The 72,089-nt window shown below is 37.9% G+C and overlaps 1 protein-coding gene across 1 annotated transcript; it reads left to right on the top strand.

Annotated features, from left to right (window-relative positions):
- The first annotated feature begins 17,183 nt into the window (after nucleotides 1-17,183).
- On the top strand, nucleotides 17,184-59,153 carry CAND1 (cullin associated and neddylation dissociated 1). Its single transcript, XM_072746175.1, has 15 exons — nucleotides 17,184-17,488; nucleotides 28,163-28,306; nucleotides 37,539-37,693; nucleotides 39,444-39,567; nucleotides 41,145-41,401; nucleotides 41,487-41,592; nucleotides 42,532-42,677; nucleotides 45,932-46,224; nucleotides 47,668-47,809; nucleotides 48,150-49,643; nucleotides 50,589-50,684; nucleotides 52,868-53,037; nucleotides 53,119-53,283; nucleotides 54,553-54,660; nucleotides 55,367-59,153. Exons 1-15 carry the CDS (start codon nucleotides 17,421-17,423, stop codon nucleotides 55,589-55,591), a joined length of 3,693 nt encoding a protein of 1,230 aa, XP_072602276.1. The 5' UTR covers nucleotides 17,184-17,420; the 3' UTR covers nucleotides 55,592-59,153.
- Nucleotides 59,154-72,089: the final 12,936 nt, after the last annotated feature.

Below are 72,089 nucleotides of genomic sequence, written 5' to 3'. Positions count from 1 at the left end.
TCACAAAGTCCTCAGTGCTAAAATTTCATAGAAAAAGTGAGAAAGCAGGATCAGAGGGGCACGTGGCTAGCTTAGTCTGTGGAGGGCATGACTCTTGATCTAGGGGTTTGAGAGTTCGAGCCCCACGCTGGGTATAGAAATCACTTAAAAATAAAATCTTTTAAAAAAGGAAAGAAAAGAAAACAGCATCAGAAAGAGTGTCAAATGTTTCATTTGGCTAAATGATTGATTCTCTTGGGGTTTATTTTTTTAAAGCTCTGGTCACCCTCCCCCCCCCCCATAATTGACCAGAGTCCTCAATTTAACCAAAAATAGTCTGACAGTGACATTTCCAGATTAAACAAGTAGATGATAAGATCAAAACATCAACATAAGTATTTTGTGAAAATAATCCCTAAATGTCTAACGTTTTTTGAGGTCTGTTTACACATTTATTCTTCTGCTCTAATTCTAGAGGTTGAAAGCTGCTGTAAGGAATGGCAATCCTTGGTCCTTACAAAAAGCTTTATCAGAAAAAAGAGAGACAGATTTAGTCAGTTTTTACTGTAATGGAGTGTACTATCACATTCTGAAGTTGTTTTTAACGCGAGTGTTGATTAAAAATCATTTTTATATTAATCAAAAATTTATTTAGAGAATGAAAGATTGATTAGAACATCCCTCATTCCCCTAATTGAGAGTTTCTCTCATTAACAGCCTTTTTTTTTTTTTTCTTGCAGTAGGGAAGTAAGGGGGTGAGGGGGGTGGGCTTCCCTTGAGAAAAGTTAACAAATAATTTCTGTGTTTGAGATTGAAGTCCTCCTCTTCTGGAGCCAAAGCAGGTAAAAGAAGCCTGTCACCATTACCCATTATATTTTCTGTGAGGTCCAAAATTATTCAATAAATGATAGCACTGCAGTAATTATGAAGTCACTATTAGTTATTTGCTATTGCCAATCTCAAGCTGATCAATTGAAATAGGACAATGATGTTTACTAACACTGGGGCCAAGGGATATGGAGCCCTTTTGTTTCTGTTGTCTTTGTATGAGAAAAAAAAAAAAAAACACCAACTGCGGTGCAGCAAGTATGAAAGTCCACATCTAGCTCATAAACCCATATACTCTGACAGAAGATAACACTAAATGCCATTGCAGTTTCGGGTTATTTCTGCTGTGTGACCAACCCTGGCATAGTCTCCAGAACCCAAGATCCAAAGGCCACTAATTCTTGTGCAGTGCATCAGTGTTTTCAGTTGCATATATCCCTAATACTTAAAAATAACTGAGCACATCCCCCCAACATAGGTAAATGTTTTTATTTACAAATTGTATACAAATATTATTATATTAACAAAGCATGCACAGATGAAACTTATACTGGTAGAATTTTTTTTAATATTCTATTTATTTATTCATGAGAGACATGGAGAGAGAGAGGCAGAGACACAGGCAGAGGGAGAAGCAGGCTCCACAGTGGGAGCCTGATGTGGGACTCGATCCCAGATCATGGGATCAGGACCCAAGCCCAAGACAGACACCCAACCGCTGAGCCACCCAGGTGTCCCTATACCAGTAGAATTTTAAAAATAGGTGTGTAGACATAAGTTCTCATATTTTAGAGCTGTATCTCAGTGGGTGGTTTTGAGCAATCCCTGGAGTGTTCACACCCTCCCTCCTCCCACTTACTGCCCTGCTGGTCTGGGCTAGACAAGTACAGGCTGGCCTGTCCTTTCTTTTGAATCCACATGTCCCCTGATTAGCAATTATCTTAATGTATTTAATTTTTAGGAACGAGATTAAGGGAACATTTGAAAAAATAAAAAATACTGCACTGAATTAGGAACAGCATTTCTAGAGAGATTGTATGCAACAGTGAAAAAGAATTTCCCTAGTATCTCAGCTATTTGTCATATAGTGAAGCACTCTGCTTAAAACAGAGTTAGACCCAGTTTGAGAGAAGCCAGGAAAATAGATTTGGAACCGTGCAAGATTTTAATACAAAGTTGGTAAAAAGAACTTACTGGATAAAAGCAGGGCTAATGAATAGAATTTCTTAATAATTTACTTCAAAAATCATTTTTAGTTAATTATACATAATAGTGAGTCAAAAATGCTTGTTCTTTGGGTTTTATCAGATCATAACATTTCACAACATATTCACTTGGATATTTCATAAAATATGAACAACAAAATGGCACATTTACATATAGTCATGAAATGACATTTATATTAATTTAATGGTTGAGTCAAATAATAAGACACAACTACTTTTAAGCTTTGGGTGCTTTATTTATAAGCCGAGGAATATTCTTTTTCTCCTGTCCCTGCCCTGGTTCCACCCTCTGCAGTCCTACCCATGTTTCAAAATTCCCTTTGAATTTCATTTATTTATCAAGTATTTTGAAATCCATCCTTACCATACTCAGAACTAGTCACCTCCCTTCAGGTCACATGTGGAACATTGTGGTACTTTTTATCATCAGCTTGGATAATAATAATAACTTTTTTTGCCCAAGATCATGGTTTTGTAATTGGCAGATCTCAGCAGAGCTCAAATCTGTCTGACTCCCAAGTCCATGACCCCTTTGCCAAACCATATCTTATGAATTATAATAACCAGATTGGGATTCCCAAAGGGCTGGAATGGTACTGCAGCATGTATCATAGCACCTTATACAAAATGGGGAATCGCAAATGTTTGGTAACGAATCAATAGATGCAAAACAGCTACCCTGAATATATGCATTCGAATCATATACATATAATTTAATATGTCCTTTCATTGGCACTTAAAGTACATATTGTTCTTTGTGTTTTGGTTATCTCTTGAAGGAAAAGAATATGGAAAGGGATATGGGAGGAAAATCAATGGGCTACAATAATGAACTGTTTTAAAGAAAAATGCTAGAAAACAAGAGATTACAATTTAAGTAGGAAAATACTGAAAAGAAAATAAAATCATTGCTTGAGAGAATGGGCTCATTCTGTGATGAACATGGAAAATTTTTGTTCTTCTTTGACTTTTCCCAATTCACAGTAGACAGTTAATGATGCGCATTAAAAATATAGAAGAATTTGGGCACCTGGATGACTCAGTTGGTTAAATGTCTGCCTTCAGCTCAGGTCATGATCTCAGGGTCCTGGGATGGAGCACCATATTGGGCTCCCTGCTCAGTGGGGAGTCTGCTTCTTCCTCTCCCTCTGCTATTCCCTCTTCCCCTGTTTTCTCTCTCTCAAATAAATGAATAAAATCTCTGAGAAAAAGAATATAGAAGAATTCTAGAGGAAATTCACTGCCACAGAGTAGTATTTGTATACCCTTCTCAAGAATTCTGGGAAGTCGGAATAGGCCATCAGAAGTCCTCTTTGACTGAGGCTCCCCAGGAGAAACAATGAAGATTCCTTTGTTGCAACCTGCAGGAGTGCTGGTGGAGGGTATTGAAGGATACAAACAGTTGCCTGGGAAGGCAGAGATTCCCTCCAGAGATAGGAAAAAGTTATGTCATGGAAGATGAGTCTGGCCTTGGGATTTCAGCTTGATAGAAAAGGGCTTTTTTGAGAATGCCTCTGGAGGGTTTCTGAATGCCTTCCAGGGCCGCTCTTGAGAACTTGTTCAAAGAGTAAGGCTAATTCACTGGAACCTCAAATAGCTGTATTCATCATGTAAAGTTAATTCAAGGTCATCTAAGACAAGCAAAAACAAAAACAAAGCAATTCTTTCACCCTAAAAACACAAACACAAAGCTTAACTGGTTAGAGAAGCTCTCAAAAAAAATGCAGTTCTGACAATAAAGTCACAAATGAATCTGATGTAGAATTGTTTTGAAATATCACCTGATATATTTTCCTTTTTAAACGATTTATCTTTACCTTCCATAGTCCTTCTTCCAGGTGGAGTTGGCCTGCCCCTGGGCAAATAGTCTCTGGGAAAAGGAGACTAGTAGAGTTTTGAAAGAACAAGTCATTGATCGACCTTGAGTTCCAAATCTGCCTGTTAAAAAATATACAGGGAAACAACAGTCTTGAAAACAGCTTTCAAGAGAGAAAAAACATTTTCTTACCATCATCAAAGTTTAGATTTTAGTCCAGAGCCAAAGCTTAAAGGACTGACCATAACTTGAATATACAGAAGAAACAATAAGAATGTGATGCGGAAAAGTTCCTGGCACCTTGTGAAGGATGTGGTCGGCCTGCTGCTGAGAGGTGGAACCAGGAGAGTGGTGGCTTTCTCCATCCCCAGCTGAGAGGTGAACTTCAGAGGAAAGCACATCAGTAGAAACACCCAGATATGTTTAGGAGAATTCCAGGTCCAAAGTCTGTAACTGACTGCCTCAGGTGCAGGCTGAAAACGCTTTTAATGTCTCTCCGGGAAAACCATGGTTCATGTTGTACTGCACACATCAGGCTAGAGGTAAAGTAGAAGGCTGAGGGAGGGGCCCAGCTCAGTGGGCCTGAAGGCAGCCTCCCAGGGTCTAGCACAGTCCAGCATAGAGAAAGTAACTGAGACATCCTGAGCCTACAAGGGGGGAGTATAGAGAAGAGACCATGATACCAAAACAGGCCTCAGTTGGGGTCAGGCCATGGATCGAGGACTTTGGAATAAGAGCCAAGGGAAAGGTCAGGTTCATCAGCAATGGGTGCCAGTATATGGCCCAAAACACCAGATAGGACCAACTATACCTCAGTGAGTGCTAGAAAAGACACCCAGAAATGAGAAGACCAAGCTGTACCATAGAGAATGCAGTGAAATTGGACATCAGGGTCCAGAGACACTGGGTTAAGAAACCTTAGTTGGGTTAAGAAATCTCAATTGCCATGAACCATAGGTCATAGAAGACCAGCCCCCTCCTTCCCTAATGCAGCCATGATATATAAATGTTTCTTTGATGGCCAGATGCCATCTTGGGAAGCAGGAGAGGATAGGAGAGAGACAATCCCTGAGCAAATAACCAGATACCAGAAGAGATCTTTATAAACCTTGAGGCTGAGAGACCATCATTCACAAGGTGAATTTTTATCTGTCTCTGTTTTAGTTTCCTAGGGCTGCTGTTACAAAGTAAAACTAACTGGGTGGCTCAAGATAATAACTTATTCTCCCACAGTTCTGGCTGGAAGTTCAAAATCGAGCTGTCAGTGGTACCATATTCCCTCTGAAGGCTCTGAGGAAGGATCTATTGTATGCCATTCTCTCAGCTTCTAGTGCTGCCAGTAATCCTTGCTGTTTCTTGAGAAGGGTATGCAAAACTACTATTTGGCGGTGAACTTCCTCTGTAGAATTCTTCTATGTTTTTAATGTGCATCATTAACTGTCTACTGTGAATTGGGAAAAGTCAAAGAAGATCAAAAATTTTTGAAGTACATCACAGAAGGAGTCTACTCTCTCAGCAATGATTTTTTTTTTTAAGATTCATTTATTTATTTGAGATAGAGCACATGTGCATGCATGCGATTGCAGGAAGGGGCAGAGGCAGAGAATCTTCCAGCAGACTGCCTTTGAAGGGTGGAGTCTGATGCAGGGCTCCATCACATGACCCATGAAATCATGACCTGAGCTGAAACCAAGAAAAGGATGCTTAATCAACTGAGCCACCTGGGTGCCCGTCAAGCGATGAATTTATTTTCTTTCAAGTATTTTCCCACTTAACTTCTATTCTCTTGTTTTCTAGTATTTTTCTTTAGAACAGTACATTATTGTAGTCCACTGATTTTCTTTCTATATTCCTTTCCACATTCTTTTCCTCAAAAAGATAACAAAAATATATTAGAGAACAATATGAATGTTAAGTGCCAATGAAAGGACTTATTAGATTATATGCATATATATTTTTTATGTAGGCTCCATGCCCAGTATGGAGCCCAATGTAGAGCTTCAACCCAAAACCCTGAGATCAAGATCTGAGCCAAGATTGAGAGTCAGAGGCTCAACTGACTGAGCCATCCATGTGTCCCATGGATATATATCATTTGGGTGCATATATTCAGAGTATCTGTCCTGCATTTCTTGTTTCAAATTACCAAATATTTGTGGTTCCTCATTTTGTACAAGGTGCTGTGCTACGTGCTGCAAAACCCTGCCAGCCTAATCTAGTCATTGTATTTCATAAATACCAGAGATGAGCATTAGAATGAATCTTCTGAGGAGACACAATTCAACCCACAGCAGTTCCCAATGGAAATGTGGGCTTAAGAACTAGGTGAGTTAATTTATGTGATTATTTTCATTATCATCTTTTCCCCTGTTGATTGTAGTGTTTATTGTACATTTGGATCCCTGTCTGGCAGGAGTTGACAAAAATCCAGCCTACATGTGAATTCCATCCAACTACCTATTAGAAAGCTCATAAGCTAAAAATAGATTTTACATTTTTAAATGGTTTTAAACAAATCAAAAGAAACAATATTTTATAACATATGAAATATACGTAGACCCCCCAAGTAGGTGTCCCTAAATAGAGAAGAAATCGAGAAAAAAGAAGGCCGAAAATATTTACTCTGTGCTTCTTTACAGAAAAGTTTTCCGCCTCTGATCCACTTTGAGAAATAATTTGGAGAAGTCGTAGGGAATATATGGGAATGATTTCAGTGAGGCTAAACATTCACAAGATTCTGAGACTTGTGAACAATTCTTAATAGTAAAAAACAACAACAACAACAACTTTTATTTGTGAGTTAGGGAAGCAAGAATGGGGTATAGGGCTACCACTTCAGGTGACTGGAACAATGCTACTGAACAGGAAAAATTAAATTGAGTTATGTAACTCTCTTTACTGACTCCTTAAGTATGTTTTCATTTTTTTTCTTGTGATTTATCATCACTTGGAAAGAACAAAATAAATAGTAATGAGAAGAAAGGGAGATCAAACAGAGTAAAATAGCCAAGAAATATCCATCTGGTCTGGTTTTTCTCCAGCCTGGGTGAACAATATTTCAAGATACTAAGAAGATAAAAGTCATCTCAATCTATCAAAAAGCTGTAGATGATTACTAAATGACTGTTGATAATCTTCAGGAATTTGGGGGGAACTGAAAGGTGCTTAAAATATAGAGTTAGAAAAATAAAGCCTCAAATTAAAAAGAAAAAAAAAAGATGCTGCAAGCTATCAGGTTGAGAGCTTGCTATGACTTCCAGTGAGACTCTAGGATGAATTATTGAGTGTTTATGAACTGAGAAAGGAAACCTGTGCTCAGGAAGAGAACAGGCTTAACGAGAAAAATCAGGCCCAGATAAACCTCATATCATTTTTACACAGGATCACAATATACAGCTTGATTTGAGAGAGTCCTTTGGCTCGCTTACAGTATCCTTTGAAGTAAATGATTTAGAAGGGACGATGTTTGCAGATCAAGAAGTATTACCGGTGCAGGTTCATAATTGGAGCACTTGATCAATGATATTCCCTAAGTGCTGTTGATGAAATGATGCCAAGTTATGGCGAATTCTCCAGGAGTATGTAAATGTCTTATTCTCTGATTTTTACAAACGATTTGGTTAAGGATCTGACTGATACGATGCTTAAAATTTGCAGGAACTCGATAGCAGCAAGAGGTAGTTAGCATGTTTTATGGTAAAATTGAGGCCCAAAAGTATCTTCAGAAACTGAAGCAAAATTCTACAATCAGATCTCATGCCAAACAAAGCAAAACGTGAACAGCAAAACCAAACCCAAATCAGCAAAACGAAGTTGTGATTCTCAATGCCAGTTGCATGTTGAATTACGTGAGGTGATTTTTATTGGATTGGTCTGAGAATGGCCTGAAGCATCAGTATTTTTAAGGAGCATTCCAGTTGATTCGAAGTCAAGTCAGACAAGAATAGTGATTCTATGCAAGTAGAGGCAGAAGGTATGTGGAATAGCCAAAGCCCAGTGTGTGTGTATTTACAGAAGTGTTTAGAGGCTTTGTGGACTGTAAGATCAGTGAAGCAACAGTGAAATGTGGCAGTTGAGAAAGCAAAATGATCTTAAGTTGTAAATATTGAACAGAGAATTAGAAAATGGTAAAAGTACCTCCCTTTGGCAGGCATTTACTCTTGTATCCGGCACAGTACAAAGGATTCTTAGTGGATTATATAGTTTGGTCCCTACATTAACCCTGTGAGGTCGATATTACTACCCCAGTTTGTAGTGGAGAACACGGAAGCTCACTGAGGCTAAGTGACTTGCCTAAATTATCCAGCTAATATCTATCTAGTGTGGCGAGGGTTACTGAACGCCTAGACAGTAATGAACTGAAGAAGGCCTGGAGAGACCAATTGTATTGGGAGCTCATTAGAAAGGAAAGATCTGGAGCGCCAGGGAGGCTCAGTAGGTTGAGCACCTGCCTTGGGCTCACATCATGATCCTAGGGTCCTGAGATCAAAGCCCAGCATCTGGCTCCTGCTTAGCAAGGAGTCAACTTCTCCTTCTCCCTCTGCCCCTGTCCCCTCATGATCTCTCTCTCTCTCTCCCTCCCTCTCAAATAAATTAATTAATCTTAAAAAATATATGGTGATAGGGAAAAGGGTTAAAATTTTGGAGAAAACTAATTTTGTTTTTAAATAATAATAGGTAATATTTATAAAGTACCTGTAACAGGCATTTTATTTTATTTTATTTTTTTGTGTAACAAGCATTTTAAATTCATCTCATTTAAGCCTCATATGACCCTAGGTACTGGTAGTGTTCTCATTTTAGAGAAGTTGCCCAAGATCACAGAAAAAGTGGTTATAGCCAGAGTTTGAACTCAGGCCTCTGTGAGTTAGAGCTTGTACTCTGAATCACCCGGCTATACGATACGGCAAATTGGGTTTAAGGTGGCTGTACAGTTATCTCAGCAGAGATGTGCCAGAAAAGTTGGTCATATGGGACTAGAGCACAGGCAAAATGATTGGATTTATATTTAAATAGTTAATAATTTATAAATATATATGCTGTTATTTCAAATGAGGCATTAGCACATCAACATTATTAAGTGTCATAAATACAGTATCACTAGTTTCTGAAAATTCTTATCAAGGCTGTATATATGTATATGGTCAATATGTACTTTTTAAAAAAAGATTTTATTTATTTATTCATGAGAGACACAGAGAGAGAGGCAGAGACTCAGGCAGAGGGAGGAGCAGGCTCCCTGCAAGGAGCCCGACGGGAGACTGGATCCTGGGACCCCAGGATCACACCCCGGGGCCGAAGGCAGGTGCCAAATCGCTGAGCCACCCAGGCTGCCCCTGTACTCTTTTTTTATATATACCCTTTGTAGCAAATATCTCTTGCTCTCCAGTGGTGATCGTACTGGGTTATTCTTCTTACGTCTTAGGTCAAAGGCTTTCTTTGGGGGAAAAAATCCATGAGAGAAACTGAAGTTATTCTGATGCTTATATTTTTAAAAAGTGGTCTATTTTTAGGTAGCTTGGCTTCTATTGTTATCATTATTTTGGCATCTTTATTGAGGTATAATGGACATCCCATAGCACACATTTAAAGTGTACATGTTAATGAATTTTGACGTATGTATACACTTGTGAAGTCATTACTACAATTAAAATAACAAATATTTCTATCAATTCCAAAACTGTCCTGGAGCCTTATCTGTGTCCGCCACCCTCATCCCTTGGCAACCAGTGACCTACCTGCTTTGTGTCTTTACAGATTAGTTTGCAGTTTCTAAAATCATATATAAGTAGACTCAGATTCTGTACTTTTTTTCTCTTCTTTCACTCACAATGGTGCTTCTGAGGTTCATCCACGCTACTGTGTTTACCAATGGTTCATTCCACTGGTGTGTTTACCAATGGTTCATGCTAAGAAGGATTTCATTGTATAGAGATGTTACAAGTTGTTTATCTGTTGTTTATCTGTTGACCTGTTGTTTATCTGTTGACCTGTTGGCAGACGTTTGGGTTGTTTCCTGTTTGGCACTACTAGGAATAAATCGGATATGAACATTTATGTTCTTTCTCTTTTGAGTAGGTACCTAGGAATGGAATGGCTGGATATATGGGAGATGTATGTTTAACTTTTTGAGAGACTGTCAAATTGATTTCCCACAGCAGTGTATGAGTGTTCCTGTTGTGCTCTAACCTTACCAACACTTCGTATCATCAACCTCTTTGATTTTAATATTCCAAAAACTATGTAGTAGTGTCTCTTTGTAGCTTTAATTCGTCCTTCTTTGATGTTAATGATATTGAGCACATTTTCATGTGTTTATTTGTCATCCTGTAGTTTCTTCTGTGAAGAGTCTGGTCAAATCTTTGTCCATTTTTTAAATAGGAATTTCTGTCTTCTTATTGAGCTATATGAGCTCTGAATACAAGTCCTTTGTCAAAGATATCTCCTGCAAGTATTTTCTCCCATTTTAAGCCTTTGTTATACATATTAAAAGTAATCGTTTGGCTCAATCAATAAATATTTTCCTTTTAACTAAGTCTAGATTGTGACGCATCTTAAGTGTTTATAACTATATCCATTATAACAAAACTCTCACACTTGTTAGGAAAGGATATGAATTTTTTATAGCATTTTCCATGAAATGTAAAGAGAACTTGAGTTTTTTTACTTAGATCATACAGAAAAGCTTGTATTTTCCAAAATTATATAAATACAATAAAAACAGGTATAGTATAATCAGCAGTTGTTTTTCTAGAAAGTGATATTTGTACCACTTCACCTATTAATATAAATAATATTTATATTATTTCACACATTTCATTGTGTAAATATCCACTACTGAAAAAAATCCCAGGACTATTTCATCCAATTTATTTTTATTAAAATTATTATTTTTTCCAGCTTCATTTTACTGTACTTTTTCTATCTCTGAACCTGTGGGCCCATGAGTCCCCTTTAATTACTCTTTTACACCTTTTCTCAAAAGAAAACTTGCACCTGGTGGTGAGCAGAATACCTTTTTTTAAGCAATGGGATAAGACCCCATCAGCAGGACATCTATATTTAAAGCAAAATTCAGCATTTGCTTAATTTTAGCATTTTCTTCTGCATTCTTCTGTAAAAACTGATAACCAGCTTTACATTTATATAATTATATTTTTAGTTGTCTGAAAATCCTGGACAGTCCTCTTAAAATTTTATATTAGAAGATGTTATGATAGTAAAATGCCACACAATGGTTAATATTACCATAAACATCAAAAGTTAAGAATGAAATGGTAGATGTACCAAAGGAAGAACCTTCATGATATAAATAATCTTTGCAATTTTCTCTAATATGCTACAAATGTATTTCTAACTCTAAAAGAATAATCCCTTCATAGAATAACAATTAAGTTTGATTTAGAGTGCCACTTAAAATTAACCAAGAGCTTCTAGCAGTTGTTTAGAAGAGAGTAGATCATAGGAAAAACTGGAGCTGCTGAGTTGTTTCCAAACAATTGGAAATAAATCTTCTAAAATCAATCTTATACAGCATTTACTTGTTTTTGCATCTAAGATGAATTCATTATTAACAAATGATCTGTAACAGGCCCATTTTGTGTTTATTTGTGTGCAAATCTGTCTGTGCTGAAACACAAATCACCACTGCCCTTTTCTTCCACTATTAACATATCAGCTTTGACATTTGACAAAGAATTATATTTCAGAAGCTAGTAACTGGTTGAATAAATATAGCTTGATTTTCTTTATTTCCTTTAACTCAGTTTACAGCAAATCTATGAATTAAACACAATCCATGTTTACTTGGCTGTTTTAAAATGAATGTCAAATAAACTTATTTTTTGCCAAGACTCTCACTCTTCATAACTCATTCAGCATTCAATTCAGGAAAAAAAAATCAGCAATGGAGCAATGATTTCCAATGTTTTATGGTACTCTCATTTCTTGAGATGGTAATAGGTAGGACTTTAAAAAAACTATGCTCAAATGTGTCAAGTACCTGTATATACTTGTGTTAGTTATCTTGGGCTGCCATAACAAAATGCCATAGACTGGGGTGGCTTAAAACAACAGTTATTCCCACAATTCTGAAGGCTGCAAGTCCTGGAGTAGGGTGGGTGCCAGCATGATTGGGTACTGGTGAGAACTCTCGTCCTGGCTTGCAGATGGCAGCCTTCTTTCGGTGTCCTCACATGGATCAGAGAGAAATGTGGAAATTAGCAGATGGCTCAAAATGCTGGGTGCTGGGTCTTTCCTCCCCTTCCCATTCCAACAAAGTAACAATCAAAACCAGACAAACAAATAAAAGATCCCTACCACCCAGAAAAAATGAAAATCCCTACAGGAAGAGAAAGGTTCTGGAGAGTTTTGAGATCTGCCCAAGATGTTATTAAGGGTGAGGGAAAATATTTGATAGAGTGTGTTTGAAAGCAGTGATGAAGAAACGAAACAATAGAAAAAAAATTCATTCCTGGGTTGGCCATCTACTTATTTGTGCCCCCTCCAGGAGAGAAGAGAAACGAAGAGAAATGGCAATACAGAGAGAGGCATTGCACGCAGCAGCCTGCACTCCCTTCATGTGGGTGGCAAGGATGCATGAGCTTCTAGCAGGTGAAGTAAGCATCTCTCCCTCTAAAGTAAGTTAGGTGTGAGCCTTCTTGTGGGACCCCATGTATGAGTGCCATTTGCTACCTGGAAGGTTAGGGAATGCTCAGGCATGCTGGGTCCTGGAGGTGTGCAGAAGGTAGGCCTCTGAAAGACACCTTAAAAAGTTACAACCTTGACCCTCACAAGAGCGTCAGTATTTGGGTGTCTACCAGATGGCATCAACAGTCAAGAGAGGTAGAACTATAAGCAATTTACCTCTTTCTCCTTATCCTCTCTTTTGCCATTCTCTTTAACTATATGGGGTATAGAAGCAGAAGGTGGTGTCAGGATGGACATTGGACTAAACCAGATTGGACTTTTATGATTTTAAAGGGATCTGCCCAATATGTCATTAAGAGTCATGTAAAAGAACTGACAACAGTGTGTTTGAAAAACATAACAACAGAGGCACCTGGGTGCTGCAGCAGGTTGAGCATCTGACTCTTGGTTTCAGTTTGGGGTAGTAATCTCAGTGTTGTGAGTTTGAGCCCTGTGATTGAGCTCTGTGTGTTGGGCTCTGTGCTGAGTTGAAGTCTGGTTAAGAGTCTTTCATCCTCTCCCTCTGCCCCTCCCTGCTGTGCTCTCTCTCTCTCTCTCTCTCTCAAATAAATAAATCTTAAAAAAAGAAAAACAACAAAGTAACATGCCACTACTTAAACAACTTCATATTCTTTAATCAATTATATGTTTCTGTTGCCTTCTCTGTATTGATATTTAACTTTTAATACTTAATTCACCTCAGTATTACCATATTTACATTTTAAAGACAATTTTAGGATCTATACTTTAGGCAAAATACAAAAAAAATACATGAAATTTAAGATTTGGTCAATGTGAATGTCTCCCCAAATTAAGGAAAAGTGTCTTGCTCATCTTTGCATCTTCAGTAACTATACACTTCCTGGAATAGTGCAGTCACTCAATAAATGTTTGTGAATTAAGCTAAGTTACTGATTGATATTTGAAGAAACTTCCAAGAGCTGAAAGACTCCATTTTTCTTCTTTTCTTGTCTGTTTTTCATTATGACCATTGACTAAGAAAGAAAACTCTTGGAGAACAGCCGTATGTAGGCTTATTTCCTTTTGCACTTAAAATTAATTTAGCATTTACAGATCCTTATTTTTTAAAAAGATTTTATTTATTTATTTATTTGAGAGACGTGGTGAAAGAGAGCATGAATGGGGAGGAGAGGGAGAAGCAGGTTCCCCCGCTGAGCTGGGAGCTAGACACAGGGCTGGATTCCAGGACCCTGGGGTCGTGACCTGAGCTGAAGGCAGCCGCTTAGCTTAACTGACTGAGCCACCCAGCGCCTCATCATTTATAGATCCTTAAAGGAATGCATTTCCCCACTGTTTAGTAACAAGCTATATTCAGTGATACACAGATCATATCTCTAAGAGGTCAAGAATACAAAATAAAATTAAGTACTTTTGCTATTACAAACTTGGCATGGGCTAAGTACTTGAAAGAAGCAGAAGTGGTTTAAAGTTAGCATATGCTCTTAAGGAATTTACACTCTAGTTGGAAGAATATGAACATGATTGTTGGTTCAAGATCCTAGAAAGAGACAGGGGAGGTGAATAGCATTGCAGGTGGGGACAAGCATTTTAGTACAGAGATTTGAAGTGTAGGCTCTGAAAGCACATTGCCTGGGTTTTCATCCTGACTGAACCTTTAGCAAGTTACTGAAGCTCTCTGTGCCTCTCAGACTTAAAATGTGGATTAAATGAATGTAGCACCTGACCTAGAAGTAAGGGCTTATTATTATAATGATGATTATACGAAATCTTGGAGTTGGGCCTTTGAGGGACTCAAAAAAAAAAATCAATGGAAGAAATTCTTATGTTAGAATAGTGGGAGAAAGGTCAGAAAAAAAGGGTTAGGGACAGATGAAGGGGGCCACGGATTGCCAAAACATTTGGATCTCATTCAGTAGTAGAGAACCACTGAACTTTTTTTTTTTTTTTTTACCTTTTTTCTTCCTCCATTGAATGTTTTTTTTTGTTTTTTAAATATTTTATTTATTTATTCATGAGAGACCAGAGAGAGAGAGAGGCAGAGGCAGAGACACAGGCAGAGGCAGAAGCAGGCTCCATGCAAGGAGCCCGATGTCGGACTCGTTCCTGGGTCTCCAGGATTACACCCTGGGCTGAAGGTGGCACCAAACCGCTGAGCCACCGGGGCTGCCCTCCACTGAACTTTTAAAGTTGCTGAGTAGCACTATGAAAACAATGTTTTAAGAAACCCTCAACTGGCTATGCAGAATGGTTTGGGATAGAGACAAGGAAAAGACCAAAAGAATATATTACTATTAGCAGCTGACTTTAATTAGATGGTTTCCAGTGACCTTTGTAACTGCCAGAAATGTTATTATTTATAAAACCTACTATGTTTCAGGTAATATGCTGAACACTCTATAAGGGATATCTGTTACAGACTGAACTGTGTCTCCCCCAGTGTTCAGATGTTGAAGTCCTAAGCTCCAATATTACAATATTTGAAGATAGGGCCTCTAAAGAGATATGTGAGGTGAAATAAAGTTACAAGGTTACAAGGATGGGGCCCTAATTCAATAGGACTTGTGTCCTTAGAAGAAGAGAAAGATACTAGGGGTGTGGGCATACACAGGAGAGACGACAGGAAGACACAAGCAGAAGGCCACCATCTGCAAGCTAAGGCCTCAGCATAAGCTAACCTTGCTATTGCATGGGTCTCGAATTTCCAGCCTCCAGAGCTAGGAGAAATCAAATTCTTGTTGTTTGAGCCACCCAATCCACGGTATTCAGTTATAGCAACTGTAGCAGACTCAGACAATAGCTCATTTGACTCTTCAAACAGTCAGATAGGGTAACATTGTATTCTGATGATCCTAGTGTGATCCATAAAGAAACCCAGGCCCAGAGACCTTGAGGTGAATTGCCTAAGACAGCTAATAAGTGGCAGTACACAGGATTTATATTCAAGCTGTCTGACTACACATATTATAGTTCAGTTGGAAACTGATAAATGAAAGGATTTACACACAAATGGAAAAAACAAGCCCTGGCGTCTGACTGGATTCAGGCTAAAAAAAAAAAAAAAAAGGGAGGGGGGTTATCAACCAGATGACTTAGATTTTAGGCCTTGGGGTCCACTCAAGATAAATGACCGGCTTGCTTGTGTGTGACATGCATGTGCATAGTTTACATTAAATATCGTGGAGAGGTTGCTCAGAGCAGAAGGGCATTCATTGTGGCTAAAGCGCTCTGGGAACCTACGGCTGACAATTTCAAACTTCTGACCTCCAAAATCAACACACAATATGAATTACATCATGAAGTCAGGGAAAGCGGTGTGGTTCTACTGGGGAGAAACAGTATTAAAGTAAAAGGATGCACTGGGGCAAAAAAAAAAAAAAAAAAAAAAAAGAATTAGGAGTCATGAGGCCAGGTTACATTTCATCTGTTTTAACTGTAATTGATTACAACGGTGCCTGGCTTTTAGAAGACACTCAATATTAACATGTGGGAACTATAGGAAAGAACAGCAGAGAAAGGTCATATTTGATATTTGTAAGAAAGGAAGCTATTTAGGTGTTTTGTTTATTGAACAGGAGCAGTAACGGACTGAGACAGAATCTTCCTTCTCGCTTGACTGGGCTGTCTCTGTCTTCCTTTAGCCAGCTCCAATTCCAATGAAGGCAGATAAAGCCTGCAACCAATGACTGGACTTCCCACCGCTGTGTGTGTGCGTCTCTGGGAACAATGCAATACAGCTGCAGGAGCCTCAAGGCCACGAGAGCTGGCTACAGAGGGTGGGCCTTTGGCGGCTCCGAATGCACGGAGCAGGCCTGCCTACCACCGCCCGCCCTCGGCGAGCTCAGGGATGCGCGCGGGGAGGAGCGTGCCCAGCAGAGCCCCAGCTGCCTGCACCCCCGCCCCCAAGGAGCAGCGCTCGCAAGCCTCTCTGCTGCACATCTGCCAAGAACGCTCCCTGAGCCGTACTGCGCCTGCCCAGACCGCGGCAACCTAGCGCTGCAGACATCCCGCAACAGCCAAACGGGCCTCTAAAAAGGAAAATCCCGAATACGCGGCGGAAACCAACCGCGCGGGCCGCTCAAGCTTTAACCCGCCGCTACCGACTCTTTAGACTACAAATCCCAGCATCCACTCCTCTCCCGGGAGCCAATGGGGAAGCTACAAGTTCCTTCAGCCAATCCCATCCCGACCCACCCCGACGGAATTCTGGGATTTGTGGTTTTCACGTGGCAGCATTATTTTCACGGCGGTGGAGGCAAAGTAGGCCACGCGTCCGGTTCGAATGGAAGCCGCTTGTAATGATTCTTATGTTGGTGCCTTCAGTAGCATTACTCCCTCGCTTTATGCTAATTAGAAATCGTTACAGTCCTACGGATACAAAAATAAAAAAGTCAAGCTACTCTCAGATTACAGCACGTTTCCCCCCCCTCGCGGGACGCCCCCCCCCCCCGCATCGCGTAACCGCCGCTGTCAAGTCTCGCGAGAACAGCCGCTTTGGGTCGTTGTCATGCCTCCTGGGGGGCGGGTCACGCGGAGACGGACGGGGCCGTCAGCCAACGGGGTCGCGTTTCGACGGGCGCCGCCGCAGCGTGCGCGGGGAGACCTCCGTGAACCCTGACCCCGCTGTCCGCCGCGCCCGCGTCCGCCGCCCCCGCCCCCGCCCCGGAGCGAGGTGGGCGGGCTCTGGCCGCCTGCCCGGGGGAGCGAGCGCGGAGAGCGCGGGAGCGAGGCCGGCCGAGCGGAGGCGTCGGCTCCCCGCGGCCCATGAGCGCGCCCCGCCGCCGTCGTTAGGCCCAGGGACAGGCGCCGCGCCCCTGCGAGCGGGAGCCGCCGCGAGCGACACGACGAGCCCGGCCTCCGCGGCGGCACCGGCAGCGCCAGCGGGCGGGACCCAGGCCGCCAACATGGCGAGCGCCTCCTACCACATCTCCAATCTGCTGGAGAAAATGACATCCAGCGACAAGGACTTCAGGTGAGGCCGCGGCCCGGCGGTGCGGCCTGGGGCCCCCGCGGCCGCCGCCCCGGGCCCCACCCCTCGGCCCGCGCCCCGCGCCCCGCAGGCCGCCGTCTCCCGCCCTCCGCCCCCTCCCCCTCTCCGCCCCCTCCCCCTCCCCCGCTCGCCGCCCCGGGCCGTTGCCCGCCGCGCCCGCCAGGCCGCTCCTGCGTCCCCGGGCCTCCCCGCCCCCAGCCCCGGCACGGGGCTGGCTCGCCCCCGGGTGTAGGGACGGGCGGCGGGGGGGGCGCGGGGAGGCCCGGAGGCCCGGAGGCTGGGCAGGCCGGGCGGCGGGGAGGAGGGGAGGCCTGGAGGCCCGGAGACCCGGAGGCCGGGGGGAGGGGATGCCGGGAGACCCGGAGACCAGGAGGAGGCGAGGCCCAGAGACCTGGAGGCCCGGAGGCCCGGGGGCCCGGGGGCCCGGGGGCCCGGGGGAGGGGAGGCCCTGGAGGCGGGGCGGCTCGGAGACCTGGAGACCCGAGGAGGGGAGGCCGGATCCCCGGGGCAGCCCGCCGCAGGCCCTAGGCCGCCCTGCCCGCCGGGGCTCAGCCTGCCGCCCGCCCCGGGCCCCCGCTGCCGCCTCTGCCCGCAGACGGGAGTGGGCCTAGGTGCATTCAGCTCCAATGATTTGCTTTTTTTTTTTTCTCTCTCTCGTTTTTTTTTTTTTTTTTCTTTTTTCTTTTTTTTGCTCCCTTTAGCTTTAGCTTTCTGCAGATTGGGTCCCTATGAACTTTTTGCTTGGCCGGTTCTCGTGGAGGTGCGAGGAAGGAAGGAGGGAGTGGGAGCGGGGGGCGCAGCCAGGGTGAGGAAACCGGACTCGCAGGGCTTTCCCGCCAGCATCTCGTGTCTTTTTTTTTTTTTTTTTTAACCTTGTCAGGTGAAAACTAAGCGGGCTCTCGGGGTTTCAGTCTCATTGTCTTATATGCAAAATTACTGCCAGCAGGGTGAATTCGGGAACCTTAACCCTGAAAAGTAAAGCGAGCAAATGCATCTTTGCTGATGGACCTTCTTAAAAAAATGAAGGTGGTGGATTAGGAGGCTTTGGCGGAGCTCGTGCCCCGGGTCTCTGTGCTGTGCGTTCCGGGAACACCTTGGGAACACGCACGTCGGAGAATGGTGGTTTCCACGGCTTGTCCTGGTTCCGCCCCCACCGCCCTTTTGCACTAGTGTGGTGGTTACATTCCTTCCTTCCCACCTCCTGTCCCATCGCAGAATAAATACGCTCCCGATCTAAAACAACAACAACAACAAAACTATTTCTTTGGTGCTTGTGTTTTGTGAGCATTTTTAAGGAAAGTACAGATACCGTTGATTAAAATTGTGACTGGGAGCTACCTTATTTTGTTTTGTGTATGTGTGAACGGTAACCCTTTACCACCTGGAAACCTGTCCACACCTCATCTACCAGGAAGAGATGTTCCCATCTGTGAAAGGAGAAGCGGGAAAAACTGTAGTGATCGTGTCCCTAGATTAAGTTGATGTCCTGGTGTAGTCACGTGGCCAGGGAAATACAGTTTTGGTTCTGTGACTTCAAAGCCAGAATGATTTTTAAAGTTTTGCTACCTAGGGAGTTGTTAAGTATAGCATTTTGAAACTTTGAGAATCCAATTTGTCAATACCAAAGATTTTAGCGTTGGGACTTTCTGGAAGAGACATGATTTGTTTTTTGTTTTGTTTTATTTTTTTGTTTTTGGTATTTTAGATTTGTGTAGATCAGAATCTAGATTAATGGAGGAAATAAAAGTTTTGCTTTTGTTTTTTGTGTGTCTGTGTGTGTGTGTTTCTTAGGGATTAGAATGCTGTTTACTTCCCTATGAAGTTTCGCTTGCTCCCAGTGTAAGACACTGAAATTTAAATACACATTTGAGTGGGATATATATGTACATACATGTTTTCAGCTTTAAAGTGTGTGGTGTGATTTCTTCCCCCCTTTTCTGTCATTTTGGCTCAATCTGTGAAAGTACTGAAAAAGTCATGCTGATTGTATTCAAACTTCAGATTAAAGACAACACTTCCTTATAATAGCATGATTTTGTTCAACTAGGCAGACTTGTGTATGGGTAACATGTTGAAAGTAGTGTTAATATTGTATATGTGATTTTTGACTCCAGCTACTTAAATTTCTTGTAAAGTTAATATATGCATGCTTTTGTGTTTACTTTTTAAAATAAACTATTTGAAAGAAATAATGCTTTGATATTAAGCTGTAGTCAGTGTTGAACTTGATAAGAATTATCTCCCAGTCTCAGCTAGAGTAAATCAAAAAAACATTGCTTGGAGGATGATTATTCTAGAAGTGTAGTATTGATATATTTCTAATAGTTGAAGAAGAAGAAAAGTGTAAAAAATAAGTGTAGAAACAGTGACTTCCAACAATTTGGCATTAAGATATTTTCATTAACTTTGTTTTAAAGACTTGTAATACGCTGAAGCCATCCAGTTAACAGGCAAGCCTTTGGAACTAAAGTACTGTGTGTATATACTAAATTACAGATATTTAAGAGATTAACTCAAATAGCGTGCATTTGAAGTCAAGTATTTTGAGCCTTTTTCTGTATGATATCGGTATAGGCATTTATTTGAATGTATGTGTCTTTTTTAAAAAAATTATGCCGTGTACTTTCTCATTTGAAATTTATTTTGGTGTAAATATCACAGGTTGTTGCTACATGTTTTAAAATACCTACCAGAAAAATCTTGAGGTCAGAGTTAGTATTATAGAATATCTAGTGCAAACCACTCTTCTTGTGCTAAGGGAAGAAGAAAACAATAATGTGTCTAACAGGAAAAAAAACATTATTCTTCTCATGGTAGATTCCAAAGAGCATAGGACCTACTGGTCACAATATATGGGTTCTAGTCTAGTAGGATTCTTTATTGTGAACTAGCTGTGAGGTCTTGGGCAGGTTACTTAATTTGGAATAAATTTTTACTTGGAGAGACTTGTATGTGGGTACTTACAAAAGGTCCCTTATAGGCCTGAAATTTTAGGTCTCCGGATAATGACATGGTCTGTTCATGTAAAGAAAATAAGGAAATAGGTACAGGCTTCAAAATCATCAGATGTCAGCATTTTTAAAGAATCATTTTGTAGGATTTGATTCATGGGTTCAATTTATTGGTGAGAGGGTACATCCGTTACCCTTTTTCTTTCATGTTTTAGAGTTCTGTACTCTTTGAAGATGGTATATTAAGGTTTATTGTCAGTAGGTAGGTAATTCTGTAGATAGCAGAATGAAAACTTTTAAGTGCATGAACCATGTGAATACTGTTCGTTAATATTGAAAATTCAGTGGGTTGAGGTAACTGAAGTTTTGCTTTTATTTTCATATGCTTTACCACCAACTGAAGTAGAGTATTGCAAGGAATCAAGAGCTAAAGAAAATTTACCACATTTTCCTTTCTCTACATAGTGGTAGTTTACATTAATGCTTTCTGTCGGCTTTATATATATTTGATCCTATTTATCCTTATAACTCTAGTAATGTGGATACTAACAATCTCTCTTCCAGTCCAAGAAACTGAGATGTGATGTTAAGTACTTGGCCAAAGTGAGTTAGATATTAGATCTGGGATTTCCAGACAACCTCCTCGCCCCCCAATCCACCATGAACTCTTAATCTTAACTACCGTGTTATGTTACTTCTCCAGGGTTTTGACTAGGGGACATTAAGAACTTAAATTTTAGTTCTCTCTCAATTAGGCTTATGGTATATTTTGTACTGGAAAACACTTTTAGTAATTCCTTGAGAGGGACTACAAAATGTTTAAGATATAATGCTTGCTCTGAGTAATATTTACATGCTTGTTCAATGGTTAAGACACTTCTATGAAGATGAAGAACCCACGGCAATGTGTAGTTGTCAGGCTTAAGTGGCAGAGAATATGAAAGCAAGGAGGTTCATGTTTGTGGAGACATCTGAGCTAGGTCTTGAAATTGTAGGTAGGGAAGATGAGTATAAGCCTGAAGGCACACTATACAAGTTGGTGACCTTCACTGCAGCTGGGAGTATGGTTGAGGGGAACCGCTTGAGGGTAGGGACCTCGTTTTACTGAACTACGTCCTCCAACTGAGCCTTGTGGGTTCTCAGGTACTAGTTTTAGTTGGATTTTAATTACAAAGTTCTCTTAAGCATGTAAGGATTTGGGGAAATTTCAGAAACCATTTTCATTCAGAAATCAATCAATTTTTTAAAATACCATTTGGTACAATCTTAAAATAATTTACTGCATTGCAGAATTTCCTAGTTTGATAATGGTTTATGCCACCAAATTTAGTGTGTGTGTGTGTATTTTGGATATTAGGTATTTTTTCTTGGAAACTTTAAGATGCTAATAAAAATCTAGGGCCTGGGAATTCTACACTTTCAGAGCTGGAAGGAACCTTAGAGATCCTGTAACATAGCTGAAACAATAATGTGACCGTAAATACTAGTGAGGTTCTCTGCACTATTTGTGCTTAAGGACAAGTAAGTTTAATCAGAAGAAACAGATTTTTAGAGCTTAAGAAGGTGTTTTCTGGACACTTTAAGTACTTTGCAGATTGACGGCAGTAAGTTACTGGATTTCACTACATGATTTTTGTTGATAAAGGTATACTTCTAACCCTGATTATCAGCAGTGATTAAGGCTCACCACTGGAAAAATAGATCTCATTGAGGAAACCAGGAAGAAGAAAGAGGACTAAAAAATTAGTTTTATTTACATGGACAGTATTAAGACCTTCCTAAATTCATAACGTAAGGGAATAAATGAGAAAATGAGATGGTGGTGTGTGTATGAGTTCTTTGAAAAATAATTGGTTCACTGGATGGCGCAGTTGGCCCATATCATTTAGATTTCTGTTAATAACAAGGGTAAAATTGTGCTTGTGTATGAGGGGAAGGGTTGTGAGACTGCTCATTGTATAAGGTATCCATTTTACCATTGTTTCTGTGTATCTCTGCATTGGATTTACTAAAGATGAATAAGTTCTCCCTGCAAGGAACTTTAAGTCCAGTAGAATCAGCCAGGTGTGTAAGCTCTAGTCTACAGACTGTCTTATTCATAACTGTTTGCAGAGCCTGGCACACTTCTTAATGATGATACCCCTAAAATATTTATTGAATACATGAGATGGCACTGCCTGTAGGTTATATCCACCTGGGACTGCCGTAGAAGCCCGAAAGTTAACATTTTAACTTTGCTCTCTCTCACCTTAAGCCTTTTGTATTCTTACTTTGCCTTTTTATATTACCATGTACCAGATGTTCCAGTTGGAAAACCCTCATGTCACCCTTCTACCTTTTTCTTTCATTTAATTTTCTGCTAAGTATTTCTCAAATTAGTCTTACTGTCTCAGGCCTCTTTTTAATCCAGTCTATTGGTAACTTTTCCATTATAATTTTCTATCACAGCTGATTATTGTCTTCCCCACTAATTCCTATTGATTACAAGATAAACTCTAAACTTCTTAGCTATTGCCCTCCTAAGATCACTGAAGTTACTCCCCTCCAAGTTTCTTAGAAGCTCTATGTACCACTAATTCAGTGGGTATTTTCTATGCTCATTTATTAGATATAAAACTACTGTTTTTCACTTTTTTCTTCATGAAATTCTCTTAGAGAGGCATCCTTGACACAGGTTGGGTTTATTACCATTATAGTGAGGAAGAACACACACTTTGGGAAGTCTCAGTTAAAGGGTATCAGGACCTATTCATTTGGGTAATTTTGGGAAGAGTAAGGAAGTAGAGTTTCACACTGGATTGTTGGAAGGTGGGGCAGTTCCATCATTTGACATCTACAAGGAGGGAAGACTAAAGCAGAGCAAAGGCTATAATTGGTGAAGAAATAGCAGTCAGTGAGTTAGGAAGATGTTTGGTATTTTGTGTTAAGTGAACTTGTCTGAAATGGATGTTCTCTGGGGTGGTTTATGTCCAGGAAAATGATATTCTCTTGTTGTAAGCATCAAATATGGGTATGAATCTTAGATATGGAATAATCTTCAGATATGGGTATGAATCTTAGATTCCTGGACTTTTACTGTTTTCTTTTTTTCTTTCTCAATCCTCCCTTTTGGCCGAGGACAGATGAAATTGGGCTGTAGGCCATCTTTGATTTATGATGTTCACATCTTCATTATTGTTGAGATTTTTGTTGATTAGGCTCAGATGAATGGCCATTCAGTGTAGTCTGTAGTTGAGCCAGGTTTATGAATCCTTTCTCCTGTTGTAAGATCAGTGGTCAAACGATCTGACCAGACAATGGCACTAAATAACAGACTCTGGAAGGGATACATATCTGACTGTAATACCCAAGTCCTGTGGTTTTCCTCTTACTTCTTTGTCCATTTTCTAACTCCTCCCTTACCATCCCCATATCTAATCCACCTCAAAGACTTATTTTAACCTTTTAAATCTCATATAGTTGGTTCTCATTATTCTCAGTAGGTTATAAAGTTACCATGAACATTGAATTAATGATACCAAGCCATGATGGTAGGTTCCCGTGAGCCTTTTAGTCACAGCATTTTCATAGATGATCAGTTCATAACCTCGTTTTATGTTTATTTCTATTTAAAGGCAACCTTAATATGTTGATTCACATTGTGCTCACAGCCAACAGCACCATCATTTTATCCCTAAGAAAAGCTTATCTATTACATGTATGTTTTTCACGTCACAGCTCTCTTGTACTTAGGAACACTGGACAGCACTTCGCTATGCTTGGGGATCATTTTGAACAGAACTATCAACAAAAAGCACAAACATGCAAAAGATGTGGCACTAGATAGAGAAGAGGATACTTTTTACAATATGTGAGGTGAAACAAGGCATTTACTCTGCTAATCATGAGAATTGTCCTTTTTTCTTTCTCGGTTGGTTGATGGTCATAACCCTAATTCTAGCTACCATCATTTCTCACTTAGACTGCTACAGTAACTCCTAACTGTTCTGTAGTCAGTTTGGCTAGATGAAGATTGGTTCCCTCTTAACTCTGACCGCAGTGTAGCTGGAGTAATGTTTCTGAATGCACATTTGATCATTTCTGTATACTCTCCATCTCTGCCCCAGATGCTTTTGAGTAGCTTCCCATTGCTCTTAAAGACTAAAATCCAAAAAAAAGACTCCCAAATCCCCTTAATCTCTTGCCTCCCCCTACCACTTAAGAAAAATTCCTGCCCGTGCTTCAGTTTAAGAGTTTAGTCCTTCCTGATGCACAACCCCTAGTGCAATCTACATCAGGATACTTTGTTATACCATTGCATTTTCTTTGTTCCATATTCCTTTCCATCCCATCTAGGATTTATTTCTGTTCATAATTACATATATAATTGACCCATATATGTAGTTTTTAAAACTAGTGTGACTATTTGATTATCTTGTAAGCTCCAACAGAGCAGGAGCTCTGTTTGCTTTTGCCGTCTCTTGTTTACACAGGATCAAGCACAGTACCTGATACATAATAGGTTCTCACTGTATAGTCAGTGAGTATATAAGATCTTATTATCTTAACATCAGCCTACATTTTCATCTTCTTCCTGTTAAGTTTCTATCTGCCTATGTCCCAGCCACACTTAACTCCTTCTTAGCCCTTCACTCGAAAATGTCATACCTCTGGCCCTCAGCATTGCTGCTGCTGCCACCACCCCCACCCCAACACAGACAAAAAAGAAATTTAAAATTCCAAACCAGCTTTCCCCATGCCTCATTTTCCCCATTAACACCCTTGTTAATCAGTGAGATCTAAACTAATTGTTCTTTGCTGTGATCAGTGTCAGATGTCCTTGAGTATTTTTAAAAATCTGTAAGATTAAGATTTGTCCCTTTACCTGGCTGCCATATTAGATGAAAAGGTTAGGGAGGGACTTAAGTCTGTTTTATCATGTTAGGTCTTAGCACCATGCCTAAAACTTTACATGCTTAAGAGACATTTTACAAATTGGCTTTTAAATTTGCCAATTTGCCATGGACAGCTTTTTAGCTGGTTAAACAACTTTCTTATAGGATGATTTGTAGTACAAATTTTTATACCAAATTAACAGAAGGAAGAAATTGTTAGGACTTTATAATTTGGAGGTCACCATTTAAAAGTAACATAACTTCATACTATCTCAGTTTATTTTTCTGATTTTTAAAAAATACTACCTATTGCTATTTATACTGGTGCTCATTTCAACTTTATAAAAAAATGTTTAAAACTCCAAAAAAAAAATCTAGTCATAGTTTTCTTAAAATTAAAAACTTGTATTGAATGTTGACATACAATGTTGTATTAGTTGTATGTATACAACAAAGTGATTTGACAATTCTAATTCTATAAATTATATAGTCCTTACCATGCTAAGTATAGTCAGTCACAATACAAAATTATTACAATGTTATTGACTATATTCCCTATGCTTTACTTTTTCATCTCTGCCATTTATTTTGTAACTGGAAGTTTGTGCCTCTTAATCCCCTTTCATACCCTCTAGGTCCATGCATGTTGTTGAGAATGGCAAGATTTCATTCTTTTTTTTTTTTTTTGGCTATTCCATAAAATATTCCCTTGTTCTTTAATCCATTTGCTTCCATATCTTGGCTATTGTAAATAATGCTGCAATGAACATAGGGGAGCATATATCTTTTTGAAATAGTGGGCTTATTACTGGATTATATGCTATTTGTATTTTTACTTTTTTGAGGAACCTCCAAAACCATTTTCCATAGTGGCTGCACTGTTTCACGTCCTACTACCGGAAACGAGGGTTCCCTTTTCTCCACATCCTTGCCAGTGCTTATTATTTCTTGTAGTTTTGAGACTAGCCAATCTGTTGTGAGGTGGTATCTTGTGGTTTTGCGTTAATCATAAGTTTTTGAAATTCAGACTTCTTTTATTGTTGTCTATCCTTTGTTCATAGCGCAGTCTTTGTAGTGTAGTAGGCAATGAGTAAATACGTGGTAAATCAAGGAAAGAATGTGTATACCAATAGATTCCCTTCAGAACCATAAAGCAACTTTTTGCGTTAGGGTTATTTGCTTTTTTACCTAAATTGAAGATGGTCATTTTCTTTCCAACCAGATGATGAACATTTCAGGGATCTTTAGAGGTCCCAACTACTGTGGTTTTATTTCATGATCTTAAAGTAAGTAAAATAGCTAAGATATTTTAATGCTTTTCATAAAGAATTCCTGCATTAGTTGCCTCTTATTCAATTTTTTGTTTTTTATTTTCTAGGATATTGTGTGGTTTTAATTTCTTTAGTCATCATATAAATTGGGAAGGGGCCACTGATTAGAACTATGTTTATTTTTAAAAAGTACTTTATCTAGTATAATCCTAATTTGAACACAGACTTTATAAGCTATTTCACAAAACTTGGGAAGAATTGTTTTTGCATTGTAGCTTAAAACTTTGTCAAAAAAAAAATAAAACTTTGTCAAATTAGCATTAAATGAACATACTGACTCCTTAAAATAATGAATTCCTAAATTAATAAGTTATTTTGCCGATTTTTATCACATAGTTTATCACCTGTATTGCCAGACTATCTGCATGGCTATATATCATTTCAGCTTCAATAGTGTTTTTTAATTAAACAAATTTTGACATTCCTATATGTAGTATAAAGTAGTACACTTTTTACTCAAACTTGATTTGGTTCAAATACAACAAAAAGGCATTAAGTAGTAGTTATTGCAGTTAGGTTATTTCAATAAGTAGAGAAGAACCAGAATCATTGGAAAAATTCATTTGGCCTTTAAACGAATTATGGGGGCTTTATTTCAGGTGAATTATCTATTACTCTGAGGATTTATTTTTAAAAGAATGAATTGTCTGGTGAGGTATATGAGAAAAAAATCTGAGACTCTTTACCTTATTTTTGTCTTCTGTTCAACCCTTTTATTTAAAGCTGAGTTTAAACAGTTGGTCGCTCTACATTTTTTGTTAGGCTTTTCAGTATTAAACTTGTCTTTGGCAGTGGTTCTTAAGGGGCGGGGGGGGGGGGCTGGATGTCAGATGGAACAATGTTCTAGAATCACCTCTTCACCATTTTGAAAATAGACTGGATACCTTATGATGGGAGTTGGAGTGGAGGTGAGAATTTGTATTTTGGAAATTTCCCAGTAATTTTTTAATGTGACCCCCACCCCTCATTCCCAACACACAATATTGTATAGGAAGATACTGTTTTTTTTTTTTTTTTTTTTTAAATTTATTCGGAGACAGAGAGAGGCAGGCAGAGAGGCAGAGACACAGACAGAGGGAGAAGCAGGCTCCATGCAGGGAGCCCGATGTGGGACTCCATTCTGGGTCTCCAGGATCACACCCCAGGCTGCAGGCGGCACTAAACCGCTGCACCACCGGGGCTGCCCGGAAGATATTGTTAATATTCGTAGCTAAAGGTTTCCTAAGTAAAATTCAAACGACATGCAAAGAAAAAGTAAAGAGGCGCTTGTCTTCTCCTGAAAGCAATGATATAGTTAATTAGAGTGAAAGAGCACCCACTGTAGATCCTGTCAGTAACTTAAAACAGGACTGACCTGGGGGAGATAATTCGAAGTGATGGTTTCTTATTTAAAAGTAGGACTTACTTAGATAAGGATGATAGCATTAGATTTGAAAGACAGTGTCTTTTTTATTAATGCTTTAAAAACTTAAATTATCAACAAATTTAATTTTTTGATAGGTTTATGGCTACAAATGATTTGATGACAGAACTGCAGAAAGATTCCATCAAGTTGGACGATGATAGTGAAAGGAAAGTAGTGAAAATGATTTTGAAGTTACTGGAAGATAAAAATGGAGAGGTACAGAATTTAGCTGTCAAATGGTAAGTGTTTTTTTTTTTTTTTACTTGCTACCCACCCCTATCAGCCCCATTAAAAAAAAACTCAGTGTAATAGTTGGTAAATTATCTTAGTCTTGTACTGTCTTTCTGGAGTTTTCTTTAGAATTTGCAGGTGAGTGGTGAATAATGTTTGTATGTGGTGCGTATTATCTACTTCTTAAAGTTTATATTTTAACTAGGTGTAGCCATTTATCGTATTTTAATTCGCATGAAGTAAGTATAGGAGTCCCCAGAAAGAGTGGTTCTCTCACTTGTTTGACCTGATTTTTTTTTTTTTTTTAGCTGAGTTAAGGGCTTACCAGCCTCTATTCATCTCTTTTTGAAAATTTTAAGAACCAATGATCAAAGGAAGTAAAAAATAATAAGACTTTATAAAGAATAGCAGCAGTTAAAACCATGGTTAACAGAAATTAAGACTGATGATACAGCAGTTTCAGAGTTTTTCCTAAAAATTGTGAGAATCCCAATTATCTTTGTGTACAGTACAGTAAGAGTGTCTTTTTATCAGACATGAAATTGACAATTTGACTTAGTAATAGGGTACAGAATTTGAGTTCTCAGTAAATTCTGTTAACAAATTATTTCATTTATGCATATCAAATACTAGAAAACCTTAACAATCTACATAGTAAGTTATTAGAAAATATAACCTTTAGTTTCATATAACAAACTGGGATTTACGTCATTTTGTATATCCTATAATAATTAGGCATCAATTTAAATAAAGTTTTGTCTCATTATGACTCCTTTATTTCATTTTATTATAAAGATTTTAAGTTTGTTTTGAGGTTAGCTTTTACAAACCTGCTGTGAAAACAGACCAATGAGAAATCATTGGTCAGCATAGAATTTCTAGACATGGAGTACAATTTTCTGTAACTTGGGACATTTGCTAGTTTAAGATAAAATGGGTCTTAAAAGGATAAGTTGCAGAATAATAGAAATTAGTATAATTTTATGTTAGTTATTTTTCATCTTTTAATTTTTTTTGCCTTAGTAAAATTAAATTCTCTTCAAAATATATGAACATTTACCAGCTCTTAAAAATAGTAATAAAAAGTAGTGTTTGTCCCAAATTGAGAAGTACATAAGTCTTACTCACTTGCATATGGATCTTTACTCATTAGAAACCGGAGCTTTTGATCTTTTGAATACCTTTTATACTTAAAATTAACAGGTTGGGGGAAGAAATGGAATATATTCAAGAAAAAAGGGAATTAAGATATAAACATAATAATAGTAGGAGATAAAACTCAAGACCTGATTCTTGGAGGAGGGAAAGTCACAATAGATAGATAAATTGCTAAGTAACCTTACCAAGAAATTGAGAAAATTGTCAGAGAAGTCATCACTCAAAAGAAGCTCAGGCCTGGAAATCTTTTGCACATGTCTTTGAAACCTCAAAGAACAGATAATTCCAGTACGGGGAGTTCTAGTATTACTCTAAACCAGTTATTGGTAACAAGTTCTGATTTCATTTTATGTTAATAAATAAGAGGAAGAAAACACAGTTGTTCAGGCACTGAGTTTGATTTAAAAAAAAAAAACAACCACCCAAAACACAACATTTATTTAGGCTGCTTAGTGTATTTAGAGAATGAAACACCTTCCAAAGACCAGCATCATACTTAATATGTCACTGGAGTGAAGAACAGGTCAGGGATGCTTTATCTCACTAAAGAGAATTCACTACCTATTTCAAGGGAAGCATTTAATAACAGGGAGTTGCCAAGACCTTTTTTTTTTTTTTTAATTTTTTAATATTTTATTTATTCATTCATTCATTCATTTGTTTGTTTGTTTATTTACTTATTTATGAAAGACACGGGTAGAGAGAGAGGCAGGGACACAGAGGGAGAAGCAGGCTCCATGCAGGGAGCCCTGGGACTCAATCCCAGGTCTCCAGGATCATGCCCTGGGCCAAAGGCAGCGCTAAACCGCTGAGCCACCCAGGCTGCCCGCCAAGACCATTTTTAATGTTAGATGTACATGCATATATACGTACCTCAACCCAGAAATGGATAAATTACCAGCTCCCATCACACTAAAGTCAGGAACAAGGCAAAGATACGTTTCTATCTCTGCCGCATTCTTTTTGAAGATATTAGCCACTATAGGACAAGGGGGAATAAAATTTGATATGTAAGAATTAGGAAAGGTACATGAGAATAAGCAAGTCAAGAAAAATTTAATGTGGGCAGTAAGAATTCAGTGAAGTAACAGGGTGTGAAGGGTAATGAACAAAAATCTGTAGTTTTCATATAAACAAATAAACCGATTGGAAGATCTCATGGAACCAAATGTCCATTTATTACAGCAACAGAAAGACAAAATGCCTAGGAATTAAATGTAACAAGAAATGCTACAATAGTGACCTTGAATGAGGGTATAGGTAAGGTTACAATTTTATCTTTTTCGAAACTTTAGGAAACTTTAAAATATTCTTGACCTCTAACAAAAATATACTTGGAACAAATGGAAACACATCCCATGTCCTTGGATAGGATAACTCAACAAAGTTGTTGATTCTCTCCAAGCTAATTTAGTGCTAACTTAATTGTAAAAATCCATTATTTCCACAAGCTAATAAGTTGATTTAAAAGTATATTTTGGTGGGAGGGAGGGGGGGCAGGTGTTTGCTTTAGAAAACCCTGAGAAAGTATGATAGTTGCTGAAGATGGAGAGTTGTTGCTTAGCCCAACGAGATATGAAAAGAGACTATTATGTTTCTCTAATTAAAGCAGTGAAGTAGTGAGACATTAATGGACAAATGGAGTAAAATAGAAAATACATGATAGAAAGTTGGCCTTTTTTTTTATAAGACTGGATAACCATTTGAAAAAGATAAAATTGTATCATTACCTCACATACAGCATCCCTACTTAAGGTTACATTGTTTTGTGCACTTTAAATTAGTTTTGCCTGTTTTAGAACTTCATATAAATGGAGTTACACAGTATGTGCTCTTTTGTGTCTAGCTCTTTTTACTCATGACATCTGTGGGATACATCATGTTAGGTGTGTTATTATTTCTTGATTTTTTATTACTGATTAGTAGCCATTGATACCAGTCTGTTTATATATTTGTTTTCTTTCTAGGGCTCGGCCATTATGAATAGAGTTACAGTGAACATTCTTTTATGACTCCTTTTTTAACATATAGGTCTTTCTTATGGATAAATACCTAAGAATGAAATTGCTTTTCTCCATTTAGATTTTTTTTTGAAGGAACTGCCATATTGTTCCCCATAGTCTTTGTATCATTTTATATGGAAGTACTAGTGGTCTCCACATTCTCACCAACACTTGGTTTTGTCACTCTTTACTTTTAGCCATTCCAGTAAGTGTATAGGTAAAGTTTTAATTTACATTTTCCTGATGACTAATAATCTCTGGTGCTGTTTTGTGTGTTTGTTGGACTTTTTTTTTCCTGGACTTTTTCCCAAGTTTTGAAACTGAGGTGGTCTTTTTATTATCAAATTGTAAGAATTCTTCATATATTCTAGGTAGGCTCTTTGATATATACATTTTAGAAATATTTTCTCTCAATTTGATGAGCTTAAGTTTTTAAATTGAATTTAAAATTTTGTTTGATTGATTTAACTTCTATATTAATTCCAACTTTTCTTTTATGATAATTGGTTTCCATGTCATAAACCTTTGCCTTATGTTGCAACATTTTTCTCCTGTGCTTTTTTCTAAAAGCCTTATTATAGTTTCAGCTTTTACTTTTAGTCCTATGATCTTTCTTGAACTAATTTTTATAAAGTAGGATTTGAGTTCAGTTTTTTCATATGTACATCCATCCAGTTGTTGAAGCACTGTTTATTGAAAACATCTTCTATTCCCTATTGAATTGTATTATTATCAAAGATCAGTTGACTGAGTGTGTAGGTTTCACAACTGTCTTGTGGTCCATTGATGTTTTTGTGTATTCTTACGCCAGTGCAAAACTGTTGTATTAGTGTAGTGTATTAGTCAACCTTGGCCACTATTGACTTTTTGGGCAGATAATTCTTTGTTGTAAGGAGCTATCCTCTGTATTCTGTGTACAGTAGGATTTGTCTGGCAGGATCTTGGCCTTTAGCTACTAATACTAAGGAATGCTACTAGTAGCATTCCTTAGTAGCATTCCTTCTTTTCCCAGGAGTGGCAACCAGAAATGTCTCCAGACATTGCCAGCTGTCTTTTGGAGGGTAAAAATTGCCCTTTCTTGAAAACCCCCTGTAAAGATTATAGAAGTCTGATGTAAGGTAGTATAAGTTCTCTAGCTTCATTCTTCCTTTCCCAAGAGAATTTTGATTTGTTAAGTTTTTTTTTTCTATTTTCATTGTAAATTTTAGAATCCGTTTGTCAATTTCAATTTCTTTTAAAAAAATAAGGTTGCTCAGATTTTGATTGGGATTGTGTTGAAGCTATAGAGATTTGAAGAGAGTCAACATCTTAACAATACTGTCTTTTAATAGTGAACCATAGCATCTCATACTACTTTATAGTCACAGTAGTTTTTGTTGACTCTTTGGGATTTTCTACCTAAATAGAGGTCATCAGTGATTATCTCTCTCTTTCAGTACTGATTTTGGTAATTTGTGTTTTCTTTTTTCCCCTCAGTTCATTTGGATTTACCAACTTATAAAAAACTGACTTATTTTTCTTTTGTTTGTTGCCTTATTGATTTCTTCTCTTTTATTATTCTACTCACTTTCTTCCTGTTCACCAACTAAGCCAGTCAGGTGCCCCTAGTTTGAAATATTTTTAATTCTATTATGATTTTCTTTTGATCCATGGATTATTATAAGCAATTCTCAAATATTTGGAGGTTATCGAGATGTTTATTTTTATTGCTATGTAATTTAATTCCATTTTGGTCAGAGAACATATTCTTTAAGATTTCAGGATGTTTATTTTGTCTACTTGGATTTGTGTTCAACATATAGTATGTCTTAGTGAATGAATGTCCCGTATATATTTGGAAGAAAGTATATTCTGTGGTAGATGGGCATAATGTTTTAGAAATGTCAGGTCAAGGTAGTTGAAGTTCAGATTTATATTCTTTTGTATTTTTTTGTTTGTTTGTTTTTGGTATTAAATACCAAAGAGACAAAAGTTTAAGATTTCCAACTATGATTGTCAAATTATGTTTTACTCTTGATAATGTCAGTTTTTGCTCCGTATATTTTAAAACTGTATGACCAAGTGCATACACATTTATGTCTTCCTAATGTTTGATCTTTTGGGAGGTATAAAATGTTTCTCTTTAAATACATCTAATCGGGCAGCTCCAGTGGCCCAGTGGTTTGGCACTGCCTTTGGCCCAGGATGTGATCCTGGAGACCTGGGATCGAGTCCCGTGTCAGGCTCCCTGCATGGAGCCTGCTTCTCTCCCTCTGCCTGTGTCTCTGCCTCTCTCTGTCTATCATGAATAAATAAATAAAGTCTTTAAAAAATTAAAAAGTAAATGAATAAATACATCTTATCTTGAAATATATTTTCTTGTATGTTAATGTGGAAAAGGCACCTCAACTTTTTTGAGATTACTGTTTGCATAGTGTACCTTTTTATCTTTTTCAGTTTAATCTGTTTTTATTTTTAAATGATGTGTCTTGTAGACAACAGATAGTTAATGCTTGCTTTGTTTGATTCAGTTTCATAATTGTTGCCCTTTAATAGGAGTGCTTACATAGTCCATTGACATTTATTATAAATATTTGATACGGTTGGATTTAGGTATGTCATTCTTATGTTCTTTTTCTTTCGTTTTTCTGTGTTTTTTTTTTTTTCCCCTGCCGCCTTTTGGGTTAATCAATTATTTTATAGCAGCAGTTCTCAAAGTTTGATTTGGGGAACCCTGGAACATCTCATGACTGAAAATATCAAAATTATCATGTGAATAATTATTTTCCCTTTGACTCTCTTTTTTTTTTATATGTGTACAGTATAATTTTCCAGAGGCCACATGACATGTAATCGTAACAGACCAAATTCAAAATCAGATATGAGAATCTAGGCTTTTTTTAAGTATAAACATGTAAATCAGTGCTATTTTTCTCACTTTTTTTGAGAATATAGTTAATTTTTTAAAAATACTTATATTAACATGTGTTACTTTTAATTTTTAATATGGTAAGTATTGACAGATACAACCTACATAAAGAAAAGTTTTTGGGGTCTTAGTTGATTTTTTAAAGTGTTAAAAGTGTTCCTGAAACCAAAAGGTTGGGAATCTGTTTTGTATTTAATTTTTATTTCTTCTCTTGACTTTTTAGATCTATCTCCTGGTGTGTGTGTGTGTATTTTCCTGGTGTGTTTTGAATTGTCACTCTAGGCTAGGGATTGTAAATGGCATCTGAAATTTATGGCAGTCTATTAAAAGTTAATATTGTATCACTTCATATAAATGATGAAACCTTGCAACATTTTTCCGTTTACTTTCTTTCTGTCTTTGTGCTACCCCCCCCCCCCCCATATATCTGTGTGTATGTGTGTGTGTAATACAGTATTATTTATACTTTGGAAAAAATTATGTAGTCTTGTTTTTTTTTTTTTTTGTTTATTTATTTATTAGTAATCTCTAGACCCAGAATAGGACTCAAACTCAACAACCTTGAATTCAAGAGTCGTATTCTCTATCATTGAGTCAGCCAGGCAACCCATGTAATCTTTTAAATATACCCTTTTATGTGTACACACATTTATATTTCTAGTGATCTTTGTAAATGCAAGTAACCATCTGGTTTAATTTTTCTTTAGCCAAAATTCAACTTTGGCAGTTCTTGTAATATAGGTTTGCTAGTGATATATTTTCAGCTTTTATCATAAATTGTCTTTATTCTCATTTTTAAGGGATAACTTACTGGATTTGGAATTCTAGGTAGACTTTTCTTTCTCTCTTTTTAGTTACGTCATTATCTGGCATTCAAATTGTTGTTTTCTAAAATACAGTTTTATAGAGTTAAAAGTCCTTATCTACAGTAGGGTTAGTCCAACAAAGCTATTTTGCTGTTGCCAGAAGCTAGAACTCCTTAAATTCATTTTTTGGAATCCCTTTTATTTTCACTCCAAATATTTTCATTGTTTCGTGTCAGGTCTTTACACATAGGCCATGTCTCTTTGTCACTGCCGTCATTTTGGACTCAATTTTTGACTGTTATGGTTTGTCTCCCTCTCTGATTTCGTCTTATTTTTCCCTCCCTTCCCCTGTAATTTTCTGTTTTGTTTCTTAAATTCCACATATGAATGAAACCATATGACAATCGTTTTTCTCTGATATGACTTAACTTTACTCCGAATAATACATACCTTCCATTTCTATCCATGTCTGATGTGACGGGTAAGACTTCATCCTTCTTGATGTCTGAGTAATATTCCATTGTGTGTGTATCATGTCTTCTTTATTCATTTGTCTGTTAATGGACTTACAGGCTCTTTCCATAGTTCGGTTGTTGTGGACATTGCTGCTATAAACATTGGGGTGCAGGTACCTCTCTGGATCGCAACATTTGTGTCCTTTGGGTAAATACCTAGTAGTGCAATTGCTGGGTCATAGGGTAGCTCTATTTTTAACATCTTGAGGAACGCCCATTCTGTTCTCCAGAGTGGCTGCACCAGCTTGCATTCCCACCAACAGCGTACCAGGGTTCCCCTTTCTCTGCATCCTTGCCAACATCTGTTGTTTCCTGACTCGTTAATTTTAGCCATTCTGACAGGTGTGAGGTGGTATCTCATTGTGGTTTTGATTTCTATTTCTCTGATGCCGAGTGATGTGGAACAATTTTTTCTTGTCTGTTGGTATGTCTTCTTGGAGAAATGTCTGTTCATGTCTTCTGCCCATTTTTTGACTGGATTATTTGGTTTTGGGGTGTTGAATGTGGTAAATTCTTTATAGATTTTGGATACTAGCCCTTTATCTGATAAGACATTTGCAAATATCTTCTCCCATCCTATAGGTTGTCTTTTGGTTTCGTTGACTGTTTCCTTTGTTGTGCAAAAGCTTTTTATCTTGATGAAGTCCTAATAGTTCATTTTTGCTTTTTTTGTTTTCCATTCCTCATTTTTCAATATGCATTCCACTCATTCTGGTCTCTGATTTTTTCCATTTGAAATGCTCTTCTTTTCTTGTAATACACCATCAAAGCCCAGTACCTAAAACTCTGTCCCTTAGATGCAGTCTCCTTTCCTGTAGATACTAACATTGAATTTAAAAGTTGTTAAGAAAGGACACCTGGGTAGCTCAGCGGTTGAGCATCTGCCGTAGGCTTGGCTTGATCCCCGGGGTCGGGGGAGTCCCACATGGGGCTTCTGTGAGGAGCCTGCTTCTCTGGCTTTCTATGTCTCTGCCTCTCTTCACTGTGTCTCTCATGAATAAATAAATAAATCTTGAAAATAAAGTTCTTAAAAAGAAATTGTGCAGAATAGTGAATTCATTCAATTCATTTCAAAAGTAGCTCAGTGAATGCTTTACCTCATCAACCATTGGCAAATATTTGGGAATAGGGGCCTTTTCTTAATCAGTTATAAGCTTGAACACAATGGCTCTAAAATGAAAATTCATGCAACAAACATCTGTGTGCTAAATTCTATAGGAAGTACACAAAGGAAGAACTTTTCTACATCCTCAATCAGTGGTCCTACATGCAAACCTATAATGTATAAAACACTAGTATAAAAGGAACATAATAAGGTTCTGGGAACACACAGTAGTATTAACTTGCTTTTTACAACCAATTATTTGATGGCTTTAAAATTTAAACAATAAAATAAAAGGAATGTAAATTCTTTTGGTTCACAAGGTGGAGTTGATGATAGATGGTAAGAGGAAGGAAGGGTCAGAGTTGACAAAGTGATATATTGGATGGAATTGCTATCTGAGGTAAACTGTAGGATCCTTGTTAGGAGCAGACTCCTAATTAGCCTTTAAAAAAAAAAATACTGCAACATGTTTTGTATACATGAAGGGTTGGGAGAGGTAAAAGCATCTTAAAGTTTCATGATACCATGGTGAAAATCAATGGGGAAACATTGGAAGCCAACTACAAGGAGCTTACCAATCTAAATTTGTTTTAAACTCCTATTCATATACTGTCTGTATTACATAGTGTTTTTACTTTGTGTTGACAGTTGCTAGGTAGAAATAATTAATGCTTTTGTGATTTTTCTGTTTTTGTATTTAATGTAAATTAAATTTTTTTTTTTTTTTGTCTATTTTATATTACAGTCTTGGCCCCTTAGTGAGTAAGGTGAAAGAATACCAAGTAGAGACCATTGTAGATACTCTCTGCACTAACATGCTTTCTGATAAGGAACAGCTTCGAGATATTTCAAGTATTGGCCTTAAAACAGTAATTGGAGAACTTCCTCCAGCTTCCAGTGGTAAGCAAGAGCACTTTTTTCTTCCTAGTTCCTTTTTACATGGAGCTATTTTTCCTCCATTTGTTTTTCCTCCTGCCCAGGTAGGGAGAGCAATGTCTATTCAGAGGATCTTTGTAAGCATCCCTTTGATCAATTAGGAGGGGGGGAAAAAAAAAGTCTGGAGTCTTATTTTTGCTTAAAAGTAAATTCAGTTTTCAGTTTTAAATGAATATTATTTTGATTGAATTTAAGTATCTCAGAATAGCAAGATTTTTTTATTGTTGTATGTACCATGACTACAGAATAGAGTTGATGCCAGCCTATGTACTGAGGGAAAAGAAAACTAAAATTTTGAGTTATTTCTGATAAGCTCTCTATTTTCAGTGCTCTGTTAATTGTGCTTTACATCAGACTTTTTGATGTGTAAAACTTAACACTGTTAAGACAGCTGTGAAATAGTTGTTTACTGGTATCTATAATTAAGGCTGACTCTGTAGCTACTTTGGTAATTTTATAAAAGTACATTTAATGAATTTGTCAATTAATTAGATTTGGTATCTGCTACAAATATTTAGAGTTAATTTAGAATTGATCTTGACTACTAAGCTATTGGCTAAAACCAGCAGAGTGAAGTTAGTGATGGGTCTCATTTACAGATGGAGTGAAAATGTTACCTCCCTATTTCATGGAAATCTGTAGACTGGTAATAGTGTAGCTTAAGTATGTAGTTTTTACTCATTTACTTAACAAATACTTATTAACCTTTTGCTCTGCTATCATGCTAGATGATGTGTGTTTGTTATTTCAGTTAGTCTAAAGATCAGCCATGTGGGAGGTCTTAATATTCCTAGTTTACTATTGAGGGAACTGATATACAGAGAGATTAGGTTGATGCACTCAAGGTGGTGATTATCTGTTTGGGTGAAGATTCAAATCCTCCATTATCTTTCAATCCAAAGCTGGTGCTTTTTCCACTGTGTCTTACCAATATTATTTTACTCTTGTTATTTCAGTAAAATATTTCTTAGAATTGTATTAATTACATTGATACTTTACTCATTTCTTTCATTGAAACACATTTGTTTTTAGCTGATTTCTGGTCTGGTTCTAACAAGAATTCTATTAACCATTTAGATTAGCTTCTTGCTCTTTTTTTTCTGCCACTTGCCGGTAACAACACAAATCTGCCTCAAAATAGTAATAACCTTGATTCATGAGTTCTCTGGAACAGCATTTTACTTCATAATGAAGTTTTGGAATCATTGGATTGGGATAGGAAGGATCTTACAGATTATAGCTCTGTTTTTTTTTTTTTTTTTTTTCTTTTTTCTAAGAGATTGTGTAGGAGCTCAGAATATATTTGGCTTTTAATTCACTGAAATTTTAGAAAAGTCTAGGTTACTAGTAAAGAGTATTCAAGAAGAAAAATCATTTTTGCTTTCTAGTTGAGAGGTGCACACGCTATATACGTACTGGCTTGATAGTTGGCAGTCACGTCAGTATATGGAAATAGTTGTCTAGTAGAGTCTCTTCACTTGGTATTGTTCCGCCTGTGTGGTGTACTCCTACAATTATCTCTTATTGTTTATGTCTAATAAATTATTTTATTGAAAATAACCTCTTTTGAATTACCAATTTTTCTGATGGACCTCTTGAGTCAGTCTTGATTGTAATCAAGTTTAGAGTTGTTGACTTTCTGGTAATCACCATGAATATAAGATCAAGTCAGTATACTTGCCTTGCAATTATTCTTGGTTTATTATTTATGCAGGCTCTGCATTAGCTGCTAATGTATGTAAAAAGATTACTGGACGTCTTACCAGTGCAATAGCGAAGCAGGAAGATGTCTCTGTTCAGCTAGAAGCCTTGGATATTATGGCTGATATGTTGAGCAGGTAAACATGTCTATGATTTGTATTATTTGTAATATAAAAACTATGTGCCTTTATTAAAAGCATCTTTTGATAAGTATAATTTGACCTAAAATTGTTCATGTTTAAATTGTGACTGTTTTAGAAGCATATGGGTAGGGGTAAGGGGAGAAATAAGTTAATTATATTTATCATGTAATATTGCATAGCATGAAAAATACTGCATAGCAGGTATTTTTTGTAGTTTTGAAAAGTAATAAGATTTGTGATTTGAATATTTCAGCACAGTTTTAATGTTTTGTTTTACTCTTGTATTTTGATTACAGTGACCTATTAAATAAGAGATGTGCTGGTAGGAGTAGCAACTTTTCCGGTTAAAATAATGGTGTGAATTTCAGCAACCATAATTATACTGCATGTTTGGAGGAGGGAACCTGGCTTTATACATTTGTTCCTTGTTTGTTTTCTTCTGGAAGTCAAACTTGGGAAAATAGAAAGATCTAATAAATTCCTAGGGAGGAAATCTCTTAAAAGATCTGTCAGTTTCAGTTTATCGCTAATTCTCAAAATCATTGTTTGTGTATGATTTGTGCTTGATACACTGCAACTTGAAAATAATCAAGTGCCTTCATATGGTACATATTTATAGTACCATATAGTAAGAGCTGTCATCCTGGCACATACAAGAGTTTATACTTTACCATAGGACATAAGAACAAAAATGGAACTAAACATTGAGACTGTTGGTGTGTTTTGGGGTTTAAAATGGAAGATTCTAAGAGAATTTGTTATGAAAAGAATGGCATTTGAATTTAGTTTTGAAGAATGAGTAGGGCATAGCTATATGTGCCTCGGCTTAGAATTCTCAGCATAAATAGTCTTGGAGTTGGTAAACATCGTATTCTCATTTTCTAGAATATATAGAAGGAATAGAAAAGTAGTAGGAAATCATTTTCATAGGTTGGGGAATTTATACTTAGTTTCATAGGTAGGAAATATGCAGTTAGAGTTTTTGTCCTCTGTGTTACTTGATCAGTTGTAGGGTCCTGGCACATAAGATGTTTAACTGGTATTGACTCCCTGATGCACATGTGAAATGATTTGGAAGAGAAGGTTGAACCAACAGGATCAATGCAGCTTAGTACCTAGATATATTGAGGAAAGACCATAGGGAGAAGGGGGTAGTCAGGAGATTCTGAGATTTTGAGTGTGGAGAACTCCCAGAAAACTAGACAGAGAAAAAGGTATTAGCGAAAACAATTCAGAGATCTGGGAAAGGGAAAAGTGACAACACCATTGGGTTTTTTTGATGTATTCTCAAGCTTGTTGGCTGGATGTCTTATAGATAAATTCTAGATTCCAGAAGTGAATTTTGGGATGGATTAAGTAGATAGAGATTTCTAAACTGTATTTTCTTAATTCAGTTTCTCGGTTGGGTTGGTAAAGAAAGAATTTAGTTTCACTTTAATTATGAATTTGGATTAGTGTCATCTAAATTTTTACTCTTTGAATACACCAAGGTCAGAGGCCGGACATTTCAGTAGTACTGACACATCTTGAATTTATATATTGTTTTCTTTCTTTTTTTATTTTATTTTAAGGCAAGGAGGACTTCTTGTTAATTTCCATCCTTCAATTCTGACCTGTCTGCTCCCCCAGTTGACCAGCCCTAGACTTGCAGTGAGGAAAAGAACCATTATTGCTCTTGGCCATCTGGTTATGAGCTGTGGAAATATAGTGTTTGTAGATCTTATTGAACATCTCTTGTCAGAATTGTCCAAAAATGATTCCATGTCAACAACAAGAACCTACATACAGTGTATTGCCGCAATTAGTAGGCAAGCTGGTCATAGAATAGGTAAGATATGTTTAAATACTTTAAGATTCTCTTTAATTAAAGAAAAAAAAAAGAATGTTTTAAAGAACCAATATGCTTTTCTTAGGTGAATACCTTGAGAAGATCATTCCTTTGGTGGTAAAATTTTGTAATGTAGATGACGATGAATTAAGAGAGTACTGCATTCAAGCCTTTGAGTCATTTGTGAGAAGGTAAGTTTTTAGGATCTTTATGTATATTCAAATAAAAACTTTCCTTAAGAGTAGAGTTAAGATCTGGAATAGGTAGATGAAGAAAATGAGTTCCCTTGCCGATAGCCAGGATTTGAGTTTTGGTTTCAGATGTGTTTGATTAGATTAAAGTCTTATTAACTAGTAACTGATAATCAATACAGTATCTAAAGTGGATGTCATCTTATATTTCAAAATACAGGTCCTTATGCTTATTTTGAAATGTTGCCTTTTCATTGTTAGGACTTGAAAGACTTTGGAAAGGCACTTATGGTTGTCTTGGTTTAATTTAATAATGTAGTTACTATCTCAAAGAGCAGTAATTAATTACTTGACCAAAAATTTGTAGTGAATTTTCTATCTTTTCAACAGTTTTTGAAGTTTGTCATATCCATTTTGCTAGGGCAGTAAATCTCAATTTGGAAACCTTGGTTCTGATAATAAAATCTTCATTTATGTACTAGAAGGCCATACTGGCTGAGGAGCAGATTTTTTTTTGTCTTTGGCTAGAATTGACCATTTGGTACTGCATAGTGTCTTAAGACTTCACTGGTTGTTATCTACAGTGATCTTTTGCCCTGCTCAGTTTTGAGAAGTATCTTTATGGTCATACCAAATTTTTAAAATTAGAAATTGTGGGATACATTTCTGTTCTTCTAAGTGAGAAACAGAAGTTACTCCTTTATTGTGGGGAATTTCTATATTCTGTCTCTAAGCATATAGCTAGAAGACCAAACCTAGAAGAATGTGCACTGGCGTTTTCACAAACAGTCCTACTTGCTGAAAAGCCATTGGTTTTGGAAGGCTGGGAACCACTTTTCCTGTGCTATGTTAAAGGGAAGAAAAAATCTGGCAATAAAATGTGTCCAATCAAGGAGAAAAGTATAGTTATTCAAGGCAGCTTTTATTGTTTTTCTTTAGATGTCCTAAGGAAGTATATCCTCATGTTTCTACCATTATAAATATTTGTCTTAAATATCTTACCTATGATCCAAATTATAATTATGATGATGAAGATGAAGATGAGAATGCCATGGATGCAGATGGTGGAGATGATGACGACCAAGGTATTTAAAATCAAACAGAAGGAATTTATTAAATTTACATGAAAGATCTTACCTCATTTATTTATAATAGTGAAAGGGGAAATGACCCCAATATTCAACAATAGCAAATTGATTAAATAAATTATGGGGCATGTATGTATTGAACTGTTACACAACATTTTCAGAATAGTATTTATTAAAGTAGTTACTAGTAAGTTGAGTGAAAAAGTGGGTAACAAAACTTACAGTCCCAGTTTTATTTATTTTTTTAATATACAGAAAAAAATGTTGCTACTACATTTATAATTGGTAGCCAAGAGAATTTTGTTCTTTATTCAGGTTTTTTTTCCAAAGGGTTTTTGTAAGGAGGGAAATGAATGTTATTTTAAAACTGTGTGGTAGATATACATACTCAATAATTTGGTTGGTTTTATATATACTTTCCTGAAAAATCCTAAATATTGTTGGAGGCTCCATTTAACTTTCATGAATCACCTAAACATTTCTGAGGCTCCTAAAATTGATGTCATTGTGTCACAATTTGTAGTATTTATGCTGAAGGAATAGCACTTTCAAGGACATAGAGATTGTTCAGGTTTAGTTGTTTCTGCTAATATTAAATGAATCATAGTGGAGGTAATTAAATAGTAAGTTACAAGGTATGTGGGTTGGTGGATTTCCTGATATTTTTCATACTTCTAAAAATTTTGATTCTTTAATTTACGTTCTCCCAAAGTCTAATTTCATTTATATTTTAAAAAGAAAACAACTACAAAAAATCCCTCTTAACCCACCCAGTATTACACTCTGGCAGCTAATGCCCAGTTTCTCCTAAAACAGAACTCAAAAGAATGCTTTCCAATTCTTTTTCTCCTTCTCTCGTGAATCCATTCTTCCAGTGATGGACAGGATCACCAGTGACCTCAGATGTTTGCCTATTACCCAGATCAGCAGCATTTTCTTTAATTTCCAGGACACCACAACTCTCCTGGTATTAGTCCTATTTTTGTGATTACTCCTTCTCAAGTCTATGCCGATTGCTCTTCATAATCGTGACCACTAAACTTTGGAGTATTCCAGGGCCTTGGACTTCTTTGTGATACTCTAATATTCTTGCTAATCTCATCTGGTCTCCTGGGTTTAATACCAGTATGCTGAAAACCCAATTTTTTTCTTTATCCTAGATCTTTCCTGTAGACTTAGTTTATATATTTATCTGCTTAATTGATTTACTGTTCAGGTGTCTAAAATTTCTTCTCACTCCCTTTCCCCCATCTCTTGCCTAACCTGTTTCTTTAGCCTTTTCTATCCACAAATGGTACCTTTGTCTTTGTTTCTCAGGCCAAAAACTTTCTCTCACACCCCCTCTTCATTCTCACATCTCAGGGCTTTTCCCTTCCTTACATTCTTCCTTCCTGGTGTTTTTATTTTCTTTATTATGCCTAATCCCTTTTGACACAGGTAGTTATTTTCCACCCACTAAGATGATGTAAGTTTCTTGAAGACAGAGACCTTCAGCCTCTATTGACTGCTTTATCTCAGTGCCTAGGATAGTGTTTGACACACAGAAGACATTCAATAAATACGCTATATTAATGAAGGGGTTATAATATAATATCCTTTGAAAAAAGCAGGAGCAGTGTATATTCCCATTTTTGATTGTTGGTTTTTAGTGTGCCAAGTACTTGTATTAAGTAAATAACCAAGTCCTTCAGCTGTTTTATCAATTTGCATTGATTATACCTAATAACTACCTTTCCACCATAATGTTACTATAACATAAAAGTAATATATAATTTCAGTGATTAGGGTGTTTAATGTTTAAATAGTCCTTTTTTTCACTTAAGTATATTTTTGCAAAATAATTCCCATAGTTGGGTTGCCATGGGAAAAACTATTTGCTTTTATTTATTTATTTACAATAGAGAGAGAGAGAGAGAGAGAGAGAGAGGGAGGCAGAGACATAGGAGGGAGAAGCAGGCTCCATGCCAGAAGCCCGACATGGGACTCGATCCCGGGACTCCAGGATCGTGCCCTGGGCCAAAGGCGGGCACTAAACTGCTGAGCCACCCAGGGATCCCAACTATTTGCTTTTAAATAGTCCATTTTGATATAGTACCTTGTATAAGTCAGATGTGTTGGGTTTAGTAAGTATCTGGTTGGGTTTTCCTGTAATATGCTAGGATGAAATTAAGTAAACCTTCTGGAGAATGGAAAATTTTATTACATAATCCTAGGATTTTTCTAAGGCATAAATAGCTACATTTAGCTGTCACTAAGCTAAGTAGAATATAAGCCAGCGAAGAGACGACATCTTTTTCCTCCAGTGAGGAATCCGCATTTCAGGGCTATAATCTTACCTAAGAACACCAAAATTATTGTTAGATAATTTTAGACCATCCTGAGAACTGCTAATATTTTTGCCATCCTCCTGACTTTGTTAACCAGCTGATTCAGCTTTATGGCGGTAGAAGGAAATAATTTTCAGAGGTTTCACACACAATGAAAGTTAACGTAAATAAGATGGAGTCAGTAGTGTTGGAACATTGTTCTAAGGATTCACAGGAATTTGGAGAAGATGGGCTCTCTTTTTACATGGTGCTTTGTTGTTAAAAGAATTTACTTGTGATTGAGGAAGTATAGTTTCTTTATACTACCTTAAGAGAGTATCTTGAAAGGTTAAAAATACACCTAGTTTTTTCTAATAGCCCATCAACAAATTTAGTGAGAAGCCTTTTAGCCATAAGGAAAGCTCATGTCAGGATTTTCTCCCCAGCATGTCCTGGGATTGATAACTGTGCTTTTTTTTAACACCTCATCTGTAATCACAGTCTTATTATTTCTTGATTTATCTTATTAACTCCTTGATTGTTTGATTTTCCTGTGGTATTAGTTCTTTGAAATTCTAGTCATAATTGTTTAAAAGGCTGGGACACTTAAAATTTTACAAATATACATGAAACTTCTTTATAAATTAATCATAAAGACTAATAAGCTACTCATTACCCACATAAGTGAGAAGATGGTTAACAAGTTTATTTATTTATTTATTTATTTATTTTTGGTTAACACGTTTAAAACAGTTGTGATTCTTTTCTTTAGAGGTTAATTTATGTGTAAATTTGTATAGTCTTAAGGCCTTTTTCTTTTAAAGCTTCTCTATTGCTGTATGTTAGTGAAAAATCTTAAAACTGAGTTTGAGTATCTGTTCACTTTCTCTATTAATAAACTTTTCCCATGATTAATAGCCTGTTAACATTAAAACTTCTCTTTAGGGAGTGATGATGAATACAGTGACGACGATGACATGAGTTGGAAAGTGAGACGTGCAGCTGCCAAGTGCTTGGATGCTGTAGTTAGCACAAGGCATGAAATGCTTCCAGAATTCTACAAGACTGTCTCCCCTGCACTGATATCCAGATTTAAAGAGCGTGAAGAGAATGTAAAGGCAGATGTTTTTCATGCATACCTTTCTCTTTTGAAGCAAACTCGTCCTGTACAAAGTTGGCTATGTGACCCCGATGCCATGGAGCAGGGAGAAACACCCTTAACCATGCTTCAGAGTCAGGTCAGTTTAAAAGTATGGTTGAAAGTCATGCCTGTAACTACAGAATTTTAAAATTGTTTTTTTATATGGAAATTGAAGTCCCAGAACATCCTCGGAAGAGCAAACTTCTAGGATATGTTTACGTAGTAGTTTATGTACATTCATACTATGTTACTTGTAAATAGTTTATTCTGTTTTGAAGTATTTTGGTTTTACTAGATAATAATTTTAAGATTCAGTAAAATTATCTTTGGTGTTAACAAATCTTAGAGCTGCGGAGTCACACTATTTGTGTTCATATGTTGCTTCACTCCTAATTTAGCTGGTGTGATCCTGGACAAGTTAGTCATTTTATTAAACCTCACTTTTCTCATTTGTAATAATGGTTTATTAGAACAGCCTACCCATGGTAGTGAGAAATGAGATGATCTATGTAAACATTTAATGTGGTGCCTATTACGCAGTAAGTACTTCTGTATTTTATTAATAACAACTGGCATAGATATTTTTTGCTTTAGTACATCTTTTCTAAGATTCTAACGATTAGAGCTCTATAGCTCCTATGTGTTGAATATTTAGTGCCTGCTAGGCAATTTCCTATCTTAAATATAATCCCTACAGCAGCCCCATGGCGTACATATTTGTTCATTTTTATAAATTACAAAAACAGATGTTGGGGAGGAATGAACAACTAACCCAGGGGAGATGTACATATTTGTCTTGCTTTCAAATAGTACAAATTAACAACAGAAAAGTCATGGTGAACTTAAAGGTGAACATTGAAAATTAATTGTAGAAGGAAATGAGAAAAGGGTAGAGAAGTCGGGTAAAAACATGGGCAATTCAAGGGGTGTGTTGTTCTGCAAAACATGGGCAATTCTGATGAAGTGATGAATTAGGTGGTTTTGTCTCTAGCTCTCAGATCACCATCTGATATGGATGTGAGGATACATACAGACACATACCGTAAGATTAGTATAAATACTCAGTTTGGGTTTTACCAACTAACAAGACGTTAGAAAGTTTAGAAGCAGGTGTCTTTGAATCATAACCTTGCTGCTTGTAGCTATATTTTGAAGTGAGATCTATTTCACTGTGGGAGCAAACTAAAAGCTAAGACAAAGACCCATTTAATGGTTTCTTCTCCATAATTTGTCACTTTTCTTTTAATGCATATCTGTGCTATTATTTGGTTTGATTTCTATTTAGTCTTGTATATTTCATAATTAAATATTAATCAAGGAAAACTTCTTGCTCTGTAGAAAGTTAATGATAGCTTTTCTCTATTATCAGTATAAAGCAGGTAGAGTTCCAAGAGACCACATGTTGTAATAGGTACAACAAAATTTGTATCAAACGGTCATGTTAAATTCTTCCCTCTCTCCCCATCCCTGATAATTTATGTTAAGTGTACTGAGGAAATACCAGTAGCTGAACCAGCTAATAAGTGTGTGATAATTACAGGTTCCCAACATTGTTAAAGCTCTGCACAAACAGATGAAAGAAAAAAGTGTGAAGACCCGACAGTGTTGTTTTAACATGTTAACTGAACTGGTAAATGTACTACCTGGGGCGCTAACGCAACACATTCCTGTACTTGTACCAGGTATGAAAAATAGTTAATCACTTTAGGGATTTACTACAGACTTTATTAATTCTTTGATAAGCTTTAAACAATCATTTCCTTCAAAAAGGTCACTTGTACAACTTAATTTGCATGTAAAAACCGTTCTAAACACCTAAAGTTAGAGATTTTCAAGTAAAAAGTCTAGTCTTAAAATTTTTGGCACTGACAGTTATAGATTGTGGAGTTTCTGTTATTTTAGAGGTAGTTTGGTGAAGCGGAAACTTCAGTAATATTTTAGGGATTAGTTTTTATAGTTTTTAATTTTTTCTTTCCTAGAACTACCTAAAAATTATTGGACTTTTCTCATTGACTTTTTTAGGAATCATTTTCTCACTGAATGACAAATCAAGCTCATCAAATTTGAAGATTGATGCTTTGTCGTGTCTGTATGTAATCCTTTGTAACCACTCTCCTCAAGTCTTCCATCCTCACGTTCAGGCTTTGGTTCCTCCAGTGGTGGCTTGTGTTGGAGACCCATTTTACAAGATTACATCTGAAGCACTTCTTGTTACCCAACAGCTTGTCAAAGTAATTCGTCCTTTAGATCAGCCTTCCTCGTTTGATGCAACTCCTTATATCAAAGATCTATTTACCTGTACCATTAAGAGGTTAAAAGCAGCTGACATTGATCAGGAGGTCAAGGAAAGGGCTATTTCCTGTATGGGACAAATTATTTGCAACCTTGGAGACAATTTGGGTTCTGATTTGCCCAATACACTTCAGATTTTCTTGGAGAGACTAAAGAATGAAATTACTCGGTTAACTACAGTGAAGGCGTTGACACTGATTGCTGGGTCGCCTTTGAAGATAGATTTGAGGCCTGTCCTGGGAGAAGGGGTTCCTATCCTTGCTTCATTTCTCAGGAAAAACCAGAGAGCTTTGAAACTGGGTACCCTTTCTGCCCTAGATATTCTAATTAAAAACTATAGTGACAGCTTGACAGCTGCCATGATTGATGCAGTTCTAGACGAGCTCCCACCTCTTATCAGTGAAAGTGATATGCATGTTTCACAGATGGCTATCAGTTTTCTTACCACACTGGCAAAAGTGTATCCCTCCTCCCTTTCAAAGATAAGTGGATCCATTCTCAATGAACTTATTGGACTTGTGAGATCACCTTTATTACAGGGGGGAGCTCTTAGCGCCATGCTAGACTTTTTCCAAGCTCTGGTTGTCACTGGAACAAATAATCTAGGATACATGGATTTGTTGCGCATGCTGACTGGTCCCGTTTATTCTCAGAGCACAGCTCTTACTCACAAGCAGTCTTACTATTCTATTGCCAAATGTGTAGCTGCCCTTACTCGAGCATGCCCTAAAGAAGGACCAGCTGTAGTAGGTCAGTTTATTCAAGATGTCAAGAACTCAAGGTCTACAGATTCCATTCGTCTCTTAGCTCTGCTTTCTCTCGGAGAAGTTGGGCATCATATTGACTTAAGTGGGCAGCTGGAACTAAAATCTGTAATATTAGAAGCCTTCTCATCTCCTAGTGAAGAAGTTAAATCAGCGGCCTCCTATGCTTTAGGCAGCATTAGTGTGGGCAATCTTCCTGAGTATCTACCATTTGTCTTACAAGAAATAACCAGTCAACCCAAAAGGCAGTATCTTCTGCTTCATTCTTTGAAGGAAATTATTAGCTCTGCATCAGTAGTGGGCCTTAAACCGTATGTTGAAAACATCTGGGCCTTATTGCTAAAGCACTGTGAGTGTGCAGAAGAAGGAACCAGAAATGTTGTTGCTGAATGTCTAGGGAAACTCACTCTAATTGATCCAGAAACTCTCCTTCCACGGCTTAAGGGGTATTTGATATCAGGTGGGTATCTAGACTTTCTTAACTTAAAAAAATTTTACTAGCAGTTGTTAACCTTGAAAGGTGCCTAATGCAGAAGTTAAAACCTTTTGTATTGTACATGTAGAACCTATGCCTTATGTTGCAATATGGAACCAGATTCAAGTGACATTTTGTTGTTTAAAAGATGGAGTAGTAAGATCATGGTTAATCAGTTGTAGTTCCTTCTGTTCATTATATTTGAATGTTACTCTTTTGTCTTTAAATGTGGAAAAGGCAAATGTCTCTTGAGTTAATACATATTAAGGACGGCGTAGTACTAATTATAATATTAAAATTAGTGAACTTAATTAGTTCAAATGTAGGCTCCTAAAAGACTTTTGTTTTCCAATTTACCAGTGGCAACTCCTTTAGACTAGCGAATAATGAGAGCCATTGCTTTCTTTAGAAACTGTTTTTTTTTTTTTTATTTACGATAGTCACACAGAGAGAGAAGGAGAGGCAGAGACATAGGCAGAGGGAGAAGCAGGCTCCATGCACCGGGAGCCTGATGTGGGATTCGATCCCGGGTCTCCAGGATCACGCCCTGGGCCAAAGGCAGGCGCTAAACCGCTGTGCCACCCAGGGATCCCAAGAAACTGCTTTTTTAAGAAAACAGTTGAAGAGCTTTTAAGCTCTTTATAAGTTTAAACATTTTCCTTTTGTGAGGGCTAGATCAGATCTCCCACTGGTGCTCTCCCAGGTCTTCTCCTTCTCAGAAGACATTATTTCTTTTGAAATCTGGGAATTATGTCTTATGAGTAAATGTTGTCTCCCCTGAGAGCAGTAAGTACCATCCCTCTTGACCAAAGAGAATTTGAAGGAATTGAAGATACTAGTGTCAGTTGAAGTGGCTTGAAAATAGTAAAGATGTCCATGGACTTTAGTGACTTTGCATACCAATAGACTTAAAAAATTTTTTTAAATTAGGTTCATCATATGCCCGAAGCTCAGTGGTTACAGCTGTGAAATTTACTATTTCTGATCACCCACAACCTATTGATCCACTGTTAAAGAACTGCATAGGTAAGTGGAAACAAAGATAAACATACTGATTAATAACTAAAAATATTACCAAGGAACTAAAAGAAAATGTTTTTAAGGGTCTGGTAATTGTTTCATTAAAAAGATAATTGATAATGTGTGATCTTTGTATACTTATATCATTCTTTAGTTTGAAGTTATTATCTGTTTATTTTGCAAATAAATTCACTAGGATGTCTTCAGAGTCAACTACATATTTGGTCTGTCTGACCAGATACAAATAAATCTTGCTTGATCTGTTAGAGCCCCAGTTTTCTGTTATTAATTGTAAACCCTCCGGCTCCCAAGGTGATCTGTGGAAACCTCCTTAGGTAAGGTGGAAACAGTGTAAGAATAAAAAACAGAGTTGAGTAGAAATGAGAGAGAGACAGCCAAAAGAGACTAGGGCTATCTATGCTTCTGTGAGGACAAGAATTATTTTTAATGATTTTACAACTTCCTTGTGTTGTTTTGATCATCAGTTTTCCTAGAGTTGGTAACACTAAAAACCTTCAGAGCTTAGTGTGGTGTTTTCTTGAAGACAGTGCAAACAGATAACAGCAAAGAGATAGAGGGATATGGCAAAAAAGCTTTGTGGGCTTGTACCATTCTGCAGTAGGCCAGAAAGGAAAATAAAAAACAATTTAAAAGAATTACAGAAATGGATTATCAATTCAGAATAAGAGGGATACAGGGATAAATGGATGCTATTGTTGGGACCTAGAAATAATTTAAAGAAGGTCTGAATTCGAAGATTCTTGTCTTTTGTTCTCCTCCTGTTTTTTGCTTTAATATATTATTTTTTTAAGGATTATTTTGAGAGAAAGTGAGTGAGCAAGTGGGAGGGGCAGAGGGTGGGGGAATCCCAAGCAGACTCCGCGCTGAGTGTGGGGTCTGACACAGGGCTCAACCCCACAACCTGATGGTCATTCTCATTGAATTATGATCTAGTTTAGTATTATTTGTGACTATATGAACATTAGGACACCTCAGAAGCTTTTGAAAAATTGTAACAACAAAACCAGCGTTGAGGATTAGTGATCCTAGTCCCTGTCATCATTTGTCCATAATAACAGCAATATTTTAGATGCATTTATGAAAGGAGATACTTTAATTATTTTGATTTACTGTTTTAGTAATTCTAAGCTGAGGGGTAAGGAGGTTTAGCGTGGTATGTTTAAATCCTTTTTGAACCAGGGTACATCCTGAACACTTGTTGTAATTAGAAGTTTTCTGGGTGGTTAGCCTTAAATTACCAGCATACGGTATCTGAGGTATTACTTCCTTCCCATTTTTTTCAGATTGCTCTTGTGATACATTCAAGTGTTAACCCCTCTCTTTTTCTCTATGTGTCCCAAAATATTGCTGACTGCAGGGTTGTGATGACACAGTGATGAACAGTAACTCCATGTGTGAATACCAGGGATGTCCCAGACACTATTCAGCAGTACACATGCAATTTATTCTACTCATGTAGCCCTAAAAAGTTGATAGTTCTCATTTTATAAACTCAGAAACTGAGGCTCTTGCCTATCGTAACTTGCCAAAAGTTGGCAAATAAATGTAGGGATTGGATCGCCATCCGACTTATTTCTGCTTTTTGTCCTATGTGAGGTTTCAGTTTCCTCCTTTTGTATTCTTAACCCTCTTATTACCAATTCATATATTCTTCATTAAAGATAGAAATAAAAATATTTTGAAGGCACATTTCTCTTCATCATCAGATAAATAGTATTCAGTTTATGAAGCAATGGATCTGTCCTCATCCTATTTACCTTATTTTGAACTCTTTTTTAAGTTCTATTTTTGTTGCTTTTTAGTGAGATTACTAATTTTGAACTCTTGAATCATTTATGTTGCTGCTGGCTTCATCACATCACTTCTCTGTGCAACCTACAGAATATAGATAGTTAATAGGGAACTTTTTTGGGTTCTCATTCCATACACTCTGCATGATAGAGTGTTGCCAAGAGTTGGTTATCCTGTCTGAATGTAAGTGTATTTAATTGATAGTTTACCTGTTGCCCAAAAAAGCTCTATGGTTCACCTATCATTTCATTCATGTTCTTCCATGCCCTGCATTGAAATAACAATAATGTCAACAATAAACTTACCCATTTAGAAAAAAATATGTGTTTTATTTTAAGCCTACCCTGACTACATGTTGCTTCTCTTATAATTTTCAGGTGATTTCCTGAAAACATTGGAAGACCCAGATTTGAATGTAAGAAGAGTAGCCTTGGTCACATTCAATTCAGCGGCACATAATAAACCATCATTAATACGGGATCTTCTAGATTCTGTCCTGCCACATCTTTATAATGAAACAAAAGTTAGAAAGGAGCTGATAAGAGAGGTAAGTTTGTTACTTTACTGTTTGTCAAAGCTTGTCTTTTATTTTGAAGTATACCCACACATTCTCTTTTTGTTTCAACAGGTAGAAATGGGTCCATTTAAGCATACAGTTGATGACGGACTGGATATCAGAAAGGCAGCTTTTGAGTGTATGTACACACTTTTAGATAGTTGCCTTGATAGGCTAGATATCTTTGAGTTCCTAAATCATGTTGAAGATGGGTTGAAGGACCATTACGATATTAAGGTAAGATGTCTGTGCCTGTTGATAGATTGTTTTATTTTTTTTTTTATTTATTTTTATTTTTTTGATAGATTGTTTTAGAAGAAGACTTTGCTGTAGTGACTTTCACCCTTGTGATTTACTCTTAAGGAAAATTGGTTTGCTTGCCATGATTCTAGTAAGTGTGTTATAAACTAGAATATGCAAAAGTAATAGTGATACAGTATAGCATCAGGAAAAAATCCAGAAGCTTCATTGGAAGAGGAAGTCAAGTCTACGTTGTAGATGGAAAATTCTAAGAAATTCTCTGTGCCAGTTTGCTTTAGTGTATTATTTCCAGACAAATTTTGCTGTTTAGAGTATAATGTGTGATAGTTTGGGTCTTTTTTTTTTTTTTTTTTAAAAACATTTTTTTATTCATGAGAGAGAGGCAGAGGAAGAAGCAGGCTCCATGCCCAGAGCCTGATGTGGCACTCAATCCCAGGACCCTGGGATCATGACCCAAGCCAAAGGCTCAACCACTGAGCCACCCAGGTGCCCCTTTGGCCTGTCTTAATATTGAATACTAGTCTTCCCAGGGAGGTTTATCTTGACAGTTGTTAGAGCTGTTCTGTATGATAACCGTTGTATTCATCTAAATGAAGGATTTTTATTTTCCAGTAGGATATTAATAGGCTTAATATCAAAAGTTATGTTAAAGGATAACACAAAAGGACTCTTTTCACATGTACAAAGTGTAGAAGCAAATAGAGAGAAATCCCACTGCTTCTTAGATTTAGAGCATGAACTTATAACTGCTCTTTATTTGCTCATGTCCGTTTTAAATAGGAACTATATATATATAAGGGTGATTTTAAAAAGGATTGCATTATATCTCTATTCTACTTTTCTCTTAGGGCCTTTAGTCAAGGCAAAAGTGGCAGCTGAACAGTCATTTAGCATACTGTCAGAATCCTGACTTCTGTGTTTCCATATCTGGCAGTAACCTGACCCTCTCATTAGTCAATGAACAAAGCCCCCCAAAAAGTAATAGAATCCTCTTGCTTCATTCTACAGCTTATAGTCTAAAGAGAAAAAAGACTGTGGTTATTGAGTTAATCTGAATAACCTATCTTTTTGATGTTTGAGATCTGTTAGGATAAGGTTTGAAACAAATTTATGTGATTCCAAGTGGCAGATTACACTAAAATGAAACTTTATGGTACTTGCTAATCCTTTCCTCTTAAAAACTTTATCAGAATTTTGTCTTTAGAAAATAATGCAAGTCTAAATTTTTGTTTTAATGTCTAATAGATGCTAACATTTTTAATGTTGGTGAGACTCTCCACCCTTTGTCCAAGTGCAGTACTGCAGAGGTTGGACCGACTTGTTGAGCCATTACGTGCCACATGTACAACTAAGGTAATCACTAATAGACATCACCTAAGGCCAGGCTTGGTATATTCAAGATCCTTGTTGATTCCCTACTGTAGTTTTCTGAATTTAACCATGCTAGCACCCTATGTAGCAGTTGGTTTAAGTGTTTTGTTAAATGCTATTCTTAAAAGCTTTTATTTAATGTTAAAACACTATGGTACCTATTTTGAAGTATTGATACAGGATAAAATGTGATAGACGCACAAAAGAGGAAACGGTGAATTGTCGTGGGGGTGGGAGGAATCATAGCTTCCAATGAGCATGGTATTTAAAACAGACCTTGAAAATGAAGTCAGAATTATTTTTAGATTCAGAAGGTAAAACGACTTTTCACATAAAAAGTTACACAAATTTAAGGCAGAGAGGTCAGTACATGATGTTCTTGAAGAATAATGTCTTACTTAATGGTCTAAATTAAGGAGTATTTCTTACTTGATAAGCATAAGGCTCTGGATCTCGTTCTTTGTTTCAGTCAGGCTCTGGATTTTCTGTTTTATAAAGGGCTTTGTATAAAATGTTCCCTTAAAGGAAGACAGCTACTGCTAAAAATTTAAAAATAGCTGTTTAGAGTAGAATGTACCTTTGGGGCTTATAAAATAGCTTTGCTTTATTTACCAGAAATTTCTACATGCTTAAAATTTTGTTCAAGAGCTGTCTTTATAACACAGTATAAATTTACTCTATGTTACAGGTGAAGGCAAACTCAGTAAAGCAGGAGTTTGAAAAGCAAGATGAACTAAAGCGATCTGCCATGAGAGCAGTAGCAGCATTGCTAACCATTCCAGAAGCAGAGAAGAGTCCGCTGATGAGCGAATTCCAGTCCCAGATCAGTTCTAACCCTGAGCTGGCGGCCATCTTTGAAAGTATCCAGAAAGATTCATCATCTACTAACTTGGAATCAATGGACACTAGTTAGATGTTTGTTCAACATGGGGACCATTACATTGACCATATGATGCACTGAATTGACAGGTTAATCATAAGACATGGAAAGAAGTGTTTAAGGCTTCAAAATGTTCCATATTTTTTTTCCTTCATGGAGACAGTTTGGCTTTCTTCCATTGTTGTTTTTGTAGCATTTCCTTCAGAAACATGTATTTCCACAATCTCCAGAGGTTGTAAAACCACTAATGTCTTAGTGGTTAGGGCAACATTTAAAAAAAATGGAAACTAAAAGTTAGGATTTATGGAGATAGGGTCCAGTATCTATTTGCCCTGTAATGTTTAGGATTAAAATGTTAAAATTTTGTGACCATGAATTTCTTTCTTTTATAAATTTTCTTTTAAAAATCAAAAATTCTGCAAGATGAAAACCATGTTTTTCTTGTATAACTTTTTGTTTCAGCAACATAAATTGATTTTTAGCTGGCAGACAAGGTTATCTGTGTAAGATTTGTTACATTTCAAAGGGTTTGGCAGTTTAAAAATAATAAGGTATCATTTTTTAAGTATGGGGATTAAGATATCCCTGTTGCGCACACTAATTTTGCATGAGCAAGTTTACAAATATGTATTGTCTGTAAAGCAGCATGTGCAGATTATTCATAATAACAAAAGTTAAAATAAGTATTATTGTATTAGTGCAATTTTCAGATATTTATTTTTGCACAGAAAACCTATCTGGGGAGAGAGAGAGAGAGAGAGAGAGAGGGGAGTAAATTTTTGAAACTTTGGTTTTCTTAATGCCAGTGTGAATTTGCAGATGTTTTCAGCAAATCAAGTCACAATAACAATTTGCCACTTTTTCTATTATAAATTTTCTTACACATTTAAAATTTGAATATTTAAGTACTCAGTTTTTCTCAGTTACCCATTTGTGTGTGTGTGTTTCCACTTAGAAATTTTTAAAACCAGATGTTTCTTTCATTCCCTTTGGATCCCTGCATTCCTTATCAAAGGATACAAATACTGTGTATGCTTTTGAATTTTATTTTTAGGAAAATTCTGAAGCTGACGATCACATCACAGGTTTGTTAATATAGTAATTTCTTTTAGTTGAGTTAGATTCCCCACCCCTCCCTTGTAGAGCTAATTTACATATGTATTTGGTAAGTGTTGACTACTTTTCCTGATTAAGGGGGTCTGTGCTGGGGGGAAACAAAGCTTTGCAGTATCTTATATTGTAGTTAAAATTTTATTTAACATATCCTTCAGTGAGCTCATTTCACACTGTAGCCAATTCCTTCAAATTTGTGGTGCTCCTGTAACAGTAAGAACTTCTGAAATAAAAGACATCTCCTAATGCTGTGCAAACATAGTTTACATGTATTGAAGGAGGCAGTTGTTAAATTGACCAATTCAAGCAATCAGATATTTGAAAACTGCACCCTTTATTTTTGAAACTGTGAATTAGAAATACTTTTCCCGCTGTATAACTTCCTGCTTTAACATCCGACTATGCAGTGATTTTAATTGATAACATACTGTGGTTATTAGATTAACAGCTTGATTTCAAATGTTCAGATAATGCGTAAGACATCACATTACCAGTAAGGATTTTAGTACGTTAATATAGAACGTTACATGAAGTTGGTGCCATTTCAAAAATGTGGCAGGTGATAATCTTATACCATAATTTGCATAAAACTGTAATAGAAATTTGAGATGTCAGTATATTATGTACTATGCATTACCGTGGTATAGATGTTGTGGATATATTTAAGTATTTGGTTACATGGTTTCACAATAAATTACAATACTGCAGGCTCTAGGACCATATAGGAGACTGACATGCATATGTTGTGTGAATGTCTTAGTTAATTGTCTAAAGTTAAATCCAAACACTTTTCATGTATTGGATTTCTTTTCTTTTTTTTTAAACTTCCAAGATGCATGGTTTTTTTTTTTTTTTTTAAGTCTTGGAAGACTGCTAATTTTTCTAACAGCTGAAATTTTATCTTTTAATATAAAATAGATTACATTTTTTCTAGTAGTATATCTGGTTTTAGTGGTTTTTAAAATCTATATGTGAATATATATATTTACATAACAAAATTAGGTAACAGAAGAATACTCAGATTTTAAATGCTGAGTCATACTGATTAATTCTGTACTTTTAGTTGGTGATATCAATACTAGAATGGAGGTTGCAGGGTGTGAAGTCTAGTCCTGGTCTGCCACTCATACTACTCTTAACAGTCTTTCATGTATTAGGAAGTTCTGCTTATGTAGACTTCTCAGGAGAGCTACAAGTTAATAGAAAAATAGTTGTTAGCTTATTTTCTTGACACATCAACCTACTTTTTAAAAAAAAAGTTCAATATGAGGAGTTGCATTTTGAGGTTATTTAATGGAACTAAAGCGAAAAGGAAATTTGGTATAGCGAGGCCTAACCTAAAAATTTACATAGAAAATCGATAGCACTGAACGATCATTTTTTAAAAAGGTGGTCATGTCTTCCTATTAGTGATGGCTAAAGCTTCCTAACCATTGGGAATTAGAATGCTTAAGAGATAGGGGTATGAGGACTTCAAATGTTTGAATATTTACCAAAAAATTTACCAAAAGATGTTAATTATGTAATCATAATTAACCAGTCTTATTTTTTTTAAAATACTTCTGTTGGATAAATGGTAAATAACATAGGGACATATCTAATTTAACCAGTTATAAGGGATGTTTTGGTATTTTATATATAGCTAACGGACAGTAAATGAATATATTATATAGGCATGATTGAAGTTCATAAATAATGAAATAGTCAAAGTCCCTAGTCATTGAAACATTTAGTTAATGAGCCATGTAAGCTTTGTTTAGTCACATGACAGAGTATGTGGTAATACTTCACAAAAAGCTGAGGTAACATTTTCTGCCCACATTTTTTACCAAAAATTTAAATTGTTAAAATTAACTGCCATTCTCTACATATATTATGCTTAGTAGATGTTTTGATATTAAAGAGCATAAAATTTTCAGCAAATTTTGGATTCTAGCTCTGTCTTAAATTGAATCTGTTTTTCAAATCACTGCCACCCCAGATTTCATATCTTTTTTTTAAATCTTAATCCTCTGTAGAATGGAAAATGAGCACTACAGTAACATTTCATATTACTGTTTGGAAAAGGATATTCTGGTTTTAACTTACTTTTCCACTTAATTAAATATAAAACTCCTTTGATACCTTTAGTTGGTTGTAAAAATGGAACACAGTAGAGGTATTTGGTGGCAGGCTCCCAAAAGCTTACCAAATAAGGCCATTTTCTTAAGAAAGATACAGTGAAATTACTGCTTTTCCCGTTATTAGAAAAATAAGATTTTGTGAACACATACACTACAAGTTAGGGCGAGATTTATCAGCAACATGGTTTTGCTTTTAGAAAGTTCTAAATTCAAATCGGGATTTTTCATTGGACATCATAGAAACCAACTTCAATTAAAACTACTGGAGGAAATATTGCAGGTAATTTTACTTTGTTAAACCCTGTGATGTCTGTGTGTATCAGGTTTCAGAATAAAATTTTTAGTAGAATGAATCTTAATACCCTGACCTCTTCAAACCTTTTAATTCTGATCTTAAATGAGTATCAGTGATGATTTTGGCAAATTGTTTTACTTAGGTCTTGGAAGAGAAAAAGCTTATATTTGAACTGAAAATTCCCCAGATTAGGGAATATTGGAACTAGTTATGGATAATGGCTAAATACACACTAATGATTGATGCACAATGAGTGATTTTACTTTGAAATGCTCTCTCTCTCTCAAACACACCCATAAATCTAAATTGTGCTCCAGAACTGGGTAACCTTGTTTTAATAGCCTGTATCAACCCTGTTACTCTGAAAAACTGTTTTACTTATTTCACAGACATTTCACTTTTAGCATAAACTCAGCTGCTTTCTTAGGTAAGGGCAACTACCTACTATGATGGTAGCTTACTATAATCCTCGTGTCATATTTTTAGAAGACTCACAAATGTGCATTTTGTTTGGAATCATTACCATCTGTGAACTAAGCCTTTCCTGAAAGGGCTGGAAATAAACTCCTGGCTCCTTATTCTAGATATAAAAAAATGGGGAAAAAATACATGTTCTTTTTAGATCAGGATTTCTTACCCTTGGCACAATTGATATTTTGGACTATATGCACAGCAGTCAGAAGGGCTGCCCTGTACATTAAGATACTCCTCCTCTGCCCACTTAGATACCAGTAATACCATCACCACCCCCAGTTGTCTCCAGATTTTGCCAAAGGTCCCCAGTGGCGGTAGGGGGAGGGTATGCAAAATTATCCCCAGTTAAGAGCCACTGTTCCAGAGATTTATTTCTAGCAGCCATAACCAACTGAGAACTATTAGATGTAAAGCTTCAGACATTCTTGTGTCCGTTCATCATCTTAAGTACTACTTTTAATGAACCTATTTTCTTCCTTATCATTAAGTACAACTCTCATGATTTAGTGGAAATAGGTTTCTATATAACCTCTTCTGATGCAAAGGGATGGTCTTAGATCCCTTAACATACCGTTTTTCCCTGGCTATAAAACGCTCTCTGCACACTTAGGAGAAATAAGAGTATAAAGGGGTTGCTGCTGTACTGGGGAGTATGAAGAGTTTGCTTTGGGATTAATACATTGTATAGAAAAGTTCAGGCACAGTAGCCATGGGGAGTTAGTACATTTTTCTTGAATTCTTAAAAGAAGAGGATGTGGATTTTTTTAATTGCTCAGATTCTCTTCAAGAGAATTGTCTATTAATTTACTTAATTGAACTAATGACTTATTTCCCCGCACAGGTAATTTCCTGTTTAGCTATAGTACGCGAAGACCTGCCACGTAGTGCTATTTCATATAATTCCAAGACACTAGATATTTGAACTTTGAAAGCAGCTATTGGAATTAAGCCGATAACAGCCGGTTTTTGCTATTTTTCTAGGACTAGCTGATATGTGGAGACAACTAAATGCTTCCATATGAATCTTGATACCCACACATAGGATTTAAAGACTGATAGTGGTGGGCATGTGGCAGGAAAACCACCACAAAACTGCCTGTTCCTCAAAGCAGGACCATTGAGGGAGTAGCCTGTGATGCTTTGGAACCATTTCAGTACCACGTGGGAGAACTGGCCTAGGCACAAAAAGGTTTCTTTTCCTTTTACATGGTCTATTGAAATACTAATGAGGTTGATTGGCCCCCAGTTTAAGTCCAGAATAACCTTGAAAATCAGTCCTTAAAATTTAAAAGACTTAGAAGTTTGTTCCAGCAGCACTTGCCCCCTGAGGTACAGTCGGGTGTCCCAGACGGCCGTGTGTCGCTGTCCCGTGTGTCGCTGTCGCTGTTCGTGTGCTGCTGTCTCCCCTGCTTGTGTGTTTTACAGCCAAGATCCATGTGAACTAGTTTGCCAGGCTTCCATTTCTCTAATGGATCAAAGGCAAAGCTAATTACATTTCCCTCTCCTACCCCTTAGTACCGTGTGCTTGATAGTGGGGAAAACACGCTGGATAATTACTATGAAACTGCGTCGTCGTAGGGGAAATAACAGGGTTCTGCTGGAGGATTTGTGCCAGGTTCTTGGTCGGGGGTTCAGAGTGAGCCTGAGCCGAGGCGGCTGTGCTCTCCCGTGGGAACAGAGCTGGTGAGATCCCGGAGACAAGGGCCCAAGGCCTGAGGGCTGAGTGGCTGTGGTTGGCGGTACGGGAGCACTGAGAGGCCAGCGAGGGCAGGTGGTCCGGGGCCTCGTAAACAGTTGGGCTGGCCATCATCGCTGAAATTAAACCCACAGACTTAAGGGCTTGGCAGTCCTGTAATCAGGTTTGTAGTTTTGAAAAAAATAATTTGCTACAGTTCAGAGAATGGATTAAAAGGCAAGTAAACCATTTGTTGATGAATTAGGAGATTCCTGGGGTGATAATGCAGGGGAGGGGAATGTTATGGGAACAAGAGTATAGTTTGGAGAGAAAGGATTTTGAAATAAAATTGGCAGGACAGCCATCGATTGGATATTGGAAGTACATGTAATCATACTGCAATACGAGCAGCGTCCACAACAGAGGGTTTCGGGTGCCTGTTCTAGGTAGCACGGGGGCTTGGCTTCCCCGCTCCTGGGCCCCAGGCTCACCCACCGGGGTGCCGTTCCAAGTGCTGTCCGGGAGCTGCCGTCACTTGTGATCACATTTAGGTGGGCGAGGAGGCGTGGTCGTGCCTACAGCTGAGCACTCACTCCCAAGGCATCTGTGACCACAGTAAGCTCAAGCTGAGTTGTGATTTTTTTAAGAGACAAGGGAGGTAGAGGAATTGTGTCACCTTGCACGCCCCGCCAAAACCAACTCAAAATCCGATGCTCCTACCCCTATTACAAGTTGTCAATCACACGGCCACTCCGTCTCTCTGGAGCTTTCCGAACTTATCTTTATCCTCCAGAACTCCCTCAGCCTTTCCAGAGTAACACATTTTGTTACCCACTTTTAACGCTGGCACCCAGGCCCAAGAGCAATGGATCACCTACCTCAAGGTGCCCCCACCTGCCCCGGCCCACACCACTGCCATTTCCAGTGTATTTTTCCAAGAAAAACTACACTAAAAGTGCCAGCAATGTTGGCGTTTTCTCACATACGTACATAGATATGCTTATTCGATATTCTAACCCTATGGTTCCTGCTTTTATCAACTTCATCTTTACTATTCCAGCTGCCCACTCTGAGGGCTACAGCTTAGGTATTTCCATTCAGAGCTACTCGAACTTCACCTCTGATAACCTACTCTGACAATAACTTCCTGTCCAGCAAATTCTGTGCTCACCTTTGACCTCAGAGTCCTGCAGTCTATTATCCACCATTTTTTCTCAGCCCATCCTAGCCTTCTGTTTTCCTTCTGGTACTGACCCCCTGGTTGGGTTTAGAAATGGTTTATTCCTCAGATTACTTGTCCTCTTTACTGCATTTAGGGATGCTTACTCTTCCATTCCCTAAAGCTTCCTTTAAGTTTTACACTTAGTTTTCTTCTCCATACCCAATGGCCTACCATTAATCTCAGTTTATCAGTAAAATTAAGGTCGTCCCCTCCACCTAAACCCCTCACATCCATTCCCATCTTCACTCATATCCTTCTCTCAGATTGAGTTGTTGCCCTTCAGCTCAAGACCAAACTCTCCCAGAACCCAGCGCTCTCCAGCCTCTCCCGGGTTTTGGTTCATAAAATTGGTTCTTCATTTTTTCCACTTTATTCTCAACACCACTTCGAGTGGGTCCATCTGCTTGGCCCAAAAGTACACTGAAGTCTCATATAAAACAGTTTTTCATATTGCATCTTCCACAAGATGTCCTGTATTTGTAGAGGAGGTTTGCTTTCCCAATTCCTTGCTGTCTTTTCACTTAACGTGTTCTAATCTGGCTTTCCTCCCTCCGTTGGTGATCACAGCAAGCCAATTTTAGTGACTTAAGATGCCAAAATGGCTTTCAGTACTTTTCTTCGTTGAATTCATTGATGCTAATCCTGTTCACTCCCTTCACGAGCCTACCTATTGCCTTGGGTTCTAGGACTCTACTGTCTCCTGGGACTTCCTTGTATCTATGAGGCCACTGCATCTTAGATTCCCTCAATATCGTTCATTAGGGCTTTCAGTCCACTGGGCTCATAAACACAGGTTTCCCCTGCTATAGGAAGTAGGAACTTCATAGGAAGTAGAGCTTCCTATGAAACCTTTCATAAGTCAAAATGGGGTAAAATGAAGATGCAGCTCCCATGGACTGTATGGAAACCTTTGTGAGTGTTCCTAGACCCAAAAATAACCTTTTAGGCTTTTCTGGCACCTTAGTACACATCTTGCTAACAGTTATACAAAGTAAATGGAGATAAAACACAGATGCCCATAGACATAGTTCAAAGCTATGACAGCCTGGGGTGCCGGTGGCTCAGCAGTTGAGCATCTGCCTTGAGCTCACGGCGTGACCCCGGGGTCCTGGGGTTGAGTCCCGCATCAGGCTCCCCATGGGGAGCCTGCTTCTCCCTCTGTCTCTGCCTCTCTCTCTCTGTCTCTCTCATGAATAATAAAAAAGCTACAGCAGCCTGATGCAGAGATGCTGAGTGTGGTCGCCAGGTAAGGAGTTGGTGGTGCTACTTGCGTGGAGTGTGCACTGCCTCTAGAACTGCTTGCTGTGAAACAGCTGCTGAGGGCTATTTTCATCTCCCCCCCCACCCCCCCACGAAAGCAAAAATCCTCTCTGGGTTTCTTTTGGTTAGCGAAAACAGGTACTGATGTAGTAAGTCCTTCATAAACGCATAGTGGTGTAACATGAACTTTTGAAAAGTGGGGATACCTATAATAAATACCTCCTAGGTCATCTCATCCTTTTTTCATTGTTTGCATGTTGATTTTAAAATCCATATACTAGGGACGCCTGGGTGGCTCAGTCGGTTAAGCATCTGCCTTCGGCTCAGGTCATGATCCTGGCCCCAGGTCAGCAGGGGAATCTGCTTCTCCCTCGCCCACTATTCCCCTCTTTTGGCTGGCTCGCTCTCTCTCTTTCAAATAAAATCTTTTAAAAAAATCCATATATCCAGGCCAGTCCATGCCCCTATACTTCAGACTATTCCATCAAACTATTGCTAGACACCCTGTAAAGGTATCTCAACAGAGCATCTGAAGCTGAACTCAGCATCTTCCCCTGGTTTTTCCTGTCTTTGTGTCCTTGCTGAAGCCACTCCATTTACCCAATGACTCAAAACCTTAGCACACGTCTGGAAGCAGAATAATGTAAAGAACAAGGATTCTGCTGCCAAACATCATCTGGGTTTGAATGTCAACTGAATATTAGTCTGACTTGGGTAAATTACTTAGTCTCGGTTTCCCCATTTATAACATGGAGAAAAAATAGTAGCAACCTCCTAGGATTATTGTGAGGATTAAACAGAAATAGATGTAAAGCACTTAAAACTGCCTGGTACACAGTAAGCGTCATATAATTGTTAGCTCTTGTTAGCATCCTTCCCATTTTATTTCCTAAATATTTCTCAGGCCCATCCCAACTACACTTGACTCAAGACCTCATTTCCTCATCTATTGATTGGACTACAACAAATGCCTCCTAATAAGTACTTTGATGTTCCTCCATTCAGCAAACTAGTTCATTAAGAGCTTTGCCAGGTCCTGCTGACCTGTAACGGCAGGTGAGAGATACTACCTGACATGAAGACATGTGTTGGTTGGCACGACAAAACTGACAAGGAAGCACCGGAACATTCTACTGTAGAAGTAGGTATCGGAGACAGAGGGGATGACAATGGAGGATATGATTCACTCCACAGGGGTGGGGCAGAAAAGGTTCATGGAGAAGATGAAATATCTTGAGAGAAGAGGTATTAGCTCCTTAGAAGAGTGATTTCAAATGGGGATGCATCGTAACCACCGGGGGAGCGCTTATTAAAACAGCGCTGGGCCCTACCCTCCAGAGGTTCAGGGCCAGTAGGTGGGTGTGGGGCCCAATCGTGCATTTCTCATAAGCTCCCAAGTCCTGATGCTGCCTCCCCAGGCCACACTCCAGGAACTACTGTTTTAAGATACCCACGGAGCCTTCGTTCCCAACTCCTCCTTCTACACAATTGCCAAGACAGTGGTCTTGACCATCTCACATCCTTGTAGTACATCCTTCAGTTCCCTTTTGCCTACAGGGCAGGTACAAGCTCCAGATCTGGCTTCTGTCTGCCCCTCTAGCTTTAACATCTGTCACACCCAGGACTAACCTTTATCCTCTGGCAGTCATATTTGCTTGAGCCTAACACATTGTTCCTTACCTTTGCTCAAGTTCAAAATATGCCTTTGACTGGAATATTTTGTTTTTTTCTTCCCTTTCTATGACTGGATGCTATCTTGTAGGCCGAGCCAAGGACTCTAGATGTTTTCCTTGCTGTCAAGTGACAAAGGGGATAATCTAGGGGCCAACTCACATGTTTGGAGCCTGTCCCATTTTCACACATGTATTGTAGTCCAATTTCTTTAAGGAGCACCTATTAACATTGTGCAGGTACTGTTACTCCTCATGCCATTGCCCATGACTGCTGGGTGGGAGACAGTAAAGAGAGGAGCTGACTGGAACAACTGTTCGCATATAGGCCTTTATGTAAAACCGAAGACTGCCAGCAACCCAGGCTCACTCTCTACCTAACGTCTCACAACTTGGAGTCCTCTCTGGAGGGCTTGGCTGGCCTAAAAGGATGCCTGTTTTGTCTCGTTGGTGACTTCCTTTATTCTGATGCCCCTTGTTTTCTGTCTTCTAGAAATTTGTCAGAATTTCAAAAATACTTGGATGTTCCTTTTTGCTCTCTATATTGTTTAGACTTTTATTTTACAAATGTTTGCTGTCATTTCAGTAGAATTTTGAAACTGAATAAATAGTATATGACATTTGTCTGCTGTCTTGAAGCTTCTGCTATTTCTTGTTCTTTTCTAATGCATTAATGAGAAACATAACAGTTGTTAAAGGCTCAGGCTGTAAACTTGGGTTCAGATCTGATTCTATTACCACTTGGTTTTGGGACTTTGGCCAAATTATTATTAATATCCTTAGGTCTGTTTCTTCATCAGTAAAACAGAGTTATGTCTATCAGCCTCAAAAGATTGCTAAGAAAGTTAACACACACACGTACACCACCCCCACACACACCCCCACGCCATAGAGTATGGTACATATTTAGCATTCAAATATATTCTGAAAAAATACATTTATTCATAAATAAATGGCTGTAGGAGCTGAATAGTCCACTTATAGATTTTCTTTATATTCTATATATTCTATATAACTATTTAGCAAATAGTTGGGCTTTTCCAAAGGGGGATGTTGGGCTTTTCCAAAATAGTTGGGCTTTTCCAAAGGGGGATGGGCTAAATAGTTGGGCTTTTCTTTTCCAAAGAACATTTTACAGCAAATTTTGGGCTTTTCCAAAGGGGGATAGAGGGATGTATGAGAAGAACATTTTACAGCAAATTTTGAGACTGCTAGGATGGCCCAGTATTTGAAGCTATATAAGCATAAATTATTATACTAGAAAATTAAAACAGTGAAACTATGGAGTAGTTATCAGAAATGATAACAAATAGTATCTTAAATGGTGAAACATTAAAACAATTTGATCTAGAGCAAGGTACTAGACTATCAGCATCATATATAGTATTGTGTTAGAGGTTTAAAAAAATGAAACCAAGCAAGAAAAGATAATGAATGCTATTAATTAGAAAATAGAAGAAGGTGGTCCAAGATGGCAAAGGAAGAAGATTCTAAACCCACCTCCTCCCATAGACGCATTGACTCTATACCTACATACAAAAAAAAAAAAAAAAAAAAAAAAAAAAAATTGCTCTGAAAAAGACCTGAAAGCTAACTGAGCAGCTCATTCACATTAGCAAACAGGAAAAGGGGATCACATCAAGGTGGGTATTAGAGGGCTGAGACGTGGTCTCACCATAAACCCCATCCCTGGTGCATTAACCCACAACTGGGAGGAAAATCACAAAGTTGGAACATCTCCCTGAAGAGTGAAGGATTTGTACCCCACGTGAGGCACTCAAACTTTTATCACCTGCACATGAGAGAGGACTCTCAAATACCTGGCTTTAAAAACCAACAGCATACACCTTTGGGATGAGACCCAAAGGAGACAGCAGAGAAATGACTTTTAAAGGACTAACACATTAAAAAGCTCAGCACAAAAGGAGCCATTTGAAGGGTCCCCAGACATTATTTGAAAGAGATTCATCGGCTAATCTTAAAGCATGATCAGTAGGAGCAGAGAGCTGTTGAGATGCTCTATGGAAAGAAAGGGAAATATTAAGAGCCAGGGTTTTTTTTCCCCCTTTATCTCAGGAGGTGTCATCTTCATGATCCACTTCTACTACTATCAACACAGCCAATATATCCTGAGAGAGACTTGCACAAAAACAAATGCCCTGGTTTTTATGGCTATGACCAGAATATGCCACTTGTCACCTGATTCTAAAAGCCAGGGAGTTTAAAATTCAAAATACATAAAGAAAGCATACAGTTCAGCACCAAACACCCAAATAGCTCAAGTGAAGACAAAAATGGGCAGGGGACCTGAATAGGCATTTTTCCAAAGAAGACATTCAGATGGCCAGCAGACACATGAGAAGATGCTCAATGTCACTAATCATCAGGGAACTGTCAATCAAAACCACAATGACTTGTTACTTTATACGTGTCAGAATGGCTAAATGTAAAAAGCACGGGGAATAACAAGCATTGGCAAAGGATGTGGAAAAAAAAGGAACCCTCATGCACTGTTGGTGGCAATGCCAACTGGCAGAGCCACTGCGGAAAATGCTATGGGGGTTCCTCAGAAACTTAAAAATGGAATTACCGTAGGCTTCAGTAATTGAACTATGAGATATTGACCTAGAGGAGATGAAAACGCTAACACCATGAGATAGATGTACCCATATGTTTCTTGTAGCATTATTTACAATAGCCCAGATATGGAAGCAATCCAAGTGTCCAATCATAGATAAATGGATAGAGAAGACATGGTATCTATGCACAATGGCATAGTACACAGCCACAAAAGGGAATGAAATCTTGTCATTTACAACAACATGGATAGACCTAGAGGGTATAAGGAAGGCTAAGTGAAATAAGTCACCCAGAGAACAAACACATTTCACTCAAACGTTACATTTAATATGAAATAGAAGGACACACAAAGAAAAAAGAGACAGACACACAAAACACAGACTCTTAAATACAAAGAATAGACTGATGGTTGGCAGATGGAGGTAGCAGGAGTGGTGGCAGGAACAGGTGAAAGAGATGAAAAGACTTAAGAATACACTTATCTTGAGCACAGCAAAAGATGTAGGACTGTTCGATCATCGCTGAAACTAACATAATAGCACACATTAATTGTACTTCAATAAAAAAAGGAAAATCTGGAGGAGAAAAAAACCGTTACAATAGCGTATTCACCAAAAACAAAAATCCAAGTAGTACCCACACAGTTCAAACTTGTGTAAGGGTCCACTGAAGGGTATCAGCACACTGAAGAAAGTCCTCAAACCACAAAGGGACAGAGCAAGGGAGAAAGAAAGGAACAGAGGCATTATGAAAACAGCCAGAAAATAATAACAAAATAGGTGATAAGCACATACCTCTTGATAATTACTTGAAATGTAAGTGGACTGAATGCTCCAATGAAAAAACACAGAGTAGCTGGATGACTGGCAAAACCAGACCCATCTGCCTGTGGCCCAAAAGAGACCCTCTTCAGATATAAGGACACGCAGACTGAATGTTAATGGAGGCAGAAATATATTCCATGCAAATGGAAACCAAAAGAAACCTGAGGGAGCGATACTTCTATCAGACAAAATAGACCTGAACGGGGAGGCTGTAACAAGAGACAATGAAGCACATTATATATAGGAAAGGGGTCAACTTACCAAGAAGACATGATGATGTTTGTAAATATTTGTGCACCCAATAAAGGGGCACCTGCATATGTGACGCCAATATAAAAAGGGCCAAAGGGAGAAACAGAGTATAGAACGGCAGCAGGGGACACTAGTATCCCACTTACATCAAGGGATAGGTCATCCATCAGAAAATCAATAGGAAAACACATCAGCCTTAAATGACACAGTAGGCTGGATGGACTTTGTGGATATATGTACGACACCTCATCCCAGAGCAGCAGGGCACACATTTGCTCAGAAGCACGATGAATATCCTTGTAGATGGATCTTATGTTGGCTCACCACACAATCCTCCATACTTTTAAGAAGACTGAGATCATATCAAGCATGTTTTCCAACCACAATCTCAGGACATTTGACATCAAGTACAAGAAGGAAACTGGGATATTTGCAACTACATGGAGATTAAATTGCATGCTCCTGAGCCACCAATGGGTCAAGGAAGAAATTTGAGAAGAAAAACTAAACAAAGCAAAACAAAACCTTGTGACAAGTTTCAGTATGGATTGGCATCGTACTGAGACGGATGGGGCACAGATGAAGCACTTCTGGGAGGGAAACTTGTAGCAACATGGGCTTACCTCAGGAAATCAAGAAAATCTCAAACAGACAAGGAAAGTTTATAGCACCTCAAGGGGCTAGAAAGAGAAGAACAGAAATGAATCCCAAAGTCAAGTGAAGGAAGGAAATAACAAAGATCCCCATGGAAATAAAAGAAATGGAGTTTAACAAGGCAATAGGAAAGATCAATGAAATTGAGAGCTGGTTCTTTGAAAACAAATGAAAGGGACACATCCTTTAGCCAGACCCACCAGGAAAAAAAAGAGAGGGGCCTCAAAATCAGAAATGAAAGGGGCGATGTTCCAACTGATACCACAGAAATGTGAAGGATCATGAGACTCCTACAACTAATTATTTTAGAAAATGGGGGGACACCATGAAAATGGATAAGTTCCTGGAAACTGATAGCCTCCCAAGACCACATCCTCAAGAAATAGAATATTGGAATGGACCAAGTACCAGTATCAGCTTCCACCCAGTAAAAATCCAGGATTGGACAGCTTGGCTGGTCAATTCTACACACTTTGCTCAAAGAAAGCAAATGCCAATCCTTCTCACACTTGTCCCCACACAGACAAGGGGTGAGGACACTTTCAAACCACTTTATGAGGCCAGCATCACCATGATAGCAACACCAGGGCACCCCTACAGAGGAAAATAGACCCCAGCTTCCTCAGTGAACAGAGCTGTAACAATTGCCAACAAAATATTGGCAAAGCAAACTCAACAATACATCACAACAGTTGTGCGCCACAATCCATGGGGATTTCTTCCTCTGATGCCGGGTCGGTTGAATAGCCATAAGTCAGCAAATGTGATGCATCGCAAAAGTCATATGCTCCCCTCAGCAGATTCAGACAAAGCATTTGGCAGCGGGCTGCCACATCTGGGTGTAGCCAACTCTCTCAACCAGCTGGGTGGAGAGGGAATGTATGTATGAACATGGCCAAGGCCAGACATGGCGATGCCAGCAAGGATGTCATACTCAAAAGCACAAAGTACAATGTTTTTCCTGTAAGAGAAGGAGCAGGACTTGGATGCCCACGTTCTTGCCACTTTTATTGACATAATGGTGGAAGTCCCAGCCACAGCATTTAGGTGAGGAAAAGAAGGAAAATGTATCTGAATCAGAAAGGGAGAAGGAGCCTGTCCTTGTTCACAGGTGTTATGATTTAATTTCATTAAAAAAACTTGGTTCTGGAGATGCTCCACTCCACACACAGGGTACCCTCCAGATTTTGCCAAAACACAGAACTAGGAAACAGGTTCAGGCCAGTTATGGGATACATACTCAATGCACAAAAATTCTGTTGCATTTCCATATGCTGACCATGAACCATTGGAGAAATAAGGAAAATAATCCCATTTACAAGTGCATTGGGAAGAATACAATATTTTGGAATGAATGTGTCCCTGGCAGTGAAAGACTTGTTTATGGAAAACCATAGCATGTTAACGCAGGGAAGTGATGACAACGTAAACCCCTAGAAAGATACCCCTTGCTTGTGGATTGGAAGAGTTAGTGTGTTTTAAAATGTCCACGCTGCCCAAAGTCATACAGAGGTTCCATACAATCCCTATCCGAATTCCAAGGGTGTTTTTCACTGAAGGAGAACAAAGAACCCTAAAATTTTTCTGGAGGTGGAAGGAAGACTTGGACAGGTGCAGTGTTGTTGACAAGGAAGGAACCACAATTCTGGAACTCAAACTATATTATACTTCTAAGGTGATCAAAACAGTATGGCACTGATGCAAAACTAGACTGTGGTTCAGTAGGACAGAGCAGAGAACCCAGATAAACCCACACTTACAGGGCCCATTAATCTGACAGGAGGCAAGAATGCACAATGGGGAAAAGACCACGATGATGGCCAAACTAGACAGCTACTTACAAGAGAATGGAAATGCGCTGCTTTCTTACACCATATACAAAGTTTAAATGGAGTAGACAGGTTAATGTAAGTCTTGGAACCAGGAAAATCCTAGAAATATTGATAGAGGAAATGATGGTAGAGTAGGAGGATGTTGATCTCACCTCCACCCAAGGACAAACTGATGCAGCAGTTTGAAAAGCAGCTGGAGTATACAGAAGGCGACTTACTGATCAATTTAGGATGTATGCTAGACGGGCAGGAATTTTCAAGATGGTATCTAGGACTGGATGTTCTTGTGGGTACCATTTTCCTTCCTTCCCGGTTGCCTAGCCAGACAGATGCTTACTAGAGCAAGTTCTGGCACTATCTACACCGCTGGCACTGCTTGCCCCACCAGGTATTTCCCTATGGACCCAAGTCACTCACAGGACCAGGTGGTCCTCCACTGTGGCTCCCGCTCTACCACACTAGCCGGAAACATCTGTTGGGACCAGTGTTCTCCCAGAGTGACTACTGCCCTGCCAGACTTGGCAGGCAATCCTTGCAGAGCCCGGCACCCAGTTAGG

The sequence above is a fragment of the Vulpes vulpes genome, unplaced genomic scaffold, assembly GCF_048418805.1.
Source record: "Vulpes vulpes isolate BD-2025 unplaced genomic scaffold, VulVul3 u000000647, whole genome shotgun sequence".
NCBI classification, from domain to species: Eukaryota; Metazoa; Chordata; class Mammalia; order Carnivora; family Canidae; genus Vulpes; species Vulpes vulpes.
Note: the sequence above shows the minus strand (reverse complement) of the source record. Positions and strands in the feature narration are given on the sequence as shown.

Excerpts from the sequence above, each read along its gene's own strand:
- CAND1 (XM_072746175.1), top strand. The coding sequence starts at position 17,421 with ATGGCGAGCGCCTCCTACCACATCTCCAATCTGCTGGAGAAAATGACA. Across the intron at positions 42,678-45,931 it reads TGGAGATGATGACGACCAAG|GGAGTGATGATGAATACAGT; the intron begins GTATTTAAAATC and ends ACTTCTCTTTAG. Across the intron at positions 46,225-47,667 it reads TAACCATGCTTCAGAGTCAG|GTTCCCAACATTGTTAAAGC; the intron begins GTCAGTTTAAAA and ends TGATAATTACAG.